At 34.3% G+C, this 72,089-nt stretch overlaps 3 protein-coding genes and 1 long non-coding RNA gene across 7 annotated transcripts; 2 read left to right on the forward strand and 2 right to left on the reverse strand.

Moving 5' to 3' along the window:
• Positions 1-6,196: 6,196 nt before the first annotated feature.
• LOC113707874 (uncharacterized) lies at positions 6,197-10,675 on the reverse strand. Its single transcript, XM_072064999.1, has 2 exons — positions 10,548-10,675; positions 6,197-10,348 (listed from the first exon to the last, which is right to left on the reverse strand). The coding sequence occupies exon 2, from the start codon at positions 10,203-10,205 to the stop codon at positions 6,420-6,422; it is 3,786 nt and encodes a 1,261-aa protein (XP_071921100.1). The 5' UTR covers positions 10,206-10,348; positions 10,548-10,675; the 3' UTR covers positions 6,197-6,419.
• Positions 10,676-23,563: 12,888 nt separating this feature from the next.
• Positions 23,564-28,797, forward strand: LOC113708943 (uncharacterized). Of its 4 annotated transcripts, none has more exons than XM_027231676.2 (7): positions 23,564-23,731; positions 24,529-24,656; positions 25,561-26,746; positions 26,884-26,928; positions 27,010-27,108; positions 27,354-27,518; positions 28,350-28,797. In XM_027231676.2, the coding sequence occupies exons 3-7, from the start codon at positions 25,586-25,588 to the stop codon at positions 28,497-28,499; spliced, it is 1,620 nt and encodes a 539-aa protein (XP_027087477.2). In that variant the 5' UTR covers positions 23,564-23,731; positions 24,529-24,656; positions 25,561-25,585; the 3' UTR covers positions 28,500-28,797. The 4 variants fall into 4 exon arrangements, with proteins under 4 accessions (XP_027087477.2, XP_071920981.1, XP_071920982.1 ...); XM_072064880.1 differs by having other exon boundaries at positions 24,601-24,656; XM_027231675.2 differs by lacking the exon at positions 24,529-24,656 and having other exon boundaries at positions 23,565-23,731.
• A 1,557-nt stretch (positions 28,798-30,354) lies between these two features.
• Positions 30,355-35,167, reverse strand: LOC113707712 (uncharacterized). Its single transcript, XM_027230002.2, has 11 exons — positions 34,831-35,167; positions 34,506-34,586; positions 34,275-34,370; positions 34,046-34,129; positions 33,890-33,959; positions 33,699-33,781; positions 33,162-33,241; positions 32,652-32,750; positions 32,446-32,551; positions 30,746-30,835; positions 30,355-30,604 (listed from the first exon to the last, which is right to left on the reverse strand). The coding sequence occupies exons 1-11, from the start codon at positions 35,080-35,082 to the stop codon at positions 30,566-30,568; spliced, it is 1,080 nt and encodes a 359-aa protein (XP_027085803.1). The 5' UTR covers positions 35,083-35,167; the 3' UTR covers positions 30,355-30,565.
• A 15,509-nt stretch (positions 35,168-50,676) lies between these two features.
• On the forward strand, positions 50,677-53,272 carry LOC140014400 (uncharacterized). The gene is made up of 2 exons (XR_011821174.1): positions 50,677-50,912; positions 51,650-53,272. It is a non-coding gene; the product is annotated as an uncharacterized lncRNA (long non-coding RNA).
• The last annotated feature ends 18,817 nt before the right edge of the window (positions 53,273-72,089 follow it).

Consider the following 72,089-nt stretch of genomic DNA (forward strand, 5'->3'; position numbering starts at 1 on the left):
CTTCTCTTCACTTCTTTCATTTGCTGTATGACTTCCTCTTTCGAACCTTTACTTTCTCTTTCTTCTTGTCCCTGTTCTTCATCACGAAGAAAGCTCATGTTTTTCTCTCTTCATTTTCTTTCCGATGGATGACAACAAAATCGAAAACTAGCTGGAATTTTTTTTTGTTGCTTCAAAAACTCTTCTTGCTTCTTTCTTCCGAAGCATCTTCATTAGTCTTTTAGTTTTTTTCCTCCAATTATTTACGAGTTTTTTCTTTCTGATGGACGACAACAAAATAAAAAAACTAGCTACAAAAATTTTTTTTTTTGTTTCAAAGACTCTTCTTGCTTCCTTTTTCCAGAGCATCTTTATTAGCGTTTTGGTTCTTTTTTCTCCTATTATTTACGAGTTTAGTTGTCTTATTGTTTCCCCTTTTGTGATGTTGTGATGCTGAAAGTACATAATTTGAAAATTTCCTCTGCCATCCTCATGTGATTTTGTAAATTTTGTTTTTCCCTTTTGAAGTTAGGTTCCATAAGGTTATTTTCTAAAAATGGGTATTCTCACCCCCCCCTCTCAGCATCTCCAACCCTCTCCTTTTAAAGGAACAAAATAAAAGGAAGAAACTAGAAAAAGCATATCAATGTTCTTGAAATAAAGCACTTGCTCTTCATCTTTCTTTGCCTTTATGAATTTCTGTCTGAATGTTTTTGTTTATCATGTGGGTAGTTTGTTTGACCACTTCTATATATTTCTTGTTCAGTTTCGGAGTATATGGAAGGCAAATGGCCCTTTAAAGTTGCTGGCTCGCCTGATGGTCTTAGAAAAAGTACATTAAGGAAGCATTTTCAAGATATAATTTATGGGTTGGTGTATCTTCATGCAAATGTTAGAGAAGGGCTTTTCATTTTTTATTGATCTTTATATGTTCACTTTCTTAACTCTAAGCTAACTAACTAGTCCAATCCATTACAAAGTTATTCTTCCCTTGCATAGAAATAACTTTTCCATTCTTTTTTAAAGTTTTGTTGTGATACTTGTGGTTGCACAAATCTTGATGAAAAACTAATCCTTGCTGCTTATTTGTGTCTCTTTTTTTTTTTTTTTTTGCTAGCCCAAGGCTTCTTCACTAAAATCAAATTTTTTTGTTTTCTGACATGCTTTGAAATATCTTTGACTGCTAATCCATTGTGCATGAAGTAGATGCTAATCTTCTTTGTGGTAGTTTTGAGCTCGAAGCCATCCAAAATAGAGCTTCTTAGTGATAGTTGATGATCATATTTCAGTTTTGTTCACTACCAAGCATTGTAAGGGATAGGATTTCCATTTTTGTCTTCTACTTGCCAATGCATATTGTTGCTTCCCGATTAAGGTCTGTTAGAGAAATAATCACAAAAATTTATTATTATTCGGTAGTATCCGAGCTTGTGTTAAGACTAACTTTGCCAATTGTGGGTTTTACATGGTTTTACAGTCTGTATTCTCCTTAATTATTGCATTGTCCATAAGGCAATAGAAGCTCTTCCCCTTTGACGGACTGCTACTTAAGCTTATAGCTTACCTCAAATAATTTTGCAAGTTGAATCATTTAGGAAATTTTTTTTCCATGATGTTGTTCTGTTGTAGATAATTTATGGTATTCTTACCTTCATCTAAGACTCTGGTAAGATTAAAGTCTCAAAACTTGAGTGCTCTTGTAATTTATTTCACCTACTTATGTGCCTATAATTTGTTGAAGATAATGACCATTTGTTTTCTCCTATGACGTCTTGCGTATTCAACTTAACCTAAGCTTTTGTCTTCTATATCATTTGCTTAACATTAAAATGATCTAATATTTTGCACTAATTTCTTTCCAATTTTCACAGAGTGTAGTGCATGGTGATATGACAACTGATAATATCTTGGTAGCTGCTTCTGGGATTGTGAAGATTGGTGATTTTAGTGTTAATCAGGTTGTTAAGGTAATGAACTGCAGTTTATCCTTACTTGGTAGAAGAACTATGTTTATATGCTTGCACACTGACATCTGGATGTTGTTGTATATTCCTCTCTATAAGAGCTCTGTCTCACTAAATTGACGGTAGCTTTTTTATCTTGTATATCATGCCCAGTTATCACCAGAAAGACAGAATTTGAAAAAGGTTATTTTTGTTGTGTGGTTGTTGAAGAATTTCCAGAATGTCTGATCATGATTTTGGGTATAATTAGGTTCAACCTATCATACCAAAGTTGCTGACATGTTGGTAGTTGGGTTCATACACATGATAATGTATTCCCACTACCTCCTCACGTAAAAATGTCCTGTAAAGAACAGGAATGCTTGTTATTCTTTTTGTGCCTTGTTCATTTACTGGTTTCTATAGTCATTTGTAATTGGAGATATGCACTTTTCGCAGATTGTTAATAACCCCTTATATATCCCTAATAGGATGAATCCCCTACTAAAGGACTTGATTGAGGGGCTTTTCTACCAAGGTTTGTCTCTAGATTATTAGTGCTCCATTTCTTTGATTAGCTGATGATGCTTAGCAGTTGATTTCCACACACATACTGCCATTCCATTCCTGTGTTCTCTTTTCCTTCTCATATGGTTTTGGTTCATGTGAATCATTGAAAAGGAGATTAGAAACTTCGAAAATAATCTTTTTTCAACAAAACTTTTAAAAGCCGATAGTTTTAATATTTGTCCCTGTCCTTTTGGTGGTGTATGGTAAGGTTTGTACTTGATGGTTAGATGAAATTTGGCCAGGACCCTTGAGAAAGAAAAAAAATAGGCTAGAGAAGGAAAAAATATGAAATTAAAAAAGAAGGGGAAAAAACATAAAAGGTTAGAGAAGCTTTGGAAAAAAGAAGGAAAAATAGCAACTAATGGCAGGTTTTTCTTTTTAACCATTTCGTGTGTTTTCTTCCAAAATTGTTTGTTGAATTCGTAGCTTACAAAAGCATTCTTTTTGGTTCCATGGATTTTTAAGAATTAGAGAAATGAAGCATTTTTTCATGATTGTTCATATAATCTCTTTTTTTTTAGCTCTCAAAAGTTTCTTCCTTTTTTTCTATGGTTTACCCTTGCATCGGAACTTATGATTTGTTCATTAGGTGAAATAGTTTAACTTGTTTTTTCATATTCTTGGAAAGTTTTATTTCCTTTTGATATTGCCAACAACTCTTTACAATCAAGAAATTCAGAGTAAAAGGGTATGGATTGGCTATTTCTCTTAAATTGTTTTAGTTAGTTGGTAATGATTTTGACATTTTTTGTCTTTCTGCAGTACTTTTTGGGCAACATTTTTTGGCCATGTGGGTGAAATTCCATCTTGGGGCCTACTTTGTTGGATTTGGATCAATATTTTTTTAATGGGAATAGAATAGATATCAAAGGTTTGATTAAACAAGTAGTAGCAAAAAATTCAGTAATTCATGTAATTTCTATGAATATTAAAGAGGAGCAACGCTGATACAAAATTTAAGACCAATTTTTAAGATGAATATCTTTGATGATTGCCTTTCACTTTACACTTGCTTATTATTTGCTTTCTTCTTGTTTCTCTCTTTGTCAGTGCCCATTGGTTGTTCTACTAAGTTTATCTATGATGATTTGTTCTGCTAAGTTTCTCTATGTCCCTGGTCTTACTGTAAAACCCATGTAAATTGATTGAGTAAAGTGATGATTTTGGTTATATGCTGGTTTCATAAGGCTGAGGATGTAGAAATGGAAGAAGGTTAGTGATGTTGAATGCACTTTAGTTTCTTTTGTGGGTATCTTTGATTAGAGCTCTATGTTGTTAGGATGTTTAAATACTTATAAAGCTAGCAATTTCAAAAAATTTGTGGAATTCAGCTAACATTGATACTGTATAAGTCTGTCACACATCATAGATTTGTTGAGAATGGTCTTTATTAGAAGGCAAGGAATTTTTGATGGTTTCTTGACAATGAATGCTCAAAATTTTCAACTCCTGTTTAGTTGTTGCTTGGGTTTTTCCAAATAACTGAAATCGTCAATTTCTTGGTTCTTATTCATGTCTCTGCCTTTGTATTTTTCACTGGTATACAAAGAATAAAATTGCAGATGCAATAATGGTTGTGAGGAAATAATTTTGAAGTGGTATAAAGTGGTATTGATTCTGTAACACTAACAACTTATAGTGAGGTCTGAACTAACATTATATGTTCTCAAGAGTACCAATGTCAACATTTTTTTTAAAACAACTTTCAAATTTTATTACCTTTTCTAAAACTTTGAACTCATATCTTAAACGTCAATAACTTTTGCAGCACCATTTTGTTTTGGGAATTTTAGCTGTGCTTCAGTTCTGCCGTCAGTTGCTCCTCCTACATATAGGTTAGTTTTTCTAGCATTATTTTCTTATCTTGCTAGCTTTTTTTTTTTTACTTGTTTTGAATATAATTTGTTACTTTATGCTTAGTTGTAAATTTTGGGAGTTGAACTTTTTAGGAATTTCCGTTTTGGGTGTAGCTATGTTGATTCCAATATGAAGTCATCAGAAAACTTGTAGACCAAAATAAGTTCATGCAACTGAAATATAGCTAGGTAAAAATCAAAGTTTCATGCAATTAATCGTGCCATTTGACTATTAGTTGCCGTTTAGTTTGAGCATCAAAGACTAGGTAAAGGGATAGTTGATAAATCAGTATTTTTTTTATTTTTTTTTTTTGCCAGATATCATGCAAAAAGTCCCGTCTAAATGGATGTGTAATCAACTACAATTCCTGATATATTCTAACCTGCCATGTAATACATGTACTGTTCAGCTGCTTATCTTTTAAGGTAAACAATTAAGTTAAAAATTACAAAGCATTAGCATATTAACAAACATTTTGTTGCTTTTGTACTCCATTAAATGCCTGCTAATTGGACATTGCCATGTGAAAGAGGCTTGTATCTGCTGCAACAACAGCTGCTTTGAGCAATATTAAGCTTTTAAATAAAAGTAAATCAACATTGCCTGCTTGGCAATGGCAGCATTCCCTTTATTTTTGTCTCATATACAATAATTTCTGCTCTATGAGCAAATGTTACCAACTAGCAGTTGGGAAAATATTAGCTATTGGATTGTGGCCAGAGTTAATGAGGTTTCTAAGATTAAATTACTCCATTACTCCCCAAGTACACAACAAAGTAGAACCTGTGAATGTCAGTTTGCAATTTTGAATTAGTATTATACACTTGGAGAGTGGATATGATTTACTTTGACATGAAACAGGTAACTTTTTGATAAAAAAAAATGACTCCGTTACTTAGCTATCAAGCTAAGATTATGGAGCACGACTCCAAGTACATGAATACTCAATTGAACTTGTAATACACATTTGTCTTTTCCTGGAAGCAAATTGCAGGAAAACTCGTGACTGCAGCAGAAGCCAATGGTTCTTCAAAAGTTTGCCTTTGACTCGCTAAAAAGTTCGATAGTACAGATAATGTGGAAGGAGATGACTCTTAAAATATGGACAGCTACTCCACCAAGAAAACAAGATTAAGCTGAATTCATACTATTCAACTTTTGTACAATTCGAACTTGATACTTTTTGCCTTCTTGATTTGCCATTCTAAATTTGACAGATTGCTTAGAACTTTTTAAAAGGATTATTGCTATATCTACGAATTGTGTACATCTGTGTGTGGTTATTCCTTAGGCAACTTTTGTGGCAGAGGCTGAACTATGTTTGATCTCAACTTTGTATCAATTTTAGATCTCGTTCAGTAGACTTTGTTCCGCCTCAATTATATGTCTTTTTTGTTTGTTCTATTTCCATTGTATGCAAAAATATGTTGCATCTCACATTTTACGCACAAACAAGGAACATCTTACATTGTATGTAGAAACAAGGAACATCATAATGATCTCAGTAATTTTATTATATTGTCTTGCATTTTCTTAACAAATTACTTATTTTCATTGCTTAATAAATTTACAAAATCGCAAAGATATTACCGTACCTTTATATAACTTTTCATACTTAATATTTAAATTTGAATAACTGGACATTTTTTATCGAGCCTAACAATTACACCGCGCATCGTGCAATGTTTTCCTCCTAGTACGTACCGAAAGCTGAAAACAGGGAAACAAAGTATATAAAAAAAAAAAAAATAGAAACAGTCTACGGGCAGCATGTGCATCATTAGCAGAAGTCGGCAAGAAAAAACAGCAGTACAAATTTATGCTAGGTAAAAAGAAAATTCGCACCATTAAAACACACAAGAACAGATTAAGCATTCTAATAGTTGAAGTCTCAACGAACATTTTTTTCAAATCTAACTGCTGAATTCAAGAGAATTACAAGAACGCAAGACAACTCTTATTAGAGCATATAAAGAAAACCAGCAGCAGCTCGAAAAGCAACAGCTAGCCACTCTTACATATTTTAAACCACTGGACCTTCCCTAGCTTCATCTAAAACACGATCCAGCCTCATACAAACATCACCAACTCAGGCCTACTGTATACATTGTTTTCTTCATCATCCAGCATCGGATAAGCAGCCACAAGGGCATCCTGAGCACCAATATACAGTGAATTGTAGATTTTCCAGTACACCTCTCTCACCTTCCTTGCTGGATGAAATAGCCCCTGAAGACAGTAATTAAGGACGATTGCTGCTCCAAGAGCCACCCTCATTCCTTCAATGGCTTCCATAACCGCATTAATAACATGTGGTGATGTCTCAAAAATATTTGGCCAGACATAATTCATTAAATGAATCAAAGCATCCTCACACCCAAGTCCAGCAACTCCTAAAGCCATGTGCTTCACTGCTGAAGCAGCAGTTTGCCGGTGGACCAAGTCTCTATCCATGAGAGCATCCTCCAGCAATGGAGTAACTGCATAGATATAGTCTTTACCCATTTCACCAATATACTCAAAGAGGAAGGACAAGGACTTCAGAACACCATTCTGAACATTAAGCTCAGGTACACGATATTCATTCATCAGCGCAGGTAAAACTGTAAAGGGAGAACAAGTTTCAGCAACTATAGCAATTGCGACAGTTGTGCAGACACGGTTCTGACGTTCCTGAACTTTGAGATTATTCAACAGTGTTGCAAGGACGTCTTGTGGACCAATAGCTTTTGCAATATACCCAAAAGTGTTGACTGTTGCTCGACGAATACCCTTTTTGTGGGCTTTGAGCATCTCAAGAAGCTCAAAACAAATCCTCATCCATTCTCTGGCAGGAACAAATTCTGCTCCACGGTCAGCAATTCGACCAACAAGATCAATGCAGTTCTCCTGGACTTTCTCATGACGATTTTTCAAAATTGGAGTCAAGCGAGGAAGTAAATCCTTTATTGGAGGAGTCATTTTAGTCATACCAATGACATTAACAATAGCTTTCAGAGCACCCAATATTGATCCCAGAACTTCTGGGTACTCTTCCCCCAAATACTCATACAAAACGACACCAAGATGGCCCATCAGTTGTTCTTCTCCACACTGCTTCATCACTACAGCAATCCTTGATATAAGATCTGCAGCTTGTTGTCTGACCTTTGCACTCTTATTATTTAAACGCCATTTAATAGTCCCACATATTTGCGGAAGGTAAGGTTTCACTCTCTGCCCAAGAGCATTGACAACAGCTCCAAAACCATTCAACATCACATTTGCATCATCACTGGTTTGCTCTTGGAATGCGTAGAGAATCCCATCAATCAACAGCTCTTCTAAGCGAGCATCAATATCAGACGCGCCCAGATTTGCAACCACCTTTTCAATTGTCTCCATGACCATCCTCCTATAAGGCTCACTCTCATCCTTGAGATCTTCAACAATCCTACCCACTATATCAGCAACCCCAACTTTGTTTGCTATCTCAACAGTAGTATCAACAAGTTGCCTGTAATTTCTGCGGTCCAAAGCCATTCTTCTCACCCAGAAGTTGCGGAAGAACTCAGGGAGAATGTCATTCCTGATATAGTCTGGCTCAACACCTTCAGTGCTCACACACTGCTTCACAACTTTTAAAACAATTTTCTTCATTTCTTCATCAGGCGACTGAAACTCACGGATCAGTATATGCATCACTTCCTTGGTATAGTAACTAGCATATATAGCATCCATGAGAGGGATGATGAAACCGATGGCTTTCAAAAAGGCTGCCAAAACCTTCCCTCGGTGAGATCTAATACCCTTCCAGAGAGGCTTCAACACTGAATCGAAGCTCTCAATACCATATGGGGCAGCTGCCTCAGCAAGAGCAGCAAGGGAAAGAGCTGTGATAGTTCTAACCTTCTGATTCTCATCATTAAGACCATGTTCTATGATTTCTACAAGAGACCTCAAGTGTGGAAGAACAGCACAACCAATCAAAATAGCAATCTGCTGAACAATTTTGATACCTGTGTGACGGGCTTGCCAAGACTTCTTACTCTGACACACTGCCTTCAGAAAAGGTAACAAAGCAGGAATTCCAAGTGCAGAGGCAACAACACTGAATGCTCTTGCAGTAGTGTTTCTTACATACTCATCGATATTGTCAATATCAGGGCGCATTGCAGCAATCATAGTTGCCAACCCAGCAGCCTTGCTGAGATTGGAGATAATTTCCCTACCTTCTACACGGGCATAATAATCCTCATCAATCAGCAACGGTTCGATCACCACAAGAATTTTGTGCACATATGGACGCACCAACTCATCCAATTTGTAAAGCACCCTATCAATGACCTTCACCAGTAAATGTCTTTCTTGGTCCTCCAATGTCGGTTGCATGAGCAACGGAAGAATCCGATTGAACAGTGGCCCAGCACCAAACTCTCTGGCCTTATCAGTTAACTGCCGCAGAGCTGTTTTCCTCTGAGGTGGCGTGCCATTCTTAACCTTGAGCAGCAGTTTCATTATCTTTCGTTCTTTCTGCTCTTCCAGAGACAATTCCTCTTCGTTTTCTTCATTCAACAGTGCACCAAAATATTGATAGTCTTCAGGCTTCATGAAAGGCAGTCCACCAGGCATCTCTTTCGGCACATCAAACTGCTGACCTCGATTTTCTTCAGGGATATTATACAGAGGTGTGCCAATTGGCGTTGGGGTGGCAAGAAGCTTCCTAGCAGGAGTTCTAATTGGGACATAGGAAGCTGGGGGCTCCAAAATTTTGTAGCCCTCCTGGGGAAACATAGCATCCAACTCTTCATCGGTCAATGGACGATTCCTGTCCTCAATATCCTTCTCCCACCTCAGCAAATTATACTGCTCTGGCGTAATTGCACCCCGCAGATTAATAGCACTTGGAGTTGGCGTAGCAAGATCAGCTCCTCCAAAGGGGGTCACACCAGGGGTTGCTGCCGCAGCAGGGGTAGCATTGGACATCGGTGTTGCACTACCCATAGTAGCAGGAGTCTCATCCCACCTTGATCTCTGCCTTTTAGGTGTAGGGGTCGCTAGCCCAGCCAGCTTTGGAGTTGCATCCCAAGTCATCCCAGCAGGGGTAGCACCAGGAGTAACTCCCCCAGCAGGGGTGACATCCGAATCAGCCAACCTCCCAGGGGTTGGAGTCTCATCCCACCTATTCTTCCTCACAGAAGGAGTTGCATCCCCAATCCTCCCGGGTGTTGGAGTCGCATCCCACCTACCACTCCCAATTCCAGGAGTTGAATCCGGCAAATCCCAATCAGAACCTCCCTTAGCTTTCTTTGCACTAGTGTCATCCTGCGACTGATCCCACCGATTTCTCTTCTTGGGTTTCTCCGCTTCCTTCTCTTTGCTTACTGGCTTAACTGCTTCTTCCTCCTTCTTCTTCGCTATTGCTTTCAGCACATCATCCTTCTGCCTCTTCAATGCCTCCTCCTTCATGACATCAGCATACGACCTCACGTCCGGCCCTGGAGTTTTATCCAGGAAAGGGTCAACCCTCTCCGGAGATATCACCCGGTTCAACCTCCTCTTCCTATAATCATCCTCCCGGTCAATAATTCTGCTCGGCTGCTTAAACCCGAGGTCATCCTCATTCCCGGGCCTCGGAGCATCCTTGAAAAACTCTTTTGGAGCAGTATAAGAATTCAGCTTCCGAGCTATCTCGTTATCAGGACCGTCCGCTGTGTCGTCATCGTCATTCACCGGAATTGACCTCTCATAGCCCTCGAAACGGTCAGCGCTGTACAAGTCGGTATCAAACGTAACCGACGTGAGGGAAGCCAGGTCTTGCTCCATCTTCTTCCTCTCCTCTTGGGTTCTCTTAATCTCACTACCTTCTGAGTCCATCTCTTCAAGTTATACAGGAATTGGAGCTTCAACAATAAGCCCTAACCCTAACCCTGATCGAAACCCTAACCTAATTCTCACAATACGTCTCTCTAAACAAACAAATCTGGAAGTAATGGCGAAAATTAACCCACGATACGCACCTGGGAATAAAGAAATACAAAAGATTCAGCAAATTTAACAACGCAAATGATGGTTAAATAAACATCAACTGAAAATGGAACAAAGGGCAGAGCTGTATGGAATTTTGCATCGACCAGAATAATAGAACCAGCTACAAGATAATCAAAAGGATTATAAACAAAACTAGCAAAAAAGAAATAAAAAAAAGGAGAAACTGACCTTGAAAATGGATAATGGGTGCAGACTGCAGAGGTAGAGTGCGGAACTATGTGGCTGATAAGGGGGCTGAAGCTAGTTTCGGGAATTTTTGGGCTCTCTTATGTATTGTTTAAATGCTCATAACCGACTCATTAAGTGGGTAATTAGTCATTACCTGACACAAGGTGCTGGGCCTGATTGCTCAGAAAAGAATAGGTGTTGGGCCTAAGGCCCGGAACGGCGACCATACAGTGCCCAATCTTAGGTCTCTTCAAATTTTTATTTTTTTTGTGAAACAATTTTACGTTTCTATAAATATTCTTTTAAAATACGTATTTCTCGTTCACCTATTATTTTATGTACATCATATTTTAGAAAAATACTATAGTAATTTTTTCTCTAAAAACTCTTGAAATGGGCCACTATTACTTTCTTTCTCTGTCTCTCTCTTTTCATTTTTTTTTCTTGTATCATTTTGTTTATGAGGAGTGAAAATGCAATCTATATATATATATAGAGACACACACACACATATATTGGCACACCAGCATGGGTGCTTGAAAAAGTGTGAAACACACAAACACACACAGTGATGGATTTATCTTGAAACATCATAGCTAGTTACGGGTGTTACCCTTTTCTTTTCTTACAGAGGACAAAGTTTTGAGAACGTGATTTTGGGGAAAGAGTTGAGTTAGTTCTAGTTTTGTTTTGTTTAAACTCCTTTGTATTCGTATATTTCACATGTATTTGTATAGTTTGGATACTTTGGCTTATATTTTAAGTTGAATCTTTAGCGACTCCATTGTATATAGTTTTGGGTTGATGAATGGAAATTAAATTGCGCATTGTAGTACTTTATGTGAATTTTGATTTAATAGTCCTGACGAGAGTTAGGCAGACAATCCGCTAACTTTTGCGGCACACCCTAAAGGAAGGTGGGGCTATCACACTAACTCCATTTGACTTTTATGATACCATTTTTTTCTAATACTGGCTTGTTCGGTTGTGTTCGGAAGGCAATTCCTTGTCTTGTAAGAACATCTAATTTCAGGAGTTTGGGTTCCAGGTGTATAGCACTTTTTAAATCTTATGATTTATTTTTCTAGTAGCCTTGATTTTAATCTATATTGCTGCCCTAAACCTTGCAGATTCACCTTTGATGAAGCTGAACCAATAACACTTGATGGAAAATGAACATTATGCACATGGTGGGGAAACTTCTGACGAATCGGATGAGAATTGTGACGACCCCACCTCCCCCTAGGGCGTACCCCAGAGTTTAGCGGACCGCCTGCTCAACTCTCGCCAAGACTCACTCACGCTTAACTCGAGAAAAAATATTACGACCATAGAAAAGAAATGAAACAACAATTTCAAACTTAACATATACATTGATGCTTAAATATAGCTACAAGACTTGTACACGCCCAAATACGTTAAAGTGTTTACAACCCAAATACAATCAACCCTAGTCGGGTGCTAGTGCGAATATAATTGCAAAATCTAAAAACTAGACTACGCTAGTTTGTACAAGTCTCACGCCTCGCTCGTGCCCCCTGTAAGGAAAAAAAATGGCGTTGAATGAGTTCAAAACCCAGTGAAATTCCAAATAGCAAGTTGACCATTATTTAAAAGTACAATTATCAACGTAGTAAAATAGCGAGTATAACAAGTTCATAAAGAGAGTGATAACCTTTCAAGTAGCAAATCTCAAAATGAATGAGTGTAAAATTTTTTTCTAAAAAAAATAATAGCACTACGAATAACAATCAAAGTATAAGGATACAAATGGCTCTCAAGAGCCAAATTTCCATTGCTTCACCAGAGCTTGATCAAGTATTAGTTGACACTCCGTCAACTTTCAAGTAAAGTAACCAATCCAATAGTATTTCGTTTAACCCCAATCCGTCCACCATTCAACCCCCTTACCGGGTCCGAACACCAACTAAACACTGGTGGTAATATTTAAGTGTACCGATTAGTCAAGAAGATAACACTCTACTCGACAACACTAGATACCCATGGTTCATTATCTAATCGACCAAACTCTAGCCGGCTCAACTCGATTAACTAGTCAGTGGGGTTTGGCTCCCCAAGAATTCGATGAGATAACATTTCCAATCGACTGAGTCAAGATAAAAGCATGGAGACGGGAATGAGAGGCACCTCCCACTCAGATAGAGTGTGGTACATGCTGCCGCTCAATACTTACAAGTCATGCACAAGTGTATCAAGTCAATGGCAACAATAAATGAGTACATATCACATTAGGGCAAATGCGATAAAGTACACTCTTGCCCTACCATACCAATCACATATCATTCGATCACATTGGTCAAGTATTGAAAACAAATGTCAAGTTCAATCAGGTATTTGGAAACACTCACCAAAAGTTTAGTGCTTGTCAAAATCACGTTCAGGTGTAACTCCTTGGTCAGAGTCCAAATCTGCGATACAATATCATTTAAAAGTTTGAAATCAACTAGGGTTCGAAAAATAGGAGTTTCGTTTCAAAAAGATCACGTAAATGAAATTCATTTACATAGGATTTATGTTACGTATTCAACTCTAGAAAATTCATACTTGCTCTTTTGGTGTTGCTAAAGAAGCAACTAAAACTTTGGAATTCACATTTGGGTCTAAAAGACGAGGAAAACATATTTCGAGTGGTCACTACTTTCATTTTTTTCAAGAGTACGAGTTTCGGCCAAATTTCAGTTTATATACCTCTACGAAAGAAGACTCGAATACCATAGACAATCCAAATTTAATTCGACCTCAAATTTTCACTCAAGTCGTGAGTACACACACCTAACCTACGAGTGAAAATTTGGGCGGCATGCCCTTTATGTTTAGCTATTTTCCAGCCATTTATGGTTCATTGTTTTCCTCAATTCAGCCCAAAGTCACACATCAGCAATGTTAACACAATATCCCTTCAACTAGACTCAATGTCATCCAATTAAAACACAAGTCTAACAATGTAACTGGAAACCAAGTTTTAAGGACAAAAGTTAAATAGTAGATTTGACGTCTCTTGGCATTTCGATCACAACTGAAACTACGTTTATCAGATTGGGTACACTTTATACTGTTTTGAAACTAAGACAAAGGGTTACAACTTTTATGAAGACAACTCAACCCAATTCATAGTTGATCCAGGTCGAATTTGCAGATTACAGAACCAGAATTTCATTATCAGTCTGGTTGTCAGTACTGGATTTAAATGGCAATAGCTCAAACTACAAAATTCTGATTGAGACGTTTTTAGATGCGTTGGAAAGCTGAAACATAGGACTAAAATTTTTATGTTTTGGCCAAATACTGATTTGATACGGATCAAAGTGAAAAACGAAACCAGAATGTGAAATCTCAAAACTGTCCGCAAAATAGGGCATTTGGCAGTTAGGGGTATTTTAGTCATATCACTGCTACTATGCTCCGATTGAGCTGAAATTTTATAAGAAGTTAGATAACTCCATTCCCTACAACTTTTATGTTTTAACCTAGACCTGATTAGGCTTCTAACATGGACGAATAAATAGGTCAGAAACAGGACAGATTCCTCTTTAAAACTGGAAATTTGATGATTCAATTCTTACAAATCGCATTCACGTCTTTAATCACTACCCAAGTCCCTAACCAAGCTCCTCTACATCATATACTATGTAAATAACAATAAACACAAGAGTACATATAAATTTATCAACCAAAATTCAACACGTAAGTAAAGCTTATAGATATACCAAACATCTTAAGCAAGTTTATCACCAAATCAACCCAAAGTTGAAGGAATCAGGTTGCCCCAAAAATTGGATAACATTTTCCCTTAAATTCCTTTACTTTCCACCCTACAATCCATCACCAATCTCAACTCAAATCAACCACAATTGCACACACAACACATAAGTTATAAAACACACCTAATTAGGGCCACAATACCCTTCAATTTGAGCCAATTGATAGCTCCAAAACCAACCACAATAAAGCCCCAATTTGAAACCCTAAAGGTGAAATTTAACCACACAAGTTGAAATTTTTTGTAAGCAACCAAAACTAGCATACCAAAGCTTCATTTTGCACATAACAAAGCTATCATTCCATGGCAATTACTCAAGCATCAAATAAGACCAAAAAATTCACCAAAAATCTGATATTTCCTAAATCACCACTTTCTCCATGAAATTTTTCCATAAAACTACAAAACTCACAACTCTAAACTACTAATTGACAATTAATTGAAGAAAAGAAAAGATTCTAGCCAAGGTTACCTTGATCCTCCAAGAAAATGGAAGTTTTGTGCTTTCTTCTCCAAAGTTACTCCACCAAAGCCTCTAATCCCTCTTAGAAAACAACTTTTATGGAGAAATTTGTAAACTTATTGGTTGGAACTCAAGATTGAACAAGAAATTTGATTGGTGAAGATGAAGTTTCCTCTCTCTTTTCTCCCTATGGTTCGGCCAAGATGCAAGAAAGTGAGGATGATTTTTGGTCAAATTTGGAGTTTAGAAAAGTTAAGACAACTTTGGTCAAGTCTAACTTCTAATTGGATCGTGACACTTGGCACCTTTAATGTTTAATCTCATCCTCTTGCTTACCAATGGTTAATTACCTAGTTAATCTCTAATTATCTCCTAACACCTGATAAAATAATATTCCTTAATATAAAACTTTACCTAGTCAACAAAATTTATCACACTTAACACACTAGCGGGTCCCACGTCCAATATACGCTACTCATGTCACATGAACTAACTTATACCAGAAAAATGTATTGAAAACTTAATTTCTTTATAAAAAATGGCTAGAAAATTAATATAATAAAGGAAAGTATAGAAAATGTATGCATAGAATTAAAATAATGGCTAGAAAATAAGAAAATTTTCGAGTTCTCACAAGGATGAGCTCCTTTTGACCTTTGCCATGTTTGTTCTTGTAGGATTGGCCTTATTTGATCCGTACGTAAACCCTTTCCAGCGGCGACGAATCCGAAATGGTTCACTGTCAGGTGACCGATGGGTTGTAGAGCTAATAAACCACCATTGAGACAGAATATTCGACAACCTTAGCATGGAAGCTCTCCTTTTCCTGCAATTATGTGACTTGTTGCTCGAACGTGGCTATTGGGAGCGCACCCTACATAACGGGTAGGAATTCATGAGTCTGTCGCCATTACTCTTATGTGTTTGAGTCATAATGAGCGACATAGGATGCTAGCCAAGAGATTTCAACATTCATTCGAGACAGTGGATCGCCATTTACGACGCTGCCTTCAATCTCTCGTTTGATTGGGATGCGACTTTGTCAGACCGATAGATTATCACACAATTTATCCAAGAATACATAACAGTGTGCTATTTGGCCATGGTTTAAGGTTAGGGCCAAAATATTTAGTTAGTCATTATGAAAACCTATTAAATATGTAACACTGGCCCATGTGATTAGGATTGCGTTAGAACTGTTGACGGAACACACGTATCAACTTGGTGTAGAGCCGAAGGCAGGGATCGTTACCGGAACAGGCATGACGGCTTATCACAAAATATTCTAGCCGTGTGTAACCATAATATGAGATTCACTTATGTTAGGGTAGGGTGAGAGGGTAGTGCCCATGACTTTAGGATCTTACGTAATGTTTTACTTGATCCTAATGTTGCCTTTCCAATGCCACTAGCAGGTGCGTGAAAATTAAATCATAAATCACAGGCTATTGAGTTTTCTTCCTACTAAATTTAATTATGAATAATGAACATAGCTATCTATACATGATATGCAGGTAAATATTATACGGTGGATGCGGCATACATAAATATGCTAGGATTTATGGCTCCCTTTAGGGGTGCATGGGGAACCCCACAAGAACGGGCAGCAAAAGCACTTTTCAATAGATGTCATGCATCATTACGAAACATTATAGAACGCACATTTGGTGTCTTGAAAAAGTGATTTTCTGATACTGAAGGGGCCCGTGCATAAATATTTGATGGCAATGCAAAACAACATTGTCCTTGCTTGTTGTGCGTTGCACAACGTCATGCGGGATCATGTTCCCAATGACGCATATTTTGTTGAAGAAGAAATTGTCGCAGCATTGGCAGATAATTTAGACCAGGGCAGCCAAATGTTTCAACCACAACCAGTCAATATGTCGGCACAGGAAATTGCTGACTAGAATGAAGATAGGAGAGTAATAGCCGATCACATGTACTATCACCAATATCAATAGAACATGGTGATCTCTCTCCCTCATAGGTCTTTCTAACTATAAGAAGGATTGTTGTTGCCTTTGTAATAATTAATGTTTCCACGGACAAATTAAATGGCATGTAGTCTTATGCAGCTATGTAATGCTTACCTTTAATTGTACCACAAACAAATTAAGTCGGGAGGAAGGATATGCAAAGTAGATTGATTACAAAATTTAACTACTATTTTTCAAAAATAGTGAATCCAAACACGTTTGTTTTTCAAAATCAATCTGTTTGTGAACAATAGTAATCCAAACAACATTTGCTGTTTTCAAAAAACATGAACAGTAAATTTTTTTTCAAAAATGCCTAAAAAATAGCTAATGCAAACAGAGCCTATGTTGCATTTCTTTCTTCACATTTTTAATACCTTTCATCTCGTGATTCCCCCCATATGTAGTTGGGCATTTACCTCCAATTCTGTGTAGAGTTGTGAACGAGTCAAGTCGAATCGAATATCTCATGTTTGAGATTTATTCATTAAGCTATTCGAACAAGATTCGTGTTCATTCGATAATATTCGAACTGCAAATCTGTGTTCGTGTTTGGCTCGTTAAGCTATTTGAACAAGACTTGTGTTCATTCGATAATATTCGAATTTCAAATCTGTGTTTGTGTTTGACTCATTAAGCAAAATTCTAGTTCGAATTCGAGCAAAAAAATATTATCAAATCTTTCATTTATTTGATAATAAATACTACATTTTTTGTATTATTTTTTAAGTTGGTGGAAAAAGATATTATCATGGTGGTAAATTATAGCAAGTAATTTTTAAGAGTATTGTAAATCATTCAAAATTTTAAGTAATTTAACATTTCTTGTCCGAACTAGTAGCACAAAAACTATTAAGGCATATTTCGATCTTGTTATCTACTTTTATATCTTCATTAAAGAAATATATCGATCAATTTACAAAAATTAAGAGATAAATTTGGTGTTATGGCGATTAAGAAATCATAAGAAAAAGACAAATTTGAAATGAAATTGTATTCTCTCTCTTAAAAAGAATTTTTTAATATTATATTTTGAAATAAGTTTTAAATGTTATAAAAAATTTAAAGTAAGGAGACAAATGAAATTTTCTAAAGTTTGAGAAGAGCCAAGTAGCAATGCTTTTGATACGTCTGATGAAGATGCTCCTGAAATGAGTCAAATGACTAAGAGAGCAAATAAAACTTTGAATGGAAAGCCACAAAATAAATAAATAAATAAAAGAAAACTGTTGTATCAACACGACGGTCAGTTCTAATGTTAAAAAAAAATTTCATTTCTGACTCCTATGCGAAGTCAACTCGACACACATAGTTCGGTACCCACTTCTTTTGCCAGCTATGATTGCCAGATTTTTTGTTTTCTCATCAAGGAATTAGCCAATCAACCGGGCCCTATAATAAATTGCTCTAGTAGCACCGCAACAATAACATTCCAGTAAGAAACCCATTACCAACTCTTGGAATTTCTATGCACAAATTATTAACATCTATATCTATATAAATTTAAGAAGGAATTTTTAGCAACAGGCTTCCACGTATCTTCCCACTACCAATTCCCTTTTTCTAGCATTTCAACTTCCACATCTATTCTTCACATTTGAAATTGTTGGTTACTTTTTAAAATCATTTCATTTCAAATTGTTGGTTAATGTGCATGTTATCCTAGTTGAACTTCAACCCATCTTCCGATTGTCTTACGTTATTTATGATTCTACAACAATTAAAACTTCTATAAGACCATAAGAAGAGATAACAAATATAACATCCTTTCATGCTTTCTTATTAATTTAAATAAGTAAGATTATTTACATTCCATTTTTGTTATTCACACTTCAATAATCATTTTGATCATATCATTTTCATTAATTAGACTATATGATAAAACAAATGATGGAATTGCAAATAATAAAAAATGGAGTGCAAATAACATTTTCTTAAGTAAGAAGTGACTTTCATGCCTTTCTAATTTAAAAAGTAGTGGCTCCGCTTATATAAGAATTTGGTTTGAAGTTTATTAGTAGGAGGGTAAATAAAAAAAAAAACAGTGCCAAACTTAGTAAAATTAAAAAAGTAAATGATAATATTTTATCTTTTAACTTAGTAATCCTAAGTAAAAGGGCAAAATTAAATAGAAAACAAAAAGGAAATAATGTTGTGGATTTAAAAAATCATGAATGGTACTATTCATGAAATCCAAATTATGAAATCACTAAATAAAAAACAAAGTACTACTAGCCTTTTAACATGGATTTTTTTTGAAATATTCATTTTTGAAAAAAAATAATAATGATAATAACAACACCAATTCTTCCAAAAATTTTAAAAAAAGTAACATTATAGTTTAAAAGAAAGATATAGAACATTCAACCCTAAAATACTACTTAATTTGTATATATCTGCCCCAAATTTGACATTAGATTTGAATAAAAGTGAAAAACCCAAACACTAAGGATAAGTTTTGGTATCATTAATTATTTTATGTATTCTTATTACTGTCTTCATATGTAAATATGTATTTGCTATATTAAATATATATATATATATATATATATATATATATATATATATATATATATATTGATTGTAGTACTTGAGGATATTATAGATATTATCAGTTTTTCATTTCCATTTTTAGATACTAATAATTGCAACCATTGTAATTAATTTTATATTTTCATTATGATAGATAAAGTTAAATAAATTGGGTCGCAGGGATATGAATTTAGAGGTTAGGTAAAGGAGGGGGAGAGAGGGAAAAAATGGTGAGGAGTTGAAAAATAGCAGGAAAGGTTGAACAAGAAATATGGGTTACAAGAATGGGCGGAGAAAGGACAAAAGAAAAAAGGGGATTGCAGAAATATGACATATATGACAAAAAAAAAAAAAGAAAGAGTGATACCATGATAAAAGATATGAAAGGCATTTGATGACTATCTGGTGTATAAGAGAAGAGGGAAATGATAGTGATTTTTAATAATTTTGAGAACTCTAAAAATGCATATTACGGAGATTTTTTTTTTAAATATTAGTTTAAAATTTATGAAAAATGCTAATCTAAATGCAGTCAACAATTTTAGGGGCACAAGATAGGAGAAAGATTTTTTTTCTAAAAATGGAAGAAAATAAATTGGTTATAGTTTTTTTTTATATTATAAATTTTGATATATGGGTATAACATAATATGTTTTGTAGGATATTGATAAATTGACCTTTTTTCAGAATACTCTTCTCACCTTACCACCCAATCTAACCATCTCCTTAAATGCGTTAACAATTCTTTTATCATGTAAATCATTATAGATTAAATGTGAAATGAACATTTTTCTGAAAAGTGTATCGGTTCTACACTTTTACCGAGTATGGCAAAGGTAGTTCGAAGTCATAATACTCGTTAAAAATATAGATTGCAATTATAGAATTATAATGCAATTTCTGTATAATTTGCATAAAATGTCAGCCTAGTTGGACCGATCTTAAAATAATTTTGTTAAATTTCTTGTATACCAGCAAGTCTAGACTCTTTATATATACCAATAAAATGATGGTAGTATACAATTTCAATGAAAATCTACACAAACAGAAATTGATGAATTTGAGCAAACATAAATGGATGCTCATTTGCTAGTTTGAGCCGATGATAAATTTCAAAAAATTCATCAAAAGTCGAGCGAGACAAACAAGTGAATGTGGGAAAATTTTGAGTGTTCTATTATCATATTTATGTTGGAAGATATCATCAAAGTTTGACAATAGAGTGTTATTTGTCTTCATTTTGCCTCCAAAAAAGAATGCATGTCTATTCATACGTATGGGTGTGCAATGCTCATATAAAAAAAATAAAAATAAATGGTGTTCATCAAAACGTAAGTAAATACCTACAACATAAGATAATAAAAGTAATAATAAAGGCAATGACTATAGAAGATCAAGGAAATATCAGTAAAAAGAAAACAAGCAAAAAGGCGAATGATAAAGTTTAAAAAAAGGCAGTAAAATTATACATTTTTTTAAAAAAGTAGCCTTAGTAAAACAGGATTTCTATAATAGACGGTTTTTGTGCATAGAAATCTCAAAGTGATTGCATATACATATGCATAAAATTTTGAAGGGCTAGCAAAATATCATTTATCTTAAGGAACAATACACCATAATAGACATATTCAAGAGGACAAGATGAAGAGTACAAATATCTGCGTGAAAGCAGTAACTGTTGTCTAACCATTTAAAAGATGCAAAGATAACGGTATGCAGAATAGAAATGCATGATCATAGAAAACAGGTAATAAAAGTGTAGGAAAAATCAGTCATTGTTTAATGATGGGAGCAACTGAGCAATTATTGTTCAAAAGCAAGAAAAAGCTGAAAGAAACTAAACAACTAAATTTACCATAATCACAAAAATATCACATAATCACCCGAATAAATAGACCAAGAGAGAATTGGAGAAAGGGGAAAGAGAAGAAAATGATTTTTATTTCTTTTTTTTTTCAATCTTTTGAGATCTATTTATTTGATATGTATATTTGTCTTGAGGCAGGTAAATGATATTTTTAAAATTTTGAAGATCTTAAATGAAATTATGAGAAACCTAAGGAGAGGTTCTTGATATTATTGCTTTATCTTCTCTACTATACTAGCAGTGCAGGGGTTCAACCCTTGCCTCCAACCAAATTGTATGTCCCACATGGGCAGCTCGGTTGGTCTCAGCAAGCTTTCTTAGGAGTTGGTGTCCAGTACCCGCACGGGTCTGAGTCCCGTGGTTATCGTGTTCAGAGGGATGGGGTTTCTCCTCCCAGACCGGAGTGGGATTAGTCGGGTTCCATAAAAATTGACCCGAATATCCACTCCGTCAGCAATGGACGTGACAACTAATTTTAATTTTAGTTTCAACTTCAAACTTTGCACATATAACATGTGTCTAGTACTGTTGGTGCATATATTATACATAGTGCAGAATAGACTAATCTAAAAAAGAAAATTCTTTTATGGTTGCTTGAAATTTTACCAATGGGAACAATGTAGAGTCTACATAGCTCCAAGGTTCCAAGAAACAGAAGAAAAGATTCAAAACTCAAAATGCTCCTGGATTTTTAATTTACTTCATTCCAATTCCCTACAAACACACTTTTTTCTTTTGCCCCTACAAGCACACTTATAAACAAAAAATGCTAATAAAACAGCGTTGCTAAGAAACATATTTGTCGAACTTTTTTATTAGGAATCTTCAAGTGCAAAAATGAGAAATAGCAACCATTTAAATGCCTTTAGCTGTAGTGCAAATCTTATCACATTTTATTTCCAATTTAAGAATTATTGTGGAACCTAAAAAAAGTACAAAAAAAAAAAGTGTGGACATTGCTTAACATTATTAAATCCAAGAAAACAAGAGAGGTCGAGAGTTGCAAGAGTTAGGAGAGCTTAAAAGGCGGCCGAATGTTTCCTTTCAGTTTAGTGATGGGCCATCGGGGTCCAAATTCAACCAAGTGGTAGTAGTCCTTTGAGGTGGGCTGATATCATATATTCGTGGGCCCCTACTGATTGAAATTAGCTTGACATTAATCTTTTAGACCTCCGGTAGCCGTAGATCTTTGACCCATCCTATGTCAAACTAACCTAACGGCCAACATCTATTCCAGGGAGACTCAATGGCAGGACGGCTATTTAGTTATTGCTTTAGTTAAGGTCCTTAAGGATATGATTTTGGTTGCTTGGCTCCATCTCCCACTTTATTTATTATTAGTTATTGCTACTTATTAGAGTTCATAATTGCACTGCGCCTCGCTTTAAAGTCAATTATTTTCTGTATGTAATCCTAAATACCAATTATCTTACCTCGATTTTTTTATCTTTAACAATTTATTATTTATGGTAAATTACTCGAGGAATTTGGCTCCTCTCCAATGGATTCTCTCTCCATTTCTTGCAGTGCATATTTGGTGGATGTATAACACGTGTTTTTATTTATTGATAGTGGTTAGGATTGGTTAAATTTAAAATGATCATGTCTCTTCCTAATAAATGAAGATACATGTCATATATTCATATGTGTATTGTAAAAAATAAAAAGAGAATCCACAGTAAATGAATCAAATCCCATTTCTTAATATCAGCTAGAAAAAAAAAAAAAAGAGAATGACTTTAATACCTATCAACTAGATAACTAGATTTGTCTACTATAATTTTCCATTCATTTTGGGGTAAGCAAACTTTTCAACATGAAAGTATTTGACTTGAACAATTTGTCAAAAATAGTGGTATGTGGTACTAAATGCTATTTTGTCCATCTTAATTATGTGTCACCCTTGATCAACAAGATTTCTTTTTTTTAAGTAATCAAAACTTCAAATTAAGACACTAGTTTTACCAACTTTTCCAACAAAATTTTAAATTAATAATGTCTTAAATTAAATCTTGCAAATGAAAAGTAAAAGAAGTACAAAAGTTTTAAGCTTCAAAAATTTGGCAAACATTTTTTTTTTGTTTTTGTTTTATGTAATTGTTTAAGATGAATGGAAGGTTGTTTGATTCCAAGGTCAGGGCAGCACTTGATGCATTTTAGTGACTAATAAAGTTCTTCTTGATTGTTTTCTACTTGATTGCTTACCAATAAGTGACTATTTGGAAGTGAAATTTGAATCCGAGCTTCTATTAGCCTTACCAATTGAACCAAGTGTCATATTGCTTTTACATAATACGTATAGAATTAAGATTTCGTGGCATAAAATACAAGCCTGTGATATTTCAAGGGGTATATTACAATTAACTCATACTATAACTACGACTTCTTACTTCTCGTTCTCTTGTTAGAAGTAGTAGTAGCCTTCCTCCAGCCTCGGACATCGGATCGTTCCATGCTCAACACGTTTCTTTCCTATCTTTGTTCCCTTGCTTTCTCTCTAATTAAACGCTACAAAAAGGCCTTCTCCTCCTTCCATAGCGTTCAGTGATCACAACAAGAAAGGTAGAGAACGAAAAGTTTGTTATTCTTTATTCAGATGATTAACCAGTAAAGACTTGGTACCATTTTTTGGCAGCTACAATTGGGTTTTTATTGGGTGTTCTGATATGGGTTTGCTCCGTTTGTCTTTGTTCGTATGTGAAATTTTGATTTGTATATGGGTTTCTGATGACAAAACGGGAAAAGGGGAACAGAATCTAGTCCTTAGTCGATATTGTTAATTTATTCTTTTCCACCAAATAAAGTCGGAATGGATTGATCGTTATGAGCTAGTTCTGTTAATTGATTTGTTTGTAATGTTTACTTGCAGATTGGCATATGAAGATATGAATTTTTCGTTTGTTTGAATTTTTTTGTTTGGTTTTTGTCTTGATTGTTATTTGATGGTTGATGTTTTTATGCAATATATGTGGGTTTCTTGGTTTTCTGTCGAATAAGTTGGTTATAGGATGATTTTGGAGAAGCCAATTTTATTTGCTTTGGTTAAGGAGTAAATTGGTGGGAACCTTTTTCCGTTTATAATCAAGAGCTTTTGATGCCATATTTTGCGGAAAGTTTGTCCTTTGACCATCCTTTTTTTTTTTTTTCAATTTTTTCTTTTCTTTTCGTTTTTATTCCTGTCCTTTACTGGTTTCGTCATTCTATTGAACAGTATTTGTGGTATGCTGATTCTTATATGACTTGCTTTTGTATTTGAGTGTCTATAATCATATGATCATTAATCATAATGGTGGTATTCTGTAATAAGCCACTTTTGTTTGTGTATTATCTGATATTTGACTGCAACTCTCTTTTTCCAGAAACTGCATGTATCTATTTGTACGAGGAAATTGAAGGTTGCTGTATGATTTCCATATCTGTGTGTTCTACAGGAATTTCTTGTGTCTAAGCTCTTCAATAAGTTTGGAGGAGCTCTTGCGTTTTGTATGTAAGTACTGTTAGTTGCTGTGTCGTTTTAATCTGTGCCTGTTGCCATAGTAAGGACAGATCTCCAGTGAGCCTTTATGGTACCTGAACTCTGGCTTACCTTAATGGAAGATGGATTACCTTGTTGTTTACGTACCTCATTTACATGCTGTGCCCTACTATCTGATCCTAGTGATGTGGAATGGCCTTCCCTCCCCATAGTTATTAGGCAGTAAAACCACAGCTAGGATGCAGTTTATGAGTTGAGTTTTCCTGCTCCTTTATGGTAATTTGATTGTTATTAATGTAGGAAAAGAATTTAGCTAATTAATGATAATTATCATTTCATGTCTGATTGGGGTCTTTATCTAGAACTTTCCTCTAGGTGCATATGAATACCGAAGAATGTTATGTGACCTACAATAAATCATTGACTGAGCTGATTTCTTGGGCAAAAATACTATGTGGATTTTTCCCTCCACTGGCATTTCTGCCTGTCTTTTTTGTTTCAATGTTGCTTCCCTCTTGAAGATGGGTCACGCTTATTATTCTGTTTTCCCTTCTATTGAATATGACTTCTCGTGTTTATTATAACAGGAATTTCTGAGTGTACGTAATTACTCCCAGTTTGTTATATGAGATGCTTGCTTCCTGAATTTAATCTGGAATCTACTTGTATAGTACATTAGTTCTTGTTACTCGATAATTTGAAGCTTAACTTTGCTGGAATTAATTGCTGCTATATTTTTCATTGGTAAACCACAATTAATTGTTTTAATACTTGTCTAAATGCTGTTCAACTACAATTTTTTTTTTTTCGGAAAATAATCTCTTTTCGCTTGTAAGGGAGAGCTGGTTTTATGTTGATTTAGATGTCAAACCTATATGAAGGTCTTGACTGCTTCAATATGTTATTGCTCATACAGGAATAAGGGTAGATAGTAAAGTAAGATGGATGAGTTTTCTGGTAAGAGACACAGAGTTGGGGTGGTTGTCCCCAGAAAAGGATCTAGACTTGTTTCCAGGGATACCATTGATAAAAGAGATCAAAATGCTGAATTTTGCAATCGTCTTGGATGCAATGGAAGACTTAAATATGGAAAGAGTAATCAAAGTGATTGTGCTGACAAATCCAAAAATATAAGGCCTTCCTGTCATTCTTCAAATGGCAAGCAGATTACTAGGAGCTCCCCAGAGACTTGTTTTCCAATTAATAATGGAAGAAAATCACGACGTGATTCTGATTCTTTTGGGAAATCTTTGTCTAACTTGGACAATGATTCTGCAGAATCTTGTGGTGTTCGGTGTGAGCCAGATGTTACGGAACACATCCCTTTAGTAAATAGGAATAACACGGTACTTCAGCCTGATTTACAAGATTCAAGTGCTGGTAAAGTCACACTGACAGAAGTAGGGAGTTCAAGCACAGGATCAAGTAATAAATCTCATATAGTATTTCGTCACAAGCCTCCGTCTGGCTGTCAAAATCCTCTTCCTGGTCCCTCTGTTACATCTGTTATTTCTACATCAAATAGCATGGCTTCAGGGTCTAGGAACTACAATGGGAGTCGGTATGGTTTAAGAAATTTAAGATGCAACTCAATATCTGATGTTATCCCACGAGGTGGTTCAGCCTCAGAATCTAAGGTTAAGAGGGATGTTTTAAGAAAAAGAAGTCCTGAAGCACAAAGTAGTGCATCTTCTTCAGGAAGAAGAGGTAGCATGGCTCGTTCTGAAGATGGACATGTCTCCGCCTTCAATACAGGAATCTCTGTCACTGGCTCAAGACATGGTAGAAGCTGGGTTTCAAATAGTGATTCTCGCACTGCACCTCTGAGGACTCGGAAGGGATTGAACTCAAATACTAGGATTGGGCTTTCAAATCTTGACAACAGAAATGCTTTATTAACCAGTGAATCCAGTAGCGGTATTGCACAATTATCTAGACCTGAAACTCCTAATAGTGCATCTTATCAATCTTCCATGGAAGGTTCTTCAAATGCTTCAAGCTCCTGTAGACTATCTGCAAGAACTGGTATAATGTCCTTGACGCCCACAGAACATGGTATTACTCATGCTTTGCGGCGACGTAACCTGAATGGAGTTGCTGAGGTACTTCCCTGGTTCATCCGAAGAAGCACACTCCTTTGTTTCTTTTGTGCTTAACAGAGAACTCAATACTCCAGTTCTGTTTTCTTGATCTTGCCTTGGCAATTTTTAGTAAATTGTATTATTTCATTCTGGCGCAGGTACTACTAGCTCTTGAGAGAATTGGACAAGATGAAGAGTATGAGGTACTCAATCTTTGGCAACTTTATGATTTGTGCAGATTGGCACTTGTATGTTGACTTTACTTCTTATCCATTTTGACTCAGCAATTACTTGCTTTGGAGAACGATTTATTTCTTGGCCACCTTAACTTCTACGACCAGCACAGAGATATGAGATTAGACATTGATAACATGTCGTATGAGGTAGGTTATCATAAGATGCAATAGATTGGAATCACTAAGTACAATATTGTTCTAACTACTTTTTATTCCTTTTCTGGCTAACCAGATTGTACTAACTTGAATTTATAACAATTGTCCTTTAAATCAGCATTTTTTTGTTAATCACGAAAGTTTTCTTATTTGTTTCTCGGCTATAAATTGGTGCCGCTGATGTACAATGCCCTCTTTTCGTACTTCTTGACTGTTTTTGTACTCCTTTTTGACAGGAATTACTTGCTTTAGAGGAGAGGATGGGTACTGTGAGCACAGCACTCTCAGAAGAGGCATTTGCTAAATGCATCACGAAATGCATATACCAGACTGCTACGGCAGATGTTGGGGCTGCTGGATGTAGTGACGATGAAGCTGATATTAGATGCGGTATTTGCCAGGTGGTGTCCTCATTACCAAATATATGCTCTTGCAATAATGCTTTTGTTTGGATGTGCTTTGAGTAGTTACTGTTAAAAAAGTTTTTGGCCCTCAAGATAGAAGCAGCCTTACTGTAGCATAGAATTACCATCAGTGGTCATCCTAGATGAGAGATTTTGAGGTAAGCTTGGATTAAGTTGGCAATGTTGGCCAGTATTTCTAAAAGAGCTCCAGTGGAAGTAGGTTATCTTCTCCTCTCTTTTTTTTTTTTTTTTTGAAAAATGAATTCCCTAAGAAACGGACCAGAATATAAATCTGATGTATGCAGAACCCCCATCCCTCCCCCCAACCCCCCCCCCCCTCCTCTTGAAAAAAAAAGGAAGAAAAGAAAGGAAGGCCGAAGATGAATAAAGAGAACGTTTATTGTGAAGACTTAAATGTGTGTGCATGTTTGCCTGTGTCTCTTCTGGCTGAACCTCAGTCGGTTTTGCTTCAAATTCAACTTAGCTGATGATGATGATGAGCCTTTTGTTTCAGCTGCATCAATTTGCTTGTGCAAAATTATGTATAATTTATTGAGATTGGAACTGCGGGAAACCAGTTGACTCTGTGATGCATGATTCTCGTTTGTTCCAACAATGATGCATTAGTAGCTTGCAACAAATTTGATAATGCTACAAGTTTCCTGGTTTAGAATTAGGCCCTATTTGAATGCTTGCAGAATTTCTGACACCTCATCCATGTTTTCCTATGGTGGATGATTTTCTCTAATTGGAGAAACTGATTTGCCAGTTATACTTGAATTCTTTCCATGCACACTCAAACATTGATGAAAAGCACCTACTTTGCAGGAAGAGTATGTAGCAGGTGATGAAATTGGGAAGCTGGGATGTGAACATGGTTATCACTTGGTATGTATACACCAGTGGTTACGGTTGAAGAATTGGTGTCCCATTTGCAAGGCTTCAGCTGCACCATCCCAGTCTTCTTTGTCGTCCTAAGCTCAACTGCCAAGCTATACAAGGACACTAAATAACATACCCATGTACAAATTACAGAGTCTGGTCATGCTTTTGCACCGCCTTCCTTTTCTCATTTTTTCCCTTCTGACGTAAATAGTTTCTTAGCTACATTCAGTTTAGTAAGCAATAACTGATTTCTAAGTGGAAATTTAAAGATAGGATAGGAGAGTTAAGATGTTGATACTCCTTGGAAATTTGTTTACATCTAAAATAATGTAACATTTGTATCTTTCTAAAACTCTATAAAGTAAACATGATTTCTATTCCATTGAACAAATTTGAGATGTTGGAAAGTTTTCAAGGTATGTAAGATGTTACCGGTTGACTGTATATTTCACTTGTATTGATCAAATTGGTAACAAGATTATAAGCATCTCAAAAACTAAAAAGTCTTCTACATAAAAAGAAATAAATAATTTACACTTCAATCCCTTTGTCTAGTTGGAAAGAATTTGAACGAAATGGAGTTCAAGTATTTGTTCACTTCATCTATTTATTTTTTATGATTCACATTAGAGGTGGGTTCCGCTAACCCGAAAAGTTATTTTCAAGGTTTGATGTAAGATGTTACCGGTTGACTGTATTCGCCCCGCATATATATATTTTTTATTTTTATTTTTATTTCACTTGTATTGATAAAACAAATTGGTAACAAGATTATAAGCATCTCAAAAACTAAAAAGTCTTCTACATAAAAAGAAATAAATAATTTACACTTCAATCCCTTTGTCTAGAAACCTTTTTTTGGAAAGAATTAAATTCGAACGAAATGGGGCGGGACGGGTACTCGCTGATCCGACCCTATCTCAGCGGGTACTCGTTATAGGGTACCCGCTGATATTCGGGATAGGTAAGGGTCAGAAAATGGTTGACCCGCAAGGTGCGAGTCGAGTCAGCCAAATGGTGAATGTGACGGGTACCCAACCCGCGCCCACCCCTAATTCACATGCTGTTAAACCTGTTAAATAATTTCTTTTAGATCGTTTAGAAATCTTTTTACCATTCTTTTTTATTTTTGACCGAACCCGGGTTGGTACGAATGCTTAAATTCTTTTGCAATATTAACCAAAATTTGGTTGGCAGTACAATACTAATCATAACAGCCCTGTCATCTAGTTGCCAAGACTTAGGCCCCAGAATAAGGAACTGCTGATGTTAGTTTGCTTCATCCTTTTTATTCTTCCCGAGTTTAATGTGGTTTCCATCTAGGATTTGTTTGTAAAGGCCCTCTATGTTTCCATGCAAAGAACCTTTAATGAAGTGAAAAAAATATTACCAAGACAATCAAAACCAACAACTTATGATGGATAGTTCAACCAATAATTGAGCAACCACATGTAAGAGCTCAAGATAAATCTTCAGTACTTCAGCTCAAACACAGAAAGCTACTCATTTGCGGTTGAAGTACGACAAATTTTTCACTGCAATTGACCCATTTCTATTCGCCAGCCTTCCCATGGTTTCATGTACCAAGTCCCCACCAAGAGATTTCCTTATCCGTCCAAAATAAATAAAAAAACAAGTCTACGCCTAAAATCACTAGCCACCCAAAAGGCCAAAACAAACAAGACTGCCTGGACCAACTCAAAATCTCCAAGCATTTGAGTTGGAGCTGATAAACATAGAATTTAACTAAAATCAGTACAATCAATGCATTCAAAGATCGACACGGTCACAATAGCCAACCTTCTCGTGGTTTTGCCTAAACAAGCCCTTTTACGAAGCTTCCCCTACTTGTCCCACGAGGGGGGATGGGGTTTTTTTTGTTGGAAGACGTGGGTGTTGGGGGGGGGGGGGGGGGGAGGATAAAACATTTCTACACGACAAAAAGGACTGCCAGCACCAAGCTGAAAATCTCCAAAACTTGCATTAGAGCTGATAAATAACCAATGTGGATACACAATTTGTAAACTCAATATCTCATACCTAACCTGAGCTGGAGATCTAATAAGACCTAAGCTCACAGATCCTCACAGGAAGCTACACTTTTAACTTGTTCTTAACCTGAAACTAAAACCTATTTACCCAGTAGGACAACATTTCTCTCACAAGAAAAATCTTCTGCGACTAGTATCCATTTCCGGCTGGTATTCAAAAGATAAACAAAGCAGAGCAGAAAAATGAATTAGCTCAATGCAGGCAAAAAAGATAAATATCTGTATAAGTAATGAAGACCTATAGCTAAATCAAGCATTATTGCAGAATAAAAAATAAGCGGGAATCACCTTGTGAACCCACTCATATTCCCCACCCTTTGAATCAAATGTTCCATGTTGCAGACTGATTAACTTTAATGTGAAACGAGGACCGCATTCCTGCAAGATTTCCATCTGATGTTACAAAAGGCATCATAGGCAGAGAATATATTAAGTGAACTACATGAGGACTATCAACATTAACACAATACCTGGCAGCTGTAAAACTTTTTTCCTAAAAACTTCAATGGCAAACACATATAATAATAAACTTAAAATAGTCAGGCACAACAATCCACTTTTTGTTTTTTTGCAAAGTTTGCCGATTAACTACCCTAAAAAGCTGGCATTTGGAGGCAAATGCAGACATCTGAATAAGATAACAATAGCATCAAGCTCCATCTCATTAACTCTCATTAAAAGAAGTTGAATAGCATCATTCAAACAGCTTTATCTTGTTGGAAAACTCGTCACTTTTTTTTTCTCTTTTTGGTAATGAGAAAAAACTCATCACTGTCCATAGGTTTTCAAGCTCATAGACAAGAAATCATGAAATTTTCCTCAAAAAGATTTTTGATCTCATGAGAAACTTAGATCAATTTAAAACACGTATGTAATTCCATATCAACTCCCTCCCAGCAAGGGAAGTGACAGTTTTGCATCATTACACAGACTCAAACTTTGCTTTCTGCCCTCTTCATACTATATATACTTCATATCTTCAAAGTATTCGACTTCACGAGGAGAGTTCTCTTGCAATAAGAAAATCAATAGGTGGAAAAAACAGATAACATATGAAAGTCAAACAAACAGATTACCAATAGTCTCTTTCTCTGCTTCTGTTTTGCCTTTTATGTGTTGTTGTTTTGTAGTAATAAATATTTCTTTGATGAACAGTTAAAACAAACTGGAAGGAAATTTTAAGCATTGTTCACGAATGTTCAGATCTCTATAGCACATACACTTACCAGACCAGCTAGAAGCCAAGTTCTTGGTGTGGTTTCAGCTTTACTAGGTAAAGTTTCTAATTCATATTCTGACTCAGATAGCTATTTCCTTTCTTGTGTTGCATTTTTTTGCCCCTTGTTTCTTATCCTTCTCTACATTTTTTAAGTGGATAATATGAATGTGAGTTTTTTTTCAGCCACTAAATCGATTCCAAACCTTAAAAAGAACTACCGTAAAGCATGAAAAGAATTGGCCATCATTATAAACAGCAATTAAAAAGAAAGACGAAAAATGCTAAAGCATAAAAGACCTGTATGACAGGAATATCATCAGGGGCTATAGAAGTGTTGAGAGGGGTTTTCTCCATTCCTTAACCAGTTAACCCAAAGAAACATGTATGACTGGCATTGACTCAATTACCAGTTAACAATAGACATTCCGGTTAAAACATGGCCTGTATGATGTGCATCTTCATATACCGAAACTAAGGGTGCTGCAGATGCCAAATACGAGGACAAGGCCATTCATGGGAAGATTCAAACTTACTATAGAGTTCCTTGCAGGCAAATTTGTGCGGATCCAAGTGCATTACTAATTGCCATTTTAAGGCTTAGTCTCCTCAAAACAGCAACAAATTAATTCCCCTTATCTTGGGATTAGGACAAATAGCTTTTTTAACAAAACTAAAACTTATTCTTGAATTCTAAATGTGCTAGAAGTACTTATCACAAAAGAAAGAATATACATCTCAAGACAAGATGAACTAAATCAGAAACACAAACCTGAAGTCGTGCAATAAGTTTCTGCTCACTTTTCTCATCGTTATTATCCTTGCTTTTTTTGCCACTGGATGCAGCCTGCTTACTTTCTTTGGTTTCAAAAATGTAACTTCACATTCAAAAAATAAGGTTGCCATCACAAAGCTTTATTACAAGTCTAAGATCAATATGTGGAATAGAACAAACTCCTTAAAAGAAAGAACACACACCGGTGATGGCGAAAGAATACAAAATCACGTTGATTGTGAAACGTTACAACTCGACGACCACGAAAATTAGGATCTTGTGGGAAAAGCGATTGTATCAACCTATTAACCAAAATAATGCATAGAAAGAGTCATAAACAAAAATATAGATCCTAAAGTGCACGAGACAGAAATTATCTAGCAAAATACTTCATAAATATTCTAGGTTTAAGAGTACATGACATTCACAAACACATACAAGAGAGAGAGAGAGAGAGAGAGAGAGAGAGATCTTAAAGTGCACGAGACAGAAATTATCTAGCAAAATACTTCATAAATATTCTAGGTTTAAGAGTACAAGACATTCACAAACACATACAGGCGAGAGAGAGAGAGAGAGAGATGATCTGTGCAAATCCAGAGAAAACAACATAAATTAACTGTGCCACCACACTAAATATAAACAATGTTTTAAACACACACCCAATTTCCTGTAACTCTCTTGAAAAAATCACATATAAAACAAGAAGTCACCTCCCGATACGATGTCCCAAGCGTGTTGTGAAGTTATTCAAGACTAGCTCAGGCTTGTGACTAGTTGGATTCCCATGATTCTGCAAGTGAAGGAGATTAAAGCATCATTATCTATCTGGAACTACAAGACATCCAAAATCCAACATGCAACACCTAAGTATGGAATACACATACACATATACAGACCCAGATATCCATGAAAACAACAGCCATTTCAAGAAAACACACCCAGAAGAAAGCACATGATAATTAAAATTACACTATTGAGAATGAGGGAAAATATTCAGGAAGGAATAGCAGGATACTGAAACAAAGCTATCAAAGGAACACTTTGGGGATAGGTATCTAACTAAAGGACCATCAGAAATTGCAATACTAAAATCATCATGAGTACTAGAGTGCAACGTAAAACCATGACAACGTTCAGCACCCTTATCAAACTAATATAGCTTCTTCTCTTAAGAGAAAATCATTCCTAATTAAAAAGCTTAGCAGCTTAGACAAGATTCTGAAAAAGAAGACGGAGGACCAACAAACCTTAATATCCTTGCGCAGAAGCAGCTTTGATAATTTGAAATGGGCAGTAGGTCCATCAGGTAATGCAATTATCAATAAAGCATCTAAAAGAAGATTCCATCATTAGTATTCTACATTAACTCATGAGGAGAGAAAAAAGGCCAGAGGCAATGGTTGTGTGCAAATGCTAGATAAAGGCTGCATAATTTAACCTGGTTCCCGGCGATTAGTGTGGACAACGATAACAGAAGTGAATTCCTTATTTTCTGCATATTCTACAATCTGCATAGGCAAAATATGCCAAAATAAAAGCTATTTTGTAGTTTTTTTGAAAAAAAAAAGGAATTAACAGAAATTAATATTAAAACCTTTTTAAGATCATAGGTTCCTCTCTTGAAATAGTGTGCATTTGGGATCACAGAGAGTAGATCTGATATAAAAGCAGGTCCCCTCTGTAGAGAAAGAAATAAATAAGACATAAAATCTACACACAAAAAAAGCAAGTCTTTGACAACAGGGAAAAACAATAATAATGATCTGAAACTAAAGGCAACGCTGTACAGTCAAATAGGTACAAATACTCAAATTAACACATACAGTTGAATTGAAGCGGCAAGTTGTTATGAGTATCTTTGGAGTGCGGTCCTGCTTCAGAATCGAACTAAATTCATCTGCATCATTTGCAGCATATAGCTGTAGATGAAGAAGGCAAGAGCAGCACATATGAGACACACAGGATAATCTGTCATGTTATCAAATTTCCCAAGTATTCTTTCCAAATATGCAGCTTGGGAAAACATTGAAGATTCAAGATGGATAACAGGATACCTCTTCATCGTCAGGCTTGCAGATAGTCTCGTCAAGCTCCCTGGTATTTTCAATTGTGCGAGGGATTTTCCTCGGCGGAGGCTGCTTGTCGACAGAAAAATGTCCATCAGAATACAATTAGATAGTCAAATCTTGTTTTAATCAATTGCTTGCTTGTTGGATCAAAAATTACTAAATTATTAGCATATATTAGACATATCGGATTGGACATACTAAACACTAAAGCCTCAAGATTAACAAACAGCATTCGTTTGATGAGAAAGATATGGAAAAAGAATGTCTTTAAATAAATGAATTTAAAAAAGAAAAAGGATGAAAGGCAAACCTCCTCGCCAAGCTCAAGAGCTCTCTGCTCAGCCGCGTCACGAGCCTTGGCCCTCTTACGTTTCTCAAGCCTTTTCTGGTGCTTAAGCTTGGCATGGACGGCAGACCTCTTCTCCTTATTCTTTATTGTCGATGGAAGCAATCCATCCGCCGCCAGTTTCTCCTTCTTCTTCTTCTTTACCTTTTGTTCTCCTCCTTCCTCGGTACCCTGGACATCGGTGGTGCTGGCGAAATCCTTTCTCTTTCCTCCCATTTTTCTCCGACTAGCTCTTCTTCTGCACTAGTGAACCAAGAAGAACAACAATTTACGAGGTCAACAAGACTGATAAACTCTTCCAAAAACCCTTCAAATTATTAAGAGGTTGTATTTTAGGATTTGGGAAAAATTGCACTTTTCATCCCTAATGTTCAGAGTGTTGAACAATTTTGTCCCTAAAGTTTTAGTCAAAATGCATTTTATTCTCGTAGTTTTATAATTTTGATTAATTTCATCTCGAAAGTTTTATACAAAGACATTTCATCCTCATAATTTCATAAATTTGACCAATTGAAGACAACTGAATGATTGTTAACCAATTTGGACAGAATATCATCACATGATTAGCATGTCCTGTTAATAATTGTATTTTTAATACTTAATTCAATCATCGATTAAATTATAGAAATAATAATGAGTGTGCTCGATTAAGAAATTATATTTTTTAATTTATGATATGCAGTATGTGAGTTAAAAAAATAAATTGGATAAATAGACAATTTGAAAAGCATGTATATGATACAACAAACCATAATTTTGCAAATAAATGACAATCTAAACAACTCTTTTGTTCACACTAATATTTTTCTCTAATTGGTTGTAATGGGATTGTTTGAAAATTTTCTCCTATTGACTATAATAGAGTTGTTTCCTCTCCCCAACTTCGTTTCCTCTCAATCTTTTTGTTTAATTTGTGATTAATAGGAGATTAATGGTGGCCGAAATTTTTTAATTTTTTCTTAAATAAGAAAGTGAATTAAAAAACAATTTCTGAGGTTTTCGTTGATCTAATATTTTTTTTATTTTATTAACGGGCATGCTATAGTCAAGTGATGATATTTCATTCAAATCACCTGGCAATCCATCAATTGTCCTTAATTAGTCAAATTTATGAAATTATGATGATGAAATTGTGTTTGTATGAATCTTTAGAAACGAAATTTGTCAAAATTATAAAATTATGAGGATGAAACATGTTTTGACTAAACTTTAGGGACAAAATTGTCCAACACCCCAAACAAAGGGATGAAAGTGCATTTTTGCTTTTAGGATTTGGGAAGCAATCTTTATTGGAAGCCATCAAGGAATCAATCCAAGGCTATTGGACTATGCGCTGATTCAATATTAACCCATGAGTTGGAAGCTATCAAGGAAGCTTTGGTGTTTGCTAAACTCAAGAGAAGGAAACGTATTGAGATCCACACTGATTCAAAACTTGTTGCAAATATCTTAAACAGCAAAAGTGACTGTCCTTGGAGGGCTCTAGTTGCATATTCTGATATAAAGGATTTAATCTCATGCTTCAAGGAGCTGACTATATATTTTGTATATCGCCAATATAATCAAACTGCTGACTTTATGGTTAGTTATCTCAATAGGGTGAATAAAGTTATTTTGAGTCAAAATTCTCCCTTAATCTTAGAATTATAGAGGAAGATAAGAGGGGAAAATTGATTGTTAGAGTATAAATTCTTATTTATATATAAAACTCAGGCAATCTGTGTTATTAAGGAAGAAAACAAAAACATGAGTGTTTGCCCTCACGCTACGCATGAGGTATATGTTTTTCGAATAATTCACAAACCAACAAACATTGTACTAACCAACAAGTTTTAGCTCTGTGGCCATTAAAAGTAGGATTAAATTCCTTCTTTGGACTATAGATCTTGGGTTCAAACTCCACCTGCAATGAAAAAAATTCAAAAGAGATACCAAAGCACCATTTGATCTAGTCAAGTCTGTATACATGCTAACCACTTATATAGTCTTTTTATGTTCTCCCTCCTTGTAGAATAGGAATGCCAGAGCACCTCTTTAGTTTAATCGAATCTGTATACATGCTAACCATCTTTAGATTCTCCATCCCTATAGAATAGGAATGCCAGACTACCCCTCTGTAGAATAAGAATGCCAGAGCATCCCTTTTGGTCTAATCGAGTCTGTATACCTGTTAGTCCTTTATATTGCCTCTTTAGACTCCCCTCATTGTAGGATAAGATAGATTAGATTAGAGGAATGTTATTGTAGTCAATGGAAAAAAAAGGACAAATAGTCAATAAAAAAAGGACAAATACTATACTAAATTCATTATTTAAAGACACAAAAATATCAGATTTCAAAGACTAAATTTTCAAAACCAAAAAAGAAAAAAAGAAGTTGTCAAATAGAATCAAGAACATCAAGTTGGTGTTTCAGTTTAGTAAATAATATCAAGTAATATCTCTATCAAATCTATTGCTATTCAGTGCAAAAACACTTCTTTTGAAATCGTATTTGGAGATTTTAATAAGAAGATATTTTGGTGAAAGAATTTGTTCTTATAATCATCCAAGAGCAAAAAGTACAGCTTTATACACGATACAATATCAATTAGATCCTATTCTAATGCCTATAAATTAGCTTTTGACTTTTATTAGGATGGCAACTAACTAATCAAATTAATATACAAAATATTCTCTTTCCTATTTTATTTGATTGTTTTTAACACACCCCCTCAAGTTGGAGTTTATGTTAATAACACCCAACTTACTAAGTAATATCTCAAACTGCAGTGTACTCATCGCCTTGGTGAATAAGTCCGCGATTTGATCACTGGTCCTCACATGTGCTGTTTTAATCAAGCCTTCTTGAATTTTGTCACGAACTAAGACGTAGTCAATTTCAATGTGTTTCGTTTGTTCATGAAAGACTAGATTCGAGGCAATGTGTAAAGCAGCTTGATTATCACAAAATAATATGACTGGTTGGAGATGTTTGATTCCTAAGTCTCTCAAGACATTCTTCAACCAAGTAACTTCGCAACAAGTAGTAACCATAGAATGATATTTTCCCTCTGTAGTTGATCAAGCCACCGTAGTTTGCTTCTTTGTCTTCTAAGAAATGGGTGATTGTCCAAGAAATATGCAGTACCCTGTTATAGACCTTCTTGTGTCTTTGCAACGTGGCCAATCCGCATCACAAAAGGCCTTTAATTGAAGTGTGCCTGTAGAGGATAGTAAAATGCCTTATCCTAGTATTTGCTTTATGTATCTAAGAACTCTATGTGCTGCTTCAAGATATTACACACGTAGTTTGCCCATAAAGTGACTTAAAACATGAATTGCATAGACCAAATCTGGCCTAGTGATAGTCAAATTAATCAACCTTCCTACAAGATGCTTATACATTGAAGGGTCATTCAGAAGATCTCTATCAGATTGTGTAAGAGCCAAGTTTTGTTCCATGAGAAACCTTACTGGTTTAGCTCCTAGAAATCCAACATCTTCTAATATCTCTAATGCATATTTTCTTTGAGAGAAATACCTTTCAAAGACCTTGCCACTTCTATTCCCAAAAAATATTTGAGCTGACCAAGATCCTTGATTTTGAATTGTTCAGATAAAAATTCTTTCGAGTCTTGAATATGTTACATATCATTACTTGTTAAGATCACATCATCAATATATACAAGAATTACTACGAAACTACCTTTGTGAGATTGGACGAATAATAAATAATCTGCCTTTCATTATTGAAAACCAGCAAGTTTAAGAGCCGAAGATAATTTCAGAAACCATTGTCGAGAAACTTGTTTCAAGCCATAGAGTGACTTGTTAAGTTTACATATTCGAGTCTCTCCTTTTCGTCCGAATCCCGGTGGTAGGGACATTGATACATCTTCATCAAGATCGCCATGCAAAAAGGCATTGTTGACATCAAATTGGTGGAGATGCCATTCTTAAATTGCAACAACACTAAAAGGACACGCATAATAACAAACTTAGCAATCGGGGCAAAAGTCTCTCGGTAATCAAGTCCTTCAATCTAATTGTATCCTTTGGCAACCAAACGAGTCTTATAACGCTCTATGGTTCCATCGGATTTGAGTTTCATTTTGTACACCTATCTACATCCTATTGATTTCTTGTTAAGTGGGAGAGACATAAGTGTCCATGTATTGTTTGATTGGCGAGTATTGATTTCATTACACCTGGCTATGTGCCACAGAGGATCCTTCAGAGCCTGTAAAAAACTAGTTGGTTCTTTTACAATGATTAAAGAAGTGGTGAAAATTTTATGAGAGGCAGATAATTGGTCATATGAAAGGACTTGAGAAAGATTGTGTGGCATACATGAAGTGGTGACCATGCTAGAGGTTGATGAGGGGTCAGGCCGAGATGAGAGGACTGCTTCCACATGATAATTCTGAAGAAAGGAAAGGCATTTGGTTGGTCTTGTGAAATAACAGTGTACAGAAGCAGGTATGGAATAAGTCGGAATAATATGATGAGAATTATTGACAACATTCTTAGGGCAGGAGTCTCGATAGAGTTTTCTGATATGACAAGATCATCATAGAAAATGAATCTATCATGAGTAGATGTAGCGGATTTCTCAATAGCAACGGAAGCATTTTTGAAGGAAAATTCTTGTTCAAAGAACATAACATTACAAGACACAAAAACTTTGTGGAGTCCAAATCATATACTTGATATCTTTTTTTTCATAAGGATAACCAAGAAAAATATATTGGGTTGCACGTTTATCAAATTTAGATGGCCTTTGGGCATGAGTGGAGGCGAAACATAAACATCCAAATACTCTTAAATGTGAGTAATTGGGTGTTGAATTAAAAAACCATTCATAAGGTATTTTTCCTTGCAAAATGGACATAGGTGTGTGATTTATAAGGTATGTAGAAATCAGAATGGCATCCCTCCGGAAGATTTTAAAAAAGTGGATTTGGAAAAACAAAACTGGTGTCATAGTTACCAAATATCTATATTTACATTCAATCACCCCATTTTGTTATGGTGTGTCAACGCAACTAGTGTGATGGATGATCCTTTTGGACATATAATATTCTTTGAGTATGAACTCATGGCCATTGTCACTATGCACAACCTTAACCTTGCAAGAAAATTAAGTTTCAACTATATTAATGAAATTGATTAGGTGGGTTTGAGTTTCAGATTTATAATGTATCAAGTAAACCCAAGTGCACCAAGTAAACTCATCAACGATGGTGAGAAAGCATCAAACTCTAGGATCAAATGCAACGCAGTATCCATTCCAAATGTCAATATGCAATTTCTCAAAAGGTATTTGACTAGAAACTTTACTCAAGAGAAAAGGCAATCTGGTTTGTTTCGCTAAGGGACAAACCGAACAATTATGTGTATAACAAAACTTATTATCCAAACTAGAAAATAAAACAGACACTTTATTTGAAGAGTGTTCAGGGCGTTGATGACAAATAATGGAGGAAGAGGGAATGGCCGAATTACACGAGGATGTCTATGCTTCATCAAGATAGTAGAGTTCCCTGTGTTCAGTTCCCAACCCAATCATCTTCTCCGAGCGTAGGTCCTATCTCGCACAAAAATAAGTAAGAAATGTGACGGTACAAAAGGAGTAGCAGGCGAGCTGTGTTATGGAGATGAGGTTTAATTAAAAATTTGAGACACATAAAACATCATCAAGAACCAAACTAGATGAGAACATAACTCGACCAACATATGTAACATCAGCAATAGATCCATCTGACAATTTTATTGTCTTATTTCTAATAATTTTTTAAGTGATAAACAATTAAAGATTGCAGATGATATGATCAATTGCTCCACTATCAAGAATCCATGTGATTTCCTACCTTGAGATGAAAAACAAAGAATTTTACCTGAAAGTTCATCATGAACTAAAGAATTACTAACTTGATTTGCCATGGAAGACTTATTATTCTTTATGCATTTGTAGGATTTGTTGGCACTGTTCCTGAGTGAAAGGCAATGAGTTGGATATGTCAGTTTTTTCAACTTGGTGTGAAGCACCAAATTGATTACCTTGCTTTGCTATAATCATTCAAAATGATTGATCCTTCTTGAGTTTTCGACAAAGATCAATTGTGTGGCCCTTCCATCCACAATAAGAGTATTTCAAATGTTCTCGGCAGTTGTCTGTGCTATATCCATTTTTTTTCACATTTTTCACACGTGATTACTGCCCCTCTTATTTGGATCATTTATTGTAAATGTTGCTACCTCAGGCTGACCTATATTCTTTTTCTGAACACATACCTTGCTGTCGTTCATATCTAAGCACAAGGGAATAAGCCTTATGATCATTAAAAAGGGATCAATTGTCAATATTTGTCCCCTTATTGTTTCAAAGGATTCGGTCAATCCCATAAGAAACTTGATGGTTTTCTCTATTTCTCGATAGGATAGCTCTTCCTTCATAGTTCCATATTGCTGAGCTGCAATAGAAAAAAGGACGTCTTTTTATTCCATAATCATTTGACTTTGGTAAAGTAGAAACTAACATACATGGTTCCTTGCATACAATCATGTATCTCGTTTTTAATGTGAAAAAGTTTGACACGGTTTACTTGAGAGAAACGTTCACGTAATTCATCCCAAACTGCCTTTGTTTCATCATAATAGAGAACACTTGCTACAATTTCCTTGGAAAGTAAACCTAATATCCAGGTCTCGACGAGATTGTCGCAACAAATCCACTGCTACAATTCGTCTTCTGCATTTTTGTTTGGTCGTAAAATCAATCCATCAACAAAGCTGTATTTGTTTTTTACTGTTAAAGCCATAATCATATAGTGATTCCATGTGTTGTAGTTTTCTTCAGTCAGAACTTGTGATACAAGAATCAATCCAAGTTGATACAAAGGTTGATTAGGATTGTCAAAATTATGAAGATGCCATGCTCAATTGAGTTGGCTTGTTTGTGTCTCCCTTGATTAATAATGGAATGAGCAAAAGTTTTCAGATTCCTAGATTCAGTGCTCTGATACCATAATAAGAAGATATTTTAGTGAAAGAATTTGTTCTTATAATCATTCAAGAGTAAAAGGTACAACTTTATACACGATACAATACCAATTAAATCATATTCTAATACCTATAAATTAGCTTTTGACTTTTACTAGGATGGCAACAAACTAATCAAATTAATATACAAAATATTCTCTTTCGTATTCTATTTGACTGTTTTAACATATTTTCCTAAAACAATAACAAAAAAAGGAATAGATAGAAAAATTCAAGAGGCAAGTATTAGGTCTAGTTCTAGGAAATTGACAAAAGGATTTTTGGTAATCCTAAAAGACAAATAAAAAAGAAAATAAATAAAATAGAAATACAAAATTTATCTGATTCGGCCATATTGATCTATGTCCACGAACGAAAGAGTAGCAAATTTACTATAACAGAAAAATAATACAAAAGAGAGTACATAAAATCTACGAAATAATTCTTAGGCCTAAAAGCACTTAAAATTGAAAATACAAAAGAGGTGAAATAGTACAAAAGACTTAATAGATTAAAGACCCACTAATTTGCTCTATAAAACAAAAGATTTAATAGATCCCCACGGATTAAAAATACAAACATATTAATCTTATTTCACCTTTCCTCAAAGCCCTCAATGAGATCCAATGGGACAAACAATTCTTCTTTACAAAAAATCCAATTGAATTCCAACAGATTCTTTCTTCACTTTCGGTAACGCTAAATCAATGTCCCGAAATTGATATTGATAATTTATTATTGTCATCAAGAATCTAAAACCTGAAACTCTGACACCTCTTTGTAAAATTTTTGATGCGAGATACAAAAATAAATTTAACAGCAATGAATACTGAAGTAGATAAACACAATAGGAGGAATCAAAAAATCAATCTATAGAAAAATTTCAAATGCCAACATCAAGAAAATGGTAGGTCTCTATAAAATTTTTCATAAGTACCTGTCCAATTCAAATTCCAAAAAATACTGATTTAATCAAAATAATCAATAAATTAAAAAAAATCTAAAATCCTACGTGCAACCAAAAACTTAATAAAATGTGAAATCATAAGCAAAAAAAATCATGTCAAACAATTAAAAATAAGAAATGGGAATATATAAAAAAATACTAATAGTTTTGTAGTATGTCAGTGAGAAAAGATTGAGTGGAGCTCACTAGTAGATTTTGAGAATAAGAGGATGGAGGAGGAGGAAGAGGATAGAGGAGGCGGTGGTGGCAGCTGTAGGTAGAGTTAAGAGGAAGAGAATGTCGAGGGAGGAAGGAATGAGGGTTCGTAAGAGGAGAAGGGAGCAGCGATGTAGTGGAGCAGGTGGATTTACGATTAAAGTGAAAAATTTCTTGGAAACGTGGCAGTAATGGAGAAGGAAGCCATGGGTTTAGAAGACAAAGTTTTCATTTGAACTTTTATTACTTATATACCTGTGATGCTTGCAACGTTATTGAAAATTGTACATCTGATAAAGGATAAATGTGGAATGAAATGACTTTTTGGCCCCAATTGGGGTGGAACTTTATAGTTTTATAATCGATTGTGAACCACTTAACTCCTTTTAATAGCTCTAATTATTAAACAACTACTAGATGGTGCAGTACCTACTCCACATTTGCCACATATGGCCTTTCTTCTTCTTCCACGTTTGCTACACATGGCCTTCCTTCTTCTTTCATTTTCCCCCTTTGCTTTTATGTTTGAATGGCTGCTAAATATGTTGCTACCTATAGATTTTATTTTTGTGATATGTTTGGTCATCAACATGGATTTTCCTTTGAATTGAGGTGAGTTTCCCATATAATTAGTTTTCCCTCTTTTTTTTTGGGCTTTTACTCACAAAAAATAATTATCATGCTTTCTTGTGAAAGTGCTATGATTGAAAGTAGTTAGATATTTGATTGTGTTAAATTAGTTTAGTGATGCTAGGATACATCTCAAAAACTCCACTAAGATTAATATCCATTAGTATAGAACAAATCGTTAATATGAGCACGAATGTGATATTCTATACTTGATTAGTTCAGAAACACCTTAATATATAATTTTATAGAATAGGATGTCAATATTGGCACCTCATTAGTTCGTTTGTGTAGATATTTTTAGAGTATGCTTTTCATCAATAGGATCTAGGAATTCAAGTTTTATGTTTAATTTAACATTTTATCTCATCAAATGTTTCAAGATATTAGGAATTCTATAGTTCATTATTTATTGTAAAAGGTAATTATTTTTTCATTCACTTTTTCTAATAATTCAAAAATGGTGTGTTAGTTCCAGACTTTCATTCAAAGTTAGTTAATGTTTTTGTCATGTAGGTTCAAACTCTTCTTATCAAGATCACGTTTTATCGGCTTCTTTTTAAAAAAATTTCTCCACAAAACAAACTCAAATCATTTAATTGAGCGATAAATTAATGTAAACGTGAAATGTGTCAATAAGAAATTATCGAAAGCTATATGTATTTGTACCATATGCATCACTAATTTCAACAAAGCACTCATATTACTAAAACAACCCATTATGGTTAACATATATCAAAGACAAATGTCCCACCATAAAGACCCCATTAGCCCCACTACAGGTCAAATATGTAAAATTACCCTAAACACAAGTATTAAGCATGTATACCACAAGTAACTTGAACATCAACACAATTTTTATGAGACAAAAACAACCCTTCACACAAGCAGTTGAAATGGGTCACTTTCCAAGCAATGAGTGACCTTAAACATATTCTTATATATTATAAGGATTCATTTAAATTGACCTGATGTTCAAAAAATCGAGATTTGTTCCTATAAAAGGATTGGAGACTGGCGACTCGTCAGAAGTTAGGGTAGAAGCAACAACTTCAAATAGAGATTGTATTGGATCATAGGGGCAGTAAGCAAGCCTGACACTCATATTGGAAGGGACTGGCATCTTATCTTGATTACTACAATTACGTCCTTAAAAAGTGGCACCCATAAAAAAATTGGCTTTTAATTAAAGGATCCAGTCACAAACTGAAGTTTGGACCATCTTATCAAATCAAATAAGGATGCTAAACAAACTTGAGTTAAGTTAGATAATGGGAATAGAAAATGGAAAGGGGATTTCCATTATCTGCTCCAAATAAAACTCATAGGCAACAAGGAACCTCTCAATTACAAGGCGATAAGCTCAATCCTGAAAGATTTTGTTAGATTTTCATTTGTTGAGTATAGTGCCATGGTTGAGCCAATGAGATAACGGTGCCTCAGCAGTTTAATGAATTTTACACCGAATTAGGTTAAACTAATAAATAACTAGTTAGCTAAGTGTCCGTAGTCCAAACTTGCTAGACTATCTTTACAAGTCAGAATGTCTACTAAAAAGACTATTTTTTTTTCAAAAATTTCCCCCCTTTCACCTATTATCATGAATTCTAACATCATCATGAATTGTCGGTATAACTAGTTAAGCTAAAGAGCAGATATTCTACTCGTTCTTGCATTATGAGTCTAAATGAATATAACACACAGTGCCTCTTACATATACGAAACTACTGAGAGAACCAAATCAAAGAGACTTGAATGAATCTCAATACATGCTTCAGCATTTCTAATTTTCATTTGTCGAATGGCATTTCAGTCTTACATTTCAAAATCTATTTGTAGGCACATGCAAAAGATGATGCACTGACAACTGTAAAGGTACAATAAGAAAGGCAGGAAATAAGGCAAAAGGATAAACGAATAGTTAGAACATGAACAAGAACTAAAGGTAGAATTGACCAGCTTACACGAGATTCAAAGAAAAGGCGAAGAATAGGACAGTATGTAGAGAGAGGCAAGAGGGAATGCTTGCACTAGATAGCTTCAATCTATCATAAATTTTACCAACTTCAATTGAAATAGCGCTTTGCTTTTAAGAGAGATAAAATAGAAGTATAAGAAATGAAGAAATAGTAAAGAAGATAGAGTGGAAATGAAATAAGGAATAAGGTAGAGTATTGGTAGCAAAAGGTAACAGGCTTCCACCTTAGGTGTCTACTAGCCTCCTATTTCTTTTCGTCTCTTGTCTAGTCAGTCTTTTTTTCTTCTATCATGTCTACATTTTTCAATCTAGGTCGTTTTTCCATGGCTCTTCTATAGAGCCCAAAAGTGTTTCCGAAGGAGTCTGAATTTTCTTCATCTTGCACTCTCAGTTCATCAGTTATTAGCAGTTCATCACTTGCTAATATTCCAAGCCTGATAGTCCCCCTCCTCTCAATCCTACTGCACTTGCCATTTGCCACTGCTTTCCAAGGGCACAAATAAAAAAAATGGACTTCAATCGAGTATGCTTCAAACCACCATAGGTTTTAAATTAAATCCAAAGAAAGAACCTCTAACTAAATGAGAGTAAAAGGAATAAAAACTCAAACCTAAGATAAGCTGCTATTAGCTTTCTTTTCTTGATGAAAAGGGATCATTTCACACCTGACAATTTTCGAGGAGAGAGTGGCCTTACGAGAGATTAGAGACTAAAGACAGTAGTGGTGGGACATGATTAGACTTTTATGAAAAAGTGCCTTGTTGCGGAAGAGGTACGTGTCTTACCTAGATTGCTATCTTAATTGCAATACCGCTCTCTTTTATTTAAGTTTCCCTTGTTCCTTTTATCAAGCATAATAATTCGAATCGTTGGTATAATTCTTTGCCGAAAGAGGTCTCTCTTATCACATGACATCAAATGCTGGTGGTGATTAGCATTCATTATGGGTACCAAGCTTTGTAGGTCTCTCTTATCACATGACATCAAATGCTGGTGGTGATACCAAGCATTAGTTCTTTCTTGAGGATGTCTATGCGTACTCTCCCATCTTTAGTCTTTCTTGATATCAAAAGAGTGAAAAGTTCTTTGTTTTAATTTAATGTGCATCCAATTTTTTATTAGGCTTTTATACCCAAGCTCTAAGAGTTTAGCCTATTAGCGATTTCTTTGCCAAAGTCTTGCTCTAAAGGAATTGGTTTTAAGGGGATCAAATTCGTAGTAGCAATGAGTTCTGCTTTTTAGTTTTGACTTTCTAATTTAGTTGTATATGCTCTTGACTTGCTTTGTAATTCTAAAAAAAGCCATGCATTGAAAAAAAAAACATTGCTTTACATCGACAGACTCTTCTAGTCAATCTGATCACCAATGAGGATCGCTCCCACTATGAATGCTTGTTATTCTTTAAGTAGCATTTGCAGCTCCTTTCAAGGCTCTCGATTCTCTCTTTCACTATGTTTAGTCAATTCTATTTTTTTATTGATAAGTAGTAGATTCATAGCCATTTTCAAGATAATGATCCTTCATTCAGTAGATTTTTTTATAAATAAATTCAAATGGCCACTTGCTGACATTTCTAGAATGTTTGATAGGCATGTTTTACACAAAAAGCTAGATGATATTTTCGTTGGGAAGAGAAAAACGGGTCTTCCATCTTTGAATGCACATGCTCTATTACTATTAGTGATCAGTTTCTAAACCACTTATCCTTTAATATGAGTTGCATCTCGAATTTGAAAGTAGATGAGATCAGTGAAGTAGTCTCAGTTGGAGATGGGATTGCACGTGTTTATGGATTGAACGAGATTTAAGCTGTGTAAATCGTTGAATTTGCCAGCAATGTGAAAAAAATAGCTTGAATCTTGAGAATGAAAATGTAGGGATTGTTGTGTTTGGTAGTGATACTGCTATTAAAGAAAGAGATATTGTCAAGCGTACTGAATCTATTGTGGATGTTCCTATGGGAAAGGTTATGCTAGGGCATGTGATCGGCGTGTTGGCAGTACCTATTGATGGAAGAGGAGCTCTAAGCGATCACAAGTGAAAACATGTTGAAATGAAAGGTCCTGGGATTATTGAACATAAATTTGTGCATGAGCTTATGGAAATAGGTTTAAAAGCGATAGATAGCCTTGTTCCTATAGGTCATGGTCGACGGGAACTTATAATCGAGGGCTGACAAATTGGAAAATAGCTATCGCTATCGATACCATATTAAACAAAAAGCAAATGAATTCAAAGGCCATCTCTGAGAGTGAGACATTGCATTGTATTTAGGTAGCAATTGGACAAAAACGTTCAACTATGGCTAGTTCAAATTCTTTCAGAAGCGAATGTTTTGAAATATTCTATTCTTGTAGCAGCCACCATTTCAGATCCTCCTCTTATGCAAATTTTGGCCCTATATTCTAGGTGTATCATGGGGGAATATTTCCGTGATAATAGGATGCACGTATTAATAATTTATGATGGTCTTAGTAAATAAGCAATGGCATATCAACAAATGTCATTATTGTTACGCCGACCACTAGCTCATGAAACTTTCCCACGGGATGTTTTCGATTTACATTCTTATCTATTACAAATAAGTGGCTAAATGATCAGACTAGATAGACGTAGGTAGTTTGACCGCCTTACCCATCATTGAAACACAAGTTGGAGATGTATCTGCCTATATTCTCACCAATGTGATCCCCATTATTGATGAACAAATCTGTTTGGGAATAGAGTTCTTTTATCATGGAATTAGACCTGCTATTAACATTGCCTCATCTATTAGTTGCATCGAATTTACCACTCAGTTGAAAACTATGAAACAAGCTTGCAGTAGTTCAAAACTAGAATTGGCACAATATCACAAAGTGGCTGCCTTTGCTTAATTTGGCTCAAACCCTGATGCTACGACTTAGGCATTACTCAATAGAGGTGCAAGGCTGATAAAAGTACTAAAATAACTGTAATATGCACCACTTCCAATTGAAAAACAAATTTTAGTCATTTATGCAGTTGTCAATGGATTTTGTGATTGAATGCCACTAGACAAAATTTCTCAATATGATAGAGTTATTTCAAATAGTGTAAAACTAGAATTACGACAATTCTCTTTAGAAAAGGTGGCTTAACAAACGAACGAAAGATCGAACTAGATGAATAATTAAAAGAAAGTGTTTTAACTTTTATTTAATCCATGAAAATAAAAGATATTAAAAAAAAGTTATAGGATAGACAAGATCAAGAGAATAAAAGAATTTATTTCTTGTCGTCCTATGCAAACAGCTTTAAAAGCGTTTTATTTCAAAATTCATCGATGTTTTTGTAGCCATATTTTTTCATCATTTCTAGGAAAAGAAGGGAGACCTATAATGTCCACCCTCCAAAATGTGCTGCTTTTCTTTTTTCTTTTAATAATTTTTATTCTTATTTATCGCTACTTTCACTTTTCAAAAAGAAGGAAGAATTCGATTCTTCCTGGCTTAATATTCTTTCTCATATTTTTATTTTCTTCACTAGTTTACTTTCAATTGTTGGATAAACTCATTCCTTTTTCTTTTGCGATTCCTTTGTTTTGATGATGGATGATGACTGGGGAAGGACATCTATCTTTGGAACCAATTCTGGTAAAAACTCGATTCTTTCGAAGCAAGCATAAATCAACCAGTGCCCTATTCCCTAGAGCTTGTTGCTCCTGAGGTCGATCAGTTAGATGGAGGTGAGCTCCTAAGTCCTGAAGATGCCAATTACAATCACTTAATACCTACTCAAGAGCATATGGAAGAGTCGGGCCATCATCTCTCAATCAATTTCAATACAAAAAACATGAGCCGTAATGAGAGGGCAGACATCATAGTAGCATAGATTGTGGTGCAGAAAAGTGTTGAAGCCACTTTAGTTGAGGATGGCTTTCCTCTCAATGCTATTTTGGCCAAATGCCACCAAATACGGGGTTTTATGTTCTATTCTATAAGAACTAGTTTGATCGAGAAAACCAATGCACGCTATGTCACAAGTATCAACAACTTTAGTACTTGCGCCTCTGTTCTATACAAGGAACTCATCCAAGTGGGGCCCACCTTAAAGAGATAGGGTCTCACAAACATGGGATAAAACGAGAGTAGGTAAGTGGGCTCCTTTCCTGTCGATCTCTTCTATTTTATGATTGGGGTGATCATTGGATTAGTGTACATCAAAATCATCTTTGCCTCTTTTTAGTTTTCCTTCGTGGCTGAATGATGGAATGAGAAATTTTCTTTTTATGCTATCTACTATTATCATATTAAACATATTTTGATTTTTCTCTCTTTTTATAAATGTTCTTATGCTTCTTTTGATTGCTCCTTTCAATTTAGTTTCTTTGCTTTGTCTGAAGAGTAAGAAGGAAGGAGGATAGTTCACGAAAATACCTTTTGAAGTTGGGGTTTGAGCTCTTTACTTTGCATCATAAGACAATAAAGAAAAAGGACTCCTAATGCTCTAAAGGCTTGTTCCTTAGGCCTCCAGGCCTAAGTTCACTAAAGAGTCACTACACTACAAAAAAATACTTTTTATGATAATTTTTTTGATAAACCCTGCAGTAGTCACAAAAATACATTTTTATGATGAATTCCAGACTTTCATTACCCAAAATAGATTATATATGCTAGTTTGAAACTGTCACCACAAAAAATGTTCTCTTTCGTCACAAGAAAGTTAAAATTTTGCAAACTCCATTTGGTGCTAAATAGCGGGAAATATTGGTGGAAAGCTATATATTTTATTTTTTTTTATTTTGTAGTTCAAGAATGAAAATAACTATGCTAACAAGGATGCTGTCACAAATAGGATTAAATTTTATGAATTGTCATCACAAAAAAATAAATTCAGCTCCCGCCTTATCTTCCCACCACTTTTTTTGGTGTTCATTAATTAAGTTGGGAAAGATGAAAAAAAAAAAAAGAGGAACCCACCAAAGTAAGTGACGTCACTTTGAAAAAAGCAATGAATATACACAATGCACTTGTCTGTCATCTAACACTTGAACCATTCTAGTACTTGAGCTAAACTCAAGAATGTACCAAGCGCACTTCTCCCTTCTTCTTGCACCGTCAAATTTAATCTCCTATTTCTTTTTGTCTTTTTGGTACCAAGCATAATCAGAGATTGTTTCAATCAACTACACATCCTAATTTGAACAAGTCAAGTCCCAATTTTGAAAATCCCTTTGTAAAGTCCTATCTCCTCCAAGACTCCAATACTCCAAGACCTATTTTAAAGTTTTCATTTGGTAAATTTCTTCTTTAATCTTATTATCCTGTGAAAGATTTATGAGTTTTTTGCCATTTTTTGTAATTTGATAGGAATTTACGTTTGATTAGATTGGATCCTAAAATTCTGATTCTTATTTGGTTTATCTAAGTATTATTTTTTTTCACACGGTATATTTACTTTTTTGACTTGTTGATTTTGGATGGGAGGTGAATATTGTCTGAATGAGTATGAATTGATAGTGATTACATGAGAAATTTCGTGACCTGATGACTTTTAAATTCTATAAAAAAAATATTCTTTTTTACCAAGAACCCGTTTGAGAAAATGCCTAACTAACAACTTTAGTTAAAGATTAATCTGCTAACTATGAGCATGCAAAACTGAAGAACTCCAGTCCAACTTGGACCATTATATTTTTACTTTGTTGTTTTGAGCATTGTTTATGTGGGGTCTTTCTTTTTTATTTTTTTTTATTTTTTCTTTTGTTAGTGTTTGTTTCACCTTGTTCATGCATTCTTTCCTATAGTGGACATATGTTTAATTTCAATGTGATATAATGCTAATTCCAGTTTCATGCCTGTCTTGCATCATAAATAGGTTCGTTTCACAATGGTATTGGTACTGCGGACAATAATATTTGAATTAACTAGATTTAGCGATGGAATATACTTACACTTTTTCTCAGTTTTAAATATAGAAAATTTTCTAAGGTAATACTTTTATATTTAATCTTGTGTTTTTCTCTCATTCTAGGGAAGCTCAAGTATTTATTCAAATTTGCACATTTTGATTCAAGGAAAAAATGGGATACAGTTACTTATTCAAGGCAAGTTGCTATTTTTTCTAACTCTTATTTTATTTAACGAAGCACTTTGCTATTATCTATTTATATTTGTTTTAGTTGTATTCTTTTAATTCATACCAACTATGTGTTTCATATCCAAATATTTATATGCATATAAACTTGTTAATAAGCTACATATCATGTATTCAAAACATTTGGTTTTCTACTTTGTTTATTTTACGAGATTGGAACTTAAAAATGGTTAAACTAAGTTTCATATGTGATGTTTGTTGCATTAATGATTTTAACTTTTAGGTAGTTCAATGGATAAACTGGATTAATGACAGTAATATATATTCAAAGGCATACAAGGATAGTGTTCAAGAATTTATTGAATTTGTTAGGATAAACTCCACCAGTTGGGACAAAATTTCTTGTCCGTGTGCTTCATGTAGGAATTCAACTAAGAAAAGTTATTTTCAGGTTCAATTTGACGTACATAATAATGGTTTTTGAAAAAAGTATAAGAATTGGGTCTTTCATAGAGAATCATTGAGTGTACTTCCGTGTGTTATTAATGAAAGATTTAATCATAATGGGGAGGCAAATGTTGGTGCTAATGATGATAATGAGGAATAGGGTAATGAATTGCAAATATTGTTAGAAAAATTTAGTGAGGCACAAGAACGTAATCCTTTATTTGATTGGAATGCCAAAAATTTTGATAGACTATTAAATGATGCTCAACGAGAAGTATACCCAAGATATATCAAATGCTCCTTGTTATGCTTTATCATTACTGTACTGAATATGAAAGTAATGAATCATATGACGGACAAGGTTTTTAACATGATTTTGAAATTATTCAAGAATGTAGTACCAGTAGGTGAAAAAGTTTCATCTTCACTATATGGAGTTATGAAAATCTTATCATCCATTGGTTTAGGTTATGAGAAAATTGATATGTGCAAATATGATTGTACAATTTTCTGGAAAGAGAATGAGAGAGAAATAAAGTATCATGTTTGCCAAGAACCTTGTTGGAAAAAAATCGATTGTAAGGGAAATAAAACCCCTCACAAGGTATTGTGGTATTTTTCATTAAAACCAAGGTTGTAAAGATTATTATTGTCCTCTAAAATTGCAAAGGACATGCAATGGCATGAAAAAGGAACGTGTGAAGGAGGAAGGCGTCATGTGGCATCCAGCTGACTCTATTGCTTCGAAACATTTTGATGAGCCCCAATTTTGCTCAAGAAACTAGCAATGTTAGGCTATGGGTTGACCACTGATGGTTTCAATATATTTGAAATTATGAGCAACTTGTATAGTTTGTGGCTTATCATTCTTGTGCCTTATAATTGCCTGCCTATAAATTTATAAAGAAGAGTATTTTATGCTATCATTACTCATTTCTGATCCATATACACCAGGGAAAGATATAGATGTGATTTTTAGACCTTTGAAATATCTATGGGTGAATGCCATGGAGACTTATGATTCATATAGTGGGCAGAATTTTCTCATGTATGCAGCACTTTTATGGATTGTATCTGATTTTTTAGTGAATGGTTATTTGTCTGGTTGGAGCACTTCTGGTTATAATGCATATCCATGTTACCTCTATGATACTAGCTCTCAAAAATTAAGATGTAAGATAGATTTCATGGGGTATCGTCATTTTTTGCCTCATGACCATCACTGGAGAAGAGAAAGGAATAAATTTGATGGTATAGTTGAGCAAAGACTAAGGCCAAGAGAATGGATAGGGGCTGATATACTACAGAAGTTAGACAGTTCACCTGAGTTCTTTGACACTCTTGGAAAGCATTCTGAAACACAAAATAGAAAACGTGAGCGTAATCAAGGTAATTGGACAAACAAGAGCATTTTTTTTAAATTACCTTACTGGCCGAACTTGAAGATAAGGCATTTTCTAAATGTTATGCACATTATAAAAAACGTATCTGAAAATTTGATGGCGACATTGTTGGGTATTAAAACAAAAACTAAAGACACGAATAATGCTCGCAGAGACTTGTGTGACATGGGAATAAGAGAAGAGTTGCATTTGCAAAGTAATGGTACTCGAACTTTGAAGTCGGCTGCATGTAATGTGATGTTTTCAAGTGAACGGAAAAGATTTTGTATTTTTTTGAAATCAATTAAGTTTCCAGATGGGTATGCTGCAAACATATCTCACTGTGTTAAAGATGATAAAATTTCAGGTCTTAAGAGTCATGATTATCATATATTGATACAGCGACTTCTCTCGACAGGTATTCAAGGATACTTATAAAAAGAGATGAATGAGACAATTTTTCAGTTAAGTGAGTTTTTTTCGAAATATATGTTCAAAGACACTCAAACTGGATGACTTGGATTGGTTGGAAAGAAATATCTCTCTAATTATGTGCAAGTTGGAACAAATATTTTCACCTGCATTCTTTACCATTATAGTTTATCTATTTATTCATTTGCCTGAAGAGACTAAACTAGGAGGTCTAGTTCATCATAGATAGATGTTTCTATTCGAGAGGTAAGCCTAATATTAGTTGATTATGTTATACATTAATTTTCAAATCTTGTTCATATGTGTAATATGAAATAATCCCAATTGTATCTCTACTATATCTTGCTAAATATGTATATTGGGTGTCTTAAAAAATACGTGCGGAATAAAGCTAGACCCGAAGGATCAATTGCTGAAAGATATGTAGCAAATGAGTGCCTAACTTTTATGTCTCAATACATTCACGGATGTGAAACAAAATTCAATAAAAAGGAGAGGAATCATGATGTAAGTCCTAGAGATCAAGGTCCGCTAGTTTTGTCACTACAAGTCTGTCATTTCGAATTAAATACAGCTACTGAAAAACTGAGTCAAAAGTTTTTGAACGTAACACATAAGTTTATATTGAATAATTATGAAGAAGTAGGTCTCTACCAAATGTAAGTTGGCTGACTTTACTTTATTCCATCTATAATTACTTGTTTGGGTCATTTTTATTTTATTTCTTTATCTTTCATTTACTTGTTTGGTACTAATTAGATTCTAATATTTTTATTATCCTTTTTTTTTGTAATTTGTATAGTTTGCACAAGGAGGAGTTGAGTAATATATAACTTGAGAATATTGAGAGTAGGCACCAATCACAATTTTTAAAGTGGTTAAAGAATCATGTAAGTAGTTGACATAAAATAGAATTGTCTTTCTGACAAATGTAGACGTTTAATGCTTATGCTTTTTGTACTTTGTTATTAGATTAATCATTTATATACTTAGAAAGTTGAAGGAATTATAGATGAACTATGGGCACTAACAAATAGGCCAATCCCTATTATGACAAAAATCTATTTAAGGTATATTGGAAATCAGATTTGATACCACAGTAAAGATAGAGATGATTATAGAACAACACAAAACAGTGGGCTGGTGTTGATGGTGATCACAAGGAAGAAGTTATTCCATTTTATGGATTTATTAAGAGAGTTGTAGAACTTATTTTCTTAAAGAATATAAGGTGGTGTTTTCCAATGTGAATGGTATGGTACGAGTAGTACTCGGACAATGAAATGTGACAAGTACTTTGTTAGTATTGATATCTGATCATGATGGTATCAAAATGAACCATATGTGCTACCAAATTAGGTGCAACAAGTGTTTTATATCATGGATACCAAACTAGGCAATAATTGAAAAAATAGTTCAATGTGTACAACATAAGCATCTTTGGAACATTCCTGAGTTAGAAAAAACTGATGAAAATATCAACAATGACGAACAAATAGAGACAGATGATACCTTTTATGAAAAAGAAGCAAGAGTTATTGGTCAAGTTGAAGATACTAAGTTTGACTCATTGCACAAAGAAAATGTTGAGTTTAAGATTATGAAAACTAGTAGTGAACATGATCGTGTACAGAGAGAGAGAGAGAGAGAGAGAGAGAGAAATATATGTTGATAAAGAAGAAAAAGAATATAGTAGTACTAATGAAGCTAGTAGCCAACCAGAAGGTTAAATACTTTTGCAATACAATGAAGATGAAGATGATGATGATGACAGTGATCATATGGATATCAATTCTGATAGTGAGTAAGCATTAGTTGAAGAAGGTCTTGACAAGAAATTTGGAATAGTAGTTTGTAGTAGATGTGATTTTGTAAAAATGGTGCTAGAATGTGTACTAGTAATACATTCTTGTTGATTTTCAAGCATAGCAGTGTTTGTGCTTCTGAATAACTTCTTAATTTTGTATTTTCATTTTTGTTAATTTTCTATTTATATGTTATTATTTAAGAATGCTTATTAAGGTACTAGTTTAATCAAGTAATACATGCTAAGTCCTTCCATTCTAGTAGTGTTCTAATTTTCATGTTATTTCCTTTTCTATTTTTATTTGTTCTTTTTCTTTCGTTTTTTTTTTGATTAATCTTTCCTACACTGATATTGTATACACTGTCAGCATTGGATGAACGATAGCTGTGTAAAATTTGAATTTAGAATTCAACTTTTGTATACATGTCATGAATCAAACGGTGATAGTGTATATACTACCAGTGTATATAAGATTTACTCTTTTTCTTAATCTCTAATTATTTTTATTTTCAAATACTTGTTTTTTTTCAGAAGCCACCTAGGGGCAAAAGATTGATACACACTCCTAAAACAAATACAATTGTAGTATTAAGTGGACACAATTTAGATTTCAGAGGAAAAAATCCAACACAACCAGTGAAGGAAATTGCTCAAATGCAATCTGCACAGTAATTTTTTCGAAGTCCTTCAGGAAATAAAGCTGTTTTACCTTCTTAGAAATCATATCAAAATAATGATAGAGTTTCAAGAACTAATCCAACAGCCTACAACTAATTCTAATGAGTAAATTACTTTATATAGTGTAGAACTGATTAGGTAAAATTAATTTATCAAACAAGTAAATAATTATTAAATTTTGATTCTGTTTATTTCATATGATTTTTTTTCTCACAATGGCAGATCCTCCTAAGCGAAAGAATGGTCGAGGTTTAAGTACAGGACAGGCCATTGAGAAACTCATAGAAGAAAATGTATACTGAATAAAATGCTTATCATATTCACACACAAAAATAATTCAAAAATCTCTATAAATTTTTTATTTTTTTGTAAGATATTTTTTGCCATTGATTGTCAAAACACTATATCCCTAGGGAGGCAAGGAACGTGAAATAGTCTTTTCTGAAGAATGATCCAAACCTATCACATATGGCTCAAAACTTGCAAGTACATTTGGTATTATAGTCAAGCATCATGCCAAGGTGTAGGATGTGCACGAATATGATGAGCTTCCCGAAGAGACCAAGGAGGAACTTTATGGTGGTTTAATGGTATCATTCACATACTATTGTGGCAAGTAATTACATATTTTATTCAATTCAAGTAAGCCTGATCATTGATTCATCATTTTATTTTTAATTAACATGTATGGTTTGAATTTAAGGACTAGCAAACTAATTCAATGGTGAGCAACTACATTGATGATATGCTAAGAATTTCTTATAAGAATTGGAAAAATAAAACTGTATGAAAAGTACAAAAACTTGAAGGCAGTAGGTAAAAATCCACATACCTACCCATATGATTGGATTGAGCAAGATGAATGGGATAATATGTGTGAGTGGTTTGAAAATCCCAAATTTCAGGTAATTCTTCAAATCTAACTTATTAAATTAATTATGGTATCACTTGATGTTGTTACTAATTCAAGTCATATTTATTTTTATTTTTCTCTATTTTCTTCAATTAGAAAGCATGTGATAAACTCTGCCAATCCTGCTAAACTGCCTTTTTCTCACATTGGTGGTTCAAAATTAAACCATATTCGAATTCAACAAATGCTAATTCTTTTAACTTGCATTATATGTCAACAGGTTTTGAATCTTTCTTTTGACTTTTTTAGGAATATTATTCTTATCATAATTAAGATTTTATTGTGCTTAATAGGAAATTAGGAGGCTAATTGATATTTGGGAAGGTAATCACAAACGACGAAATGATGAATTTGTTACTTACCAGGCTAAGCAAAAACACGCAAGTCTGAAATTCATAAATATATAACTATATCATATTTGTAGGACTTGTTTCTATCCAGTACGTCACATGGTAGCACAATATTAAATGCAGATTGAATTAGTCGAGAAGAAAAGGCGTAGCACTGAGAATAGTGAAGAAAATATTCAAGAAACCAGCCTTATGGGTGGCATTCTTGACAGAAAAAGTGGTTATGTGAAGAGAATGGGATATGGAGTTGTAATTCCTTCGGCTGCCAACAATTTTAAAGCCACTGTGTCCTCCACAGCAAGAGCAGTACAAGAAGAATTAAGCCAGTACAAAGAGAATCTTCACAATGCAAATGATTAGCTTGAGAGACAAAAAGTGCAACTTAAAAGTCAACAAGCACAAATATGTCAATATGAAGAACTTTTTCAGCGACAAGAGACTTACAAAAATAGTTTTAATGAGAAGCAAGAGGCAATGGAAAAAAGGTTGGAAGAGTTTCTTGTTTGGAAATCTAACCAGACTGGTTCTGTTTTGAATTAATGAAAGTTGCCATTTTTTGTTTTGTCGCTAGCATATAATTATTTGAGCCTTCCTTGTTACACCAAATAAGTACATATAAATTGTACTAAATAGCGAAAATTTAAATGATTACCTTAAGTAATTGTTGTTGAACAGAAATTGATCCTTTCTACTCGTTGTCTTCTTGCCTTGTTCTTGTCTATATGGACAAAGAAACTATGTAGATGTGTAGAAGAAGAGAAAAATAGAAGGAGAATTTAGAATAAGAATTTTCTAACATATATCTAATCAAAAGGTGTACAATTGATGGAATACCACAAGCAATTTATAGGCTAGGTTAGAAACTCTTACAGGCAAATACAAAAATTCCTAGGGTTTCCTTCCATCAAGAAAATCTTGCCAAAATTCATAACTGAAATAATATTTTCTGACTAATTGATTGATTAATTGATTGAATAAAATATCAATTAACAGTAGATATCAATTACTCATTAACAAATGGTAGATAACCATCAGCATAAGCCACCAAGCCTTTAAGGCTTTGGTGGGGTGGGAGGCAAGGGTTCGAATCTTGCCTCCCACCAATTTGCCACAATTGTGGTTTTGCAAAAAAAATTCAGACGGGTTGCACCCGTCTGGTCCGGTAGTGATTCTGTCCCCATCGGTCCTCCATAGGCCCGGTTGGGTCTTTCCCGTAGTTAGATTAGAATAGAGTTGGAGTAGAAGTGGGTTGACGATTGACAAAAAAAAAAATTAACAAATGGAAGATACTAATTAATTATTGATAAAATGTCTATCAATTAATCAGGATATCACTCACCAATCATTGTTTAATGGGAGATACAACTTAATTATTAACAAAATATCAATCAATTAATTAGAATATCAATCATTTTAGAATCAATCATGTGGGTCATAATTTGCCTCTAAAGGAGGCAAGTCTTTCATTCTCCCATTTGACCCATATGCCATCATCAGATAACCTTTGAGTGACTAGATGCTTAAGCGGCCATAAGTCTTTATTGTCACTCAATAGACTCGACAGTTATGAACAGTTGCTTAATTAGAAAATGATAATACTCAAATCATGGTGGTTATGTTCTTATTGCGAACACTTCCTTCGATGTATTACAATATATTATAGGTTTAATTCCATTTTGTCCCCCAAACTTTGGACGATTACCCACTTCAATCTCTAAATTTCAAAATGAGACACTTAAGTCTCTAAAACTTATAAATTGGGACACTTAAGTCTCTAAATTTATAAAACGGGACGCTTAAATGTCTAAACTTATAAAATGGGACACTTCAACCACCAACGGCATTCAGGATTCTGTCAACAATTTTCCTTAATTGGGAGGTATTTATAAGTTTAGGGATTTAAGTGTCCCATTTTAAAGTTTAGGGATTGAAGTGGGTAATCGTCCAAAGTTTGGAGGGACAAAGTAGAATTAACCCTATATTATACTTCCTAATCAAGTACTTTAAAAGAATTTTATAAATAACTTTGTCTAAGTTACTCAGGTCCAACTTGATGGATCAAAAGATCATTTCTTTATACATGTATCAATTTTAATATGCACAAACATTAATAACAAATGTCTAGACACAAATGGTCAAGAAAATAGAAATAATCTAGCATTAGCTACTCAGTCCCATACGAGTTGCATGATCCTGAAAGACTTTTACCAGCAATCATTTAGTCATAGGATCAGCAATCATTAATTCAGTATTAATATGCTCAATGATTACTTCTTGCTTTTTAACATGATCTCTGACCATTAAGAACTTGATGTCGATATATTTGTTTCGACTTCCACTCTTGTTGTTCTTAGCAAAGAACACAGCAACAGAGTTATCACAAAAGATCTTCAGTGACCTACTTATTGAATCTACCACTTTTAGGCCAGATATAAAGTTCTTCAACCACCAAGCTTGTGATGTAGTCTCATAGCATGCAATGAATTCTGCTTCCATCGTGGATGATGCAACAATTTTCTTTTATACATTTCCAAGATACTGTTCCTCCAGTAAGAAGGAAAATGTACCCTGAAGTAGATTTGCTTGAGTTCATACGTCCAGCAAAACCCGAATCAGAATATCCAACCATCTCTAAATAGTCAGACTGTTTATATGTAAGTCTGTAGTCCTTGGTCCCTTGCAGGTATCTTAAAACTCTTTTGGCAGCTTTCCAGTGATCCTTTCCAGGATTACTTTGATACCAACCTAGCATTCTAACTGTGAAAGCAATATCAGGTCTGGTGTAGACTTGAGCATACATAAGGCTTACAACAAACGAAGCATACGAAATGCTATTTATCTCTTTTCGTTCCAACTCATTTTTAGGATATTGATCCAAACTGAATTTTTCTCCTTTGACAATGGGAGCTACCATGGAAGAGAAGTGTTTCATTCCAAATCTTTCCAAAACCTTTTTAATGTAGGTCTTTTGAGACAGACCAAGAATTTTTCTTGTTCTATCTCTATAAATCTCTATGCTAATGACATAAGAGGCTTCACCCATATCCTTCATTTCAAAGTTTTGTGCAAGAAACTTTTTAGTTTCATGCAACAACCCATATCATTACTCGTAAGAAGAATATCATCTACATATAAGACTATAAAGATATATTTGCTCCCATTTATCTTAAGATATATGCACTGGTTAACAATATTCTCTACAAAATCAAATGAAGAGACAACGTTGTGAAATTTAATATACCATTGACGGAAAGCCTGTTTTAGTCCATATATAGATTTTTTTTTTTACTTGCAAACAAGTTGGTTGTCGTCATTATTGACAAAACCCTCAGATTGACACATGTATACCTCTTCTGCATGATCCCCATTAAGGAACGCCGTTTTCACATCCATTTGATGTAGTTCCAAATCAAAGTGGGCTACTATTGTCATGAAAACATGCAATGAATCCTTCTTTGAAATAGGAGAGAAGGTTTTATGGTAGTAAATTTCTTCCTTTTGAGTAAAACCTTTGGTTACAAGTCTAGCTTTATATCGTTCGATATTACCCATTGAATCTCTTTTGATTTTGAAAACCCATTTGCAACCCATAATAAAGATCTTTTTGGGTAATTCAATGAGATTCCAAAATTTATTTTTAGCCATTGATTCCATTTCTTCTTTCGTGGCATTATACCAAGATGTGGAGTTTTCTCCATTCATGACTTGTAAACATGAACTAGAGTCATCCTGAAGTCCAACATCATAGTTAGACTCTTGGAGATATACTTCATAATCATTAGAAATTGTTGACCTTCTAATTTTTGTGGATCTTCTAACTCCCACTATTTCATGGAGAGTTTGATTAGTGGGATCAACTATTGTTGATTGTTCTTATTGTGGTTGCTCAAATGGAGGTTGCTCAACTGGTTGTTCTTCAGTATTTTGAATAACAACTAGATAATGTAAAGGTGATATAGGTGCATCATTTACTTATTCAAATTCCACCTTTTGAGAACCATTCCCATTGATTTCGTGCTCCTCAAGAAACTTAGCATTTCTAGCTTCAATAATATTTAGAGTGTGTGAAGGACAGTAAAATCTAAACCCTTTGAAGTTAACAACATAGCCTATGAAGAAACCACTAACTCTATGTTCATCCAATTTCTTAATGTGTGGGTTATATACCCTCACTTTAACCGGACAACCCCATACGTGTAAATGTTTTAAACTAAATTTTCATCCATTCCAAATTTCAAAAGGCATCTTAGGGATGGCCTTGGATAGTATCCTATTCAAAATATACACAACTATTTTTAAAATTTCACTCCATAAGGATAAAAATAAACTAGTGCTCCTAATTATACTTCTAACCATGTCCATGAGAGTTCGATTTCTCCTTTCAACTACACCATTTCGTTGCAGTGTGTCAGGCATTGTATATTGAGCAACAATACCTTCGTCTTGGAGAAAATTAGTAAATGGACCATATGCTTGTCCTTTATTTGTGTGTCTTCCATAATATTCACCACCCTTATCTGATTTCACAATTTTGATTTTCTTTTCCTTCTATTTCTCTACCTCTAGTTTGAAAATTTTAAAAGCATCAAGTGCTTCTGATTTATCAAACAAGAGATAAAGATATATAAATCTTGAATAATCATCTATAAATGAGATAAAATATCTCTAACAATTCAAGTAAGGGGTAGGAAAAGGTTGACAGATGTCTATGTGTATAATCTCAAGTAATTGAGAACTTCTTTGGCAAATTTTGAGATCTTATTAGTTTACTTACCCTTTATGCAGCCTACACAAGTACTAAAGTCAATGAAATCTAAAGTCTCTAGGACTCTATCATTCACTAACCTTTTTGATTCTATCAATGGAGATATGTCCCAATCTCCTATGCCAAATTTTCAGAAAGTTCTCATTGATAATACTACGTTTAGTACCAGTACCATGCATAGTTAAAAAGCTATATTCGTATGTGGGGTCTAACTCAAGTTTAAATAACATTCCATCCAAATTAGCAGAACTAATAATTTTATTATTTTTCAAAAGATTCATAGTTGAAAGATGAGAATTGGAATCATATCCAATAATAGATAGTCTAGAAAGCGAAATTAAATTTCTAGAAAAGGATGGAACATAAAAGGCATTTTCAAGATCTAATTGAAAATCAGTCTTTAAAACGAGTCTATAGGTCCCCACACCTTCAACGGATGAACGCATCCTTTTTCAGAATAGATGTTTTGTTCACTTCCCAATGGCTTTCTTATGTTCAGAAATCCCTGCATAGTTTTGGGAATGTGAATTGTAGAGCCACAATCAATCCATCAAACATTATTAGAAACTTCAGTGAAGTTAGATTCATAACACACAAAAATGAGATTATCTTTCTTTTCAAGCCACTTCTTGTACTTGAGGCAATCTTTCTTCCAATGCCCTTTCTTTTTGCAAAAATGGCATTTATCTTTATTGCCATCTTTTTTCATAAAAACACTCTTGCCTTTTCCTTTCTTTGTGTTTCCTTTACCATGAGTCACAAGATGAACGCTTTCTGGTGTCTCATGTTTCAATCTCTCCTCTTCTTGAACACACACGGTCAAGAGTTCATTAATTGACCATTCTTCTTTATGTATGTTATAAGAGATTTTAAATGGAGTATATTTTGATGGAAGAGAGTTGAGAATGAAATGCACAAGAAACGATTCAGAAATCTCAACTTTAAGGGACTTTAGTTTAGCAGCAATATCCCTCATTTCCATAATATACTCGCGCACAATCTTATTTTTGTCAAGTATAATGCTTGCAAATTTCTTTATAAGAGTGCTAGCCAAAATCTTGTTAGATCTTACAAATTGTTCATCAATTACTTTCATATAAGCTTTGACTCAGTCACAATCAGGGATTGAACCCCTAATGCTTAGACTGATACACGACTTAATGAGCATCAAACTCAAGCGATTAGATCGCTCTCATAGCTCATAAGCAACCTTTTCATTTGACAAACTAGATTCCGTGAAAATGGGTGGTTCATTCTCACGAAGTGCCAAATCAAGATCCATGCACCCTAAAGTTATAAGAATTTTGTCCTTCCATTCAGCGTAATTTTCACCGGATAGTATTGGAATACGAGATGAATCATTAAAAAGAGTAATGGTTGAAAAAGCTGCAATATCTAAGAATAAACATACATTATTGCGATGAAATTTAAGACATAAGGATTGAATTAACGAATGCTAATTCAAATAATAAATTCAAACCTTCCTGTAGGTAGAGGTTGTCAAACATGCATTAAATTTACTTTCTTTATAATAAGACTAGTAAATTAAAACTATAAAAATAGAAACTTTCCATACCTGTAGTTTTAGGAAAATCTCTTAACACAATGTTAAATTTACTATCTTATTTCAACTAATCTTATTAAAACTATCACTTTCCTATAGACTAAGTGATAATTTTAATAAATTAATTGCTTGCTTAATTAGATGTTATTCATTTAATCACTAGACATTTATTTGATTAAAATTCTAATCATCAAGCATACAAGATGATGTGGCCACTCTTAAATACAAGATGCAAAATCTTTATGATAACATCTAAATTGGTGACAAAAATGAAAAGTTGATAAATGTCACAAATTATATTTTAAATAATTAGGCGAAAGTGCAGCAAACAAACAAATTACTGATGCCAATTATTAATCACAATTTCAAGAGGCATGGAGTTATTTGAATAGAACTCATAAAGTGCCCCAAAAGCAAGGTTCAACGTTTATTTAGCATACATGATGCAAAGTCAAAAGGTATAAGTATACTAACCATTATTCATGCAAGATATAATTAGTTATGTTGTCATATACAAGCATAACCAAATGAAGATTAAATATCATCCCAACGATATATGTATGATACATACTTGCATGACAAATAAATCATCACAAGGATGATATATATACATGGGATTAGCCGTTAATTCTCAATTATTGAGATAATGGATACATAGATCCTATAACAAATTAAATTTGATTTATTTAATATTAAATGAATCTATGTAGATTTTCTCAAATTGCCAACAAATCATGAAATTGTATGTTAAACAACATGGTTAGAAGGTGGTTTTGATACCACATGTGACACCAAATAAGTACAAATAAATTATACTAAATAGCAAAAATTTAAATGATTTACCTCCAACCATTGTTGTTGAATGGAGATTAATACTTTCTATTCGTTGTCTTCTTGCCTTGTTCTTATCTATGTGGACAAAGAAACTATGTAGATGTATAGAAGAAGAGAAAAATAGAAGGAGAATTTCGAGTAAGGATCTTCTAGCCTATACCTAACCAAAAGATGTATAATTGATGGAATATCACAGGTTATTTATAGGTTAGACTAGGGACCCTTACAGGCAAATACAAAAATCCCTAGGGTTTCCTTCTATTAAGGAAATTTTGCCAAAATTCATAACTAAAATAATATTTTCTGACTAATTTATTGATTTGATTGATTAACTGATTGAATAAGACATCAATTAACAGTAGATATCAATCAATCATTAACAAATGGAAGATACTAATTAATTATTAATAAAATATCAATCAATTAATCAGGATATCAATCACCAATCATTGTCTTATGGGAGATACTAATTAATTATTAACAAAATGTCAATCAATTAATTAGAATATCAATTACTTTAGAATCAATCATGTGGGTTATAATTTGCCTCTAAAGGAGGCAAGTCTTATATTCCTTGGTACTTTAAGTTCTTAGCATGTCATGGAATTAGATTAGTATGATATATTCATGAGAATTTATATAAATAACTTATTGGTAGTGCCAAAATTATGCATGTGACATGCTTAAATTAGCTAGTAAATTCAGATATAAGTGTCGCACTTGGCATATACTAGTCTGACTAAATTATTATTTTATTTATATTGAAATGAGATTCATAGTTAATGTGCTTTCTGACTTCAAGTAAAATCTATGCACTTTTATGCTCATGGTTACTAATGCAATTTGTTTAAATCTTTCCTTTGGTACTCCAATGTAAATACCAATTCATTAATGCTAATTTGAATGCTCTTAGCAATTTGATGTGTATGAGATTCTTTATCATCAAATTGCCTAGCATGTTCTTTATGATCTTTTCCTTTTTATACTTTGTGGTCTTTTGGACAATGAGTTCAATTTTTGTTTTCATTTCAGGTTCAACACAATGCTTTTGTCTAACTTTTTGAGTCGATATTTGTAGGACTTCTCTCCTGGACAGCAGTATCTGCCAAAATGTACATGTTTAGGAGTAAACGCACCCTTTTGAAATTTGAAACTGTTGAAAGTATGCTTCACTACTGCTTAGAAGCTCCAGTAGTTTGCTTATTTTGAAACTATACTTTTGATTGTTTTGTGCTAGACATGTATGTCTAAACATACTATGAAAAGTTTAGATGTTGACTTCTATTATGATGACACTTGTGGCTATAACCATTTTAATACCGGATTATATTGTATGGTTAATTTTTGATATGGCACGTTAATAGCCTATGCAGCAGGATTTCTTATGACACATTTTATTGTCATAATAGAATGGAATGTGCTTTTGTAAGAGATTTTATACCAAAAGTTTTTGTGACGACAGAGTTAGAAATGCCATCACAAGAAAATAGTAATTATTGTGATGATGATTTCATTGCAAGAGCCGTTGTTACAAAAATATTTTGGACTTTTTGTGATGAAAAGGTTGCAACAAAAACTTTATTAAAACATTAATGTAGTATTTTTTGTGATGACATAATAGTTTTGTGACAAGCCATAAACCATTTATTGTGACGCTTTGTCGTCACAAGTACATGAAAGGAATGATGAACAGATAGTGTTGTCACGATTTCTTTGTGACGACAACATTTTGTTGTCACAAAAACCTTTTAGCCACAGGGTATCTTGGATGGAGGTCATGTGATGAAGTTGCCATCACAAAAAGTTTTACTGACGAATATTCTAGTTATTGTGGCAACTTTTCGTCATCATAAAAGGGTCTTTTTTTTGTAGTGCTAAGAGGTATTTTAGACATAAAGTACGCAGAGTTTTGAACCCAAATACATTATCTACAATTGACATAAACATATTAGTAATAGAACCATCTTCAAAAGGTCTAAGGGGTAAACAATAAATTGATCTTCTTATCGAAAGAACTACCTCGATATGAGAACGTCACCCTTTGTAATGATCAAGGCTAGTACATATACGTGTAGAAGATTTGGCAGCTATAGCGTCCCCCACTTCTTAGTGTTATAGGATAGCTCCCTATTCAAGTACGTCACTTTTCCTCGTCATGCGGTTGCTGTCTTCTTTGTAGTCCTTTGTTTAAGATTGGTAGAAGTCCTTTTTTAGCACTACCTTTCCTTTATGCTAATTTGTCAAAGTTGGAGTTGTGTGCATTCTTTCATCAACTGAATCTACTTCTACCATTTCACTCCTCTGTCTGTATTTTTTTTTATTTTTGAGTAAGACTTATGCTAAGACTACTTAAGTGTCTATCTCCTACTCCTAAGGCTGTTCTATAGCTATTGAAACTTATTTCCAAAGTAGAAAATAGGGAAGTGGGTTGTGTAATCGTTGAAATTTTGACTCTTTTTTTCTTTAATTAATATACAAATAAGGTACGTAAGTAAGAATAGAAAACAAGTCCTCTTTGGAGGGTCCTGATTCTCAATGGAAACTAGCTCTTACTTGTGTTTAGTCATGAGGTTACCTAACATAGAAGTGAATACAATCCTGGTTGTGATTTCTTTTTTCCTTGGTAGGCTTGCCTTGTTGTGATGGGAGGAGTGATAGAGTACATAGAAAGTAGTATTTAAATGAAATGCTTACTTTGCCATCTCTTTTTATCTACTTCCAGAGGTGCTTAAATAGTCATTATTCGGGTTAAGGAATGGACTAGGAAGGAAGTGATGAAGCAAAATAACAAATTCCCCATTATTGAGGAGGGAAGAATAAGAGTGCTAACTCACCCGGTAACTGAAACGAAGGTTAAAAGAGCAGTTTTTAACATTAAGACTGATAAGGCGTTTGGACTAGATGTGTTGAATGCTAATTTCTTCGAGAAGTGTTGGCATCTAGTGGGAGGGTCTGTGGTAAATTATATGAAGGGAAAATATCCTATCATATATATGACATCTTTTTTGGCCTATGATGGCATGCTTGAGATGGTAGTCTTTCTCCTTAATATTATTAAATCTTCTATCTTGGATACATGGTTTAACCCAACAAAGTCTCAAGGAAATTCATTTTGACTAAAGTTATTTTCTTTAATTCTATTATCACTATCTTATTGTAGAACAAATTCTTTGTCTAGAGTATGATTTGGTAGGTGAATTCTTTCTTTGCTTGTGACTTTTGTTCTGACATAATCATAAATTGTAATTTTTTTGCTTTTGACTGAAGATTGATTCCTATTTTTTTCAATAAACTAATTGATCTTATACTTGCCTTTTAGCATAATTGATATATCTATACATGAAGTCTAAACAACCAACTTTGGAAATCATATTGCAATGTTTAGGGTATCATCTAATATGTTTGTTTCACATGGCAAGTGTGACGACTAGAAAATTCACCAATATTTTTCTTATAATACCTTTTTATTTTGAATAATTTACTTTATAATATCTTTACTACTAAATTACTCCCTCCCTAGTTGTAATAAATAACAAAATCTAGAGTTTTATCTTTACTTTTATAGTTAGGGTAAACTAGGATTTTTACGTATTTTGGTCATGTGATCACTTGGTAAGGTGTGTGTACTAAATTTGGTGGTTAAGAGTGAGTTTTAGATAAGAGTAAGTGTGTGATTAGAAGTGCTATTAATAAGTTAGTGAATCATAAGTTAAAACACAAGTACGAGCGAGTTAAGGAAAATAGACTTGAACCAACGTGTACCATTTGTTATCGATTGAGTACACCATTTAACCACTACTTTCTTACCCTAATCTTCTTATTTTTATTTCACCTAATCCTCCCTAAATTACCTTTTAATCTAGCCATCTTTGTTGACTGAGCAAAACGAAAGAAAAGAAAAAAAAAGAGAGAAAACTTGGCTTTGACAAGTGTCAAAGATCCAAGGGTTGGTTGACCAAATGAGTATTTTTTCTTCTTATCTTTCTTCTTAGTTCATTTTTCTTCATTCTCTTCTTGTGTTGGCCGAAAATTAGGAGAGAAAAAAAAGAGAGAAAACCTCCAACTCCAATCTTGAATCTTGCCTTGTTTGAGTTGAAACCACAAAACTAAACTGATTAAACTAGTACCAAGGAGCCAAAGAAACTTGTTGTGGAGTTGTTTGGAGAGAAATAGCTTGGTTCTTCACATTTTTCAAGTGTTTTGGAAGGTATAAGTCTAAAACTTCCTTTTTCTTTCTTGTTTTAGCAAAATATGGGATAGATGTCTTGAATCTTGAATTATGTTGGATGATACTCCAGTTTTGGTGAAGATTGGCGAATTTCATCTAAGATTTGTGATTTTTCGATTTTAATTTATGATGTTTATCTCTAATATGTTGGTATTGAGTTTGGAAATGGAATTTGTGAGATGATTAGTGGCTTGATTGTGATATTTAGCGTTTAAAGATGAAATTTCAGCTTCGTCAACCAATTTTCAGCTTCGATGAGTAGTTTTAGGGTTGATATGCAAAATTCCAGCATTTGGTGGTGAACGTCAGTTCAGCCCTGTTTTTGGAATCAGCTTGGGCTGCAAATTTCTCCATGTTTTAGAGTGAATCAGCTTTTGGACAAAAAATGAAAGTTATAGGAATTTGAGTTAATTTTCTACCTGCAAAATTTCAGATCAATTGGATCATTTTAGCTTATGATTTGGCTAAAGCACTCCCGACTACGCAAAATCTCTAATTTTCTTGACCTGTTTTTCATGTGTTTCTACTTGTCCATTTTTTATCCTAAAAATGCGAGAATTGGGTGTCAGTGTCTTCATAGGAAATATAGGTCTATGTTTTAGTTTCGAAATACCATAAAATTTACCTCGATCCGATATATCTAACTACAGTTATGACCAAAACACTGAAGGATGACAAATCTGCCATTTATAAGTTTTTCTTTAAACCGGTTTCCAACTTTGATATCCATCGTGATAAGTTTATTATTTGGTTTGTTTGGTTGGTTTTGAGACCTTGAATTGATATATTTTTTTGGTTATCACTTGTGGTTGGATTGGAGGTTTGATGGCTTCTAAATCCAAGTTGTACTTGGATGGGAAAATGGATAAATACAAAGGGCATGTTGCTCAAATTTTCGCTCAAGCGTTAGGCAAGTGAACTCGAGACTTGAGCAACGACACGAGATTGAAGCGAACTTCGCTTGTTTATGGTATTCGAGTTTTCTTTAGTAAGAGGTACATAAGTTGAAATTTTGCTGAAACTCGTACCCTTTAAAAAGTATAAATAGTGACCCTTAAAAATACGATTTTCTCGATTTTCATACCAAGTGCGACTTCCAAAGTATAAATCACTTCCTCATCGAAATTAAAAGAGCGAGTATGAATTTTCTAGAGTTTGCCAAGCCATATAACTACTATTTAAATAAGTTTCATTTACGTGATTTTCTTGAAACGAAACTCCTATGTTTCGAACCCTAGTGGATTTTAAATTCTTAAATGATATTTTATCGCAGATTTGGACTCCAAGAAGGGAGTTGTACTTAAGCGTGATTTTGACAAACACTAAGTCTTTGCTGAGTGCTTTCAAATACATGATTGAACTTTATCGGATAATATTTGTTTGGTTTAATCGAACAAGGGTGTACTTTATCACGCTTGCTCTAATGTGATATATACTTGTTTATTTGTTGCAATTGACTTGATATACTTGTGTATAATGTGCGCACTCTCTGGAATTCCAAAAATCCTGTGGCTAGTTACTCGAGTCGAGCCGGCAAGGGCCTGGTGGATTAGGTAATGAACCCTGGGTCTCTTGTGTTTGTCGAGTGGAGTGTTATCTTCTCGACTAATTGGTATGTTCTAGTATTACCACACGTGTTTATCTTGTCGTTCGGGTCCGGTAAGGGGGTTGATTGATGGACAAAAATTGAAGTTAAAGTGGTGTACTACTGGACTGGTTATTTTACTTAAAAGTTGATGAAATTTCAACTAGTACTTGATCAAGCTATGATGAAGCAACGGGAATTTGGCTCTTGAGAGCCATCCATATCCTTGTCTTTGAAATAATTATTACTTGTCATGTTATTGTTTCTTTTTCTGAACTTTTACACTCGCTTATTTTAAGAGTTCAAGTTTTACATATGACCAACTTGCTACTTGGGTCTGCATGAAGTTTTGAAACCTCACTGAATTTTAGCTCACTCTATTTTCATTAAATTTGTTTTTCTTACAAGAGGTACGAGTGAGAGCGTAAGACTGGTACAGGCTAGCATAGTCTAGTTTTTTAAGTTTTGCGATTGTATTCGCGCTAGTACTCAATTAGGGTTGAATGTATTTGGAATTCATATCTTTTGTTATATTTGGGATCGTATGAATGTTTGGACAAGAGATGAATGTATGTGTATGTTCCAAGCTTGGGAACTATTATTTCATTTATGCTTAAAGTTGTGAACTATTTTATTTGACGTAAGTGAGCGAGTCCTAACGAGAGTTGGGCAGACGGTCAGCTAAACCCTAGGGTACACCCTAGGAGGAGGTGGGGTCGTCACAGATGGTATCAGAGCTCTTATCGAACTCGTATCAGGAGAGGGTTTTCGGACTGTGGGAATTGGCTTGTTAAGTGTGGAACAAATGTCTATTGTTGGGGACCTTAGATATGCATGTTGGGTAGGAATTTCAAAAGTGGTTGATTTTCTCTTGAGACTAGCTAACTCAAGTGGTGGATTATCATATTTTCGAATTCTTGTATCCGATTACCAAAGAGTGATACCTTTATGATAAGTCGATATCCGAATAATATTAGAATAAGTCTGGATGGCGAAAGCCAAGATATGGGAAATGCGAATAGTCTGGACTTGAGAGATATTGAAAATATTAGTGAGATTTGAGACCCTTATTATTCAAGTGTACATAGCTGGTTGTACTTCTTCGAGTTTTAATTAAGTGTAGTGATTGAACAATATTTGAAATTAATGTCCCATAAGGTATGTGACCATATATATAAGGAGAGTGTTTTATTTTAAATGTACTATATTATTTTCATTTTATGATTTGAAATTGCTTTTATCAAACTTTATAGCTCATTTCTTTTGCTTATATCTATATAGCGTATCGTTTTTCAAAAGAGACATGGAGGGTAAGCGAAGTCAGGGGTGCTAGAGTGGTAGAAGGTACGATTCATGTTTTTCATTGTCTGGCTAAAATTTTGGTTATGGTGA

The sequence above is a fragment of the Coffea arabica genome, chromosome 9c (assembly GCF_036785885.1).
Source record: "Coffea arabica cultivar ET-39 chromosome 9c, Coffea Arabica ET-39 HiFi, whole genome shotgun sequence".
Lineage (NCBI taxonomy): Eukaryota > Viridiplantae > Streptophyta > Magnoliopsida > Gentianales > Rubiaceae > Coffea > Coffea arabica.

Coding starts and splice junctions, on each gene's coding strand:
- LOC113707712 (XM_027230002.2), bottom strand. CDS start 35,082: ATGGGAGGAAAGAGAAAGGATTTCGCCAGCACCACCGATGTCCAGGGT. Junction 34,587..34,830: donor CTCTTGAGCTTGGCGAGGAG/GTTTGCCTTTCA, acceptor GTCGACAAGCAG/CCTCCGCCGAGGAAAATCCC. Junction 32,552..32,651: donor GTATTCTTTCGCCATCACCG/GTGTGTGTTCTT, acceptor TTGAATGTGAAG/TTACATTTTTGAAACCAAAG.
- LOC113707874 (XM_072064999.1), bottom strand. CDS start 10,205: ATGGACTCAGAAGGTAGTGAGATTAAGAGAACCCAAGAGGAGAGGAAG.
- LOC113708943 (XM_027231676.2), top strand. CDS start 25,586: ATGGATGAGTTTTCTGGTAAGAGACACAGAGTTGGGGTGGTTGTCCCC. Junction 27,109..27,353: donor TTGATAACATGTCGTATGAG/GTAGGTTATCAT, acceptor CCTTTTTGACAG/GAATTACTTGCTTTAGAGGA. Junction 27,519..28,349: donor TTAGATGCGGTATTTGCCAG/GTGGTGTCCTCA, acceptor CCTACTTTGCAG/GAAGAGTATGTAGCAGGTGA.